This window comes from Symphalangus syndactylus, chromosome 21 (genome assembly GCF_028878055.3).
Source record: "Symphalangus syndactylus isolate Jambi chromosome 21, NHGRI_mSymSyn1-v2.1_pri, whole genome shotgun sequence".
Classification (NCBI taxonomy): Eukaryota; Metazoa; Chordata; class Mammalia; order Primates; family Hylobatidae; genus Symphalangus; species Symphalangus syndactylus.
In genome coordinates, this window is record NC_072443.2 from 51,009,702 (window position 1) to 51,074,717 (window position 65,016).

The 65,016-nt window shown below is 48.6% G+C and overlaps 1 long non-coding RNA gene across 1 annotated transcript; it reads right to left on the reverse strand.

Moving 5' to 3' along the window:
- Positions 1-28,639: 28,639 nt before the first annotated feature.
- On the reverse strand, positions 28,640-40,872 carry LOC129471415 (uncharacterized). Its single transcript, XR_008653581.2, has 4 exons — positions 40,769-40,872; positions 38,289-38,668; positions 37,416-37,518; positions 28,640-28,900 (listed from the first exon to the last, which is right to left on the reverse strand). It is a non-coding gene; the product is annotated as an uncharacterized lncRNA (long non-coding RNA).
- Between the last annotated feature and the right edge of the window lie 24,144 nt (positions 40,873-65,016).

Consider the following 65,016-nt stretch of genomic DNA (forward strand, 5'->3'; position numbering starts at 1 on the left):
GACTCTGCTCTTATGCATGAGAAGAACATGCCTCCGAAGCCACTGCTCTAAGGAAGATCAAAGACAGAAAGCTGGGGGTGCGGCCCCCAGCTCCAGTGTTGGGGTCCAGCCCCACCAAGCCCAGCTTCGGCCCCTGAATGCCTGCTGACCGGGCAAATGTGAGAGAAGAATAAACGAGATTGTTGTAGGCCACTGAGTCTCATGGTGGTTTGTTAAACAGCATTACTGTGGCGATAGCTTCCTGAGGCCATGTCCAACAAGGGTGACTCATAAACATTTGCAACATTTGTTAGTTTTCAAGATTTTTGCATCCATTTTATCAAGAGATCCCTGCCTTATGAATAACGAGACCACAAGAGACAGCAGCAATAATGGCAAGCTCCCAGCCAGGGCCCTGGCCCTGCAGCTCCCTTTGTCTGGAATGTTCTTCCCTAAGTATCCACAGAGCACTCCTCGGCTCTGGCGTCTCTGCTCAGCTCTTCCTGCTCAGCAAAGCCCTGCCCCACCACCTACTCCCCAGGGAAGACCCCTCCCCCGGGCACTCCTGACTCCCATTCCCTGCTTTATCACCTATTTCCCATGCTGTGTCGTGTTCTTTTTATTTCATTTCTTCTCTCTTCCCCTCTAGACTGTGAACTCTATGGGCCAGGCATTCGTGTGTTCCGTTCACTGCTAAGCCGTTTCCCATCCTGTGTCTCCTGTCCTTCCCAGCATGCTCAGTGCACTCAGCCCTGCCTGGCCTGTCCAGACCCACCTGTGACCTCTCAGCCCTCCTGGCCCCACCCCGGCCCTGCTCCCTGTGCTTCTGTCGCACTGGTCTCCTCGCTGTTCCTCAACAGGCGCGGCAGGCCCAGGCCTTTGCATCGGCCGTTCCCTTGGCCTGAAATGCCTGAAACACCTTTCCCCTAGATTGCCCCAAGACTCGACTCCTCACCTTCCTACCTTCCTCAGCACCTTATTTTAGACTGCAGTTCTTCCTGCCCCCACCCCATGGTGCCTGTCCCTCCCCAGCTCCATTTTTCTTCTTAGCTCTTGGTGCCTTCTCGCACATCCTGCATCCACCTGCGTCTGCCTCGGCCCTGGCATGCCAGGTCCTCAGGGCAGGGATTGTGTCTGCCTTATTCACTGCTGTGCCCCCAGACCTTGAACAATGCCTGACATACAGTAGGTGCTCGGTAAAAACTCGCTGAGTCAAGAGGAGGGAGGGAGGAAGAGGGGCCCAGGAAAAGGTGCATGGATTGCTGGGAGCCTGCGTGAAGAAGGTAAACTCTCAGGAGCTGGGATTTAAGAAACTGCACCCCAGAGGCTCAGGCTCTTCTGGGCCCCTAACGGGCCTACACTTCAGGACTCGGCTTTAGCACTCCACTGGGCCTTATCTCTCCACACGGAAACATTCTGAGGCCTCCACTGACTAAGCTCAGCTGCAGGGGCTTTTGTTCCACCAGAGCAGAAATGAGAAAGCTCTGTGGGTTTTGCATGCCAGTGACAGACTCAGCACCTCAGGCCTGTGGTGTTCGTGCGCTGTGGGAGGGAGGAGGCCAGGCATTGTGGGGAAGTCGGGAACCAAGGTTGCTGGGGGGACCTTGCCACAGCCCACAGCCCGCAGCCCGCAAGGTGTGGTCCCTGCGACCCCCAAACCGCTCCCTATCAGAAACTCTCATGGAGACCAAAGGTAGAGTGGCAGGAGGGGCAGGCACCCGACTTTCCCTCTGAGCCTCCGTTTCCTCATCTGTAACACAGGACAATGAGGAGCCGGGAGGACTCCGTGGGAGCGAAACCCAGCTAACACCTGGGGCCGCTGCCCTGCATGGCTCTGAATGCTTTCTGTACATCACTCGCCCAGGGCCCAGCAACCCTGCGAGGGAAGTAGTGTTAGTGCCCTCCACAGACGAGGCAGCTGAGGCACAGAGAGATCTAATGACCTGCCCAAGGCCCCACAGTTAGGATGCAGAGCTGGTCCAGGGTCCTGTCTTCTCCAGTCTGCTGTGCACCACCCCTGCTACGTAAGTCGAGCCCCTAGAACACAGGGATGAAAGCAAGAGAAGGAGTATCGCCCAGTCACAGAGAGGATGCCAGGGGGACTTCCGCCCCTGCTGAGGACCAGCTCTGGCTTGTGCCTGGCTCAGCCAAGCCGGACGCTATTCTGAGCACAGCCCTGGACTTCCGGATACCTGAAAAAACAAAGCAGGCACAGAGTCCCACTTCGCCCATCTGAGAGTCTGGTGGGTCAGTTCATCAGCCCCCTGAGCCCTGGTGGCAGAGATTAGCTAATTGTTCAGCAACTCACTGCCTTTTCCTCTGGGGCCAGGAGGAATACCTGGGCATCATTCCTAGCCCTCCTTGCCCTGGGGTGTGGCCATGCGGCTGAGTTCTGTCCAGCCAATGAACGTGGTAAAAGTGATGCTCACACACTCGGATCTGGATCATGAAGCCTCCAATGTGATCCTCCACACGTTTTCTTCCCATATCTGCCAGTCGGATGTTAACACCTAGAGTGACTTATAAGCCCCATGTTGACGGTGGCGAAACCTCCATCATCCTTGGTCTCTGAATGACTGCATGGAGCCCCTATCTTAGTCACAATGAAACTTTACATGAGTGAGAAATAGCATCATCTATTGTGTGACGCCACTGAGATTTGGGGTTGTCTTTTTTCTGCAGCCACTAGGGCTGCCCTATCACACCCATGTTCCTTATCTTTAACATAGGGATAATAATTTGGATCTTCAAGTTGTTAGGTGGGTTAAATTAAATGTGATAAAGTGTCAGGATGCACGGAATACTCAGCAAACATTGATTTAGTGTTTGCTGAATGTTTGGGCGAGCCCATGGGTGTTTGGCTAGTGTGTTAGGTAGGATTGCTTTTGGTTATAAATGACAAGATGCTGGGTGAACAGTTGTTTAAACCACAAGGATGTGCGTGGCTTACTCAGCAGGCCCTCTGGAAGTAGGCAGTCTGGAGCTCCTTCCTTGGCCCAGTGATGACAGGTCCTTCCCTCCAATGCCCTTGGCCACTGTCAGCATGCCAGCCTCTTACTCCTGCACTTGTCCCTCTGTGGTCCTTGAAGCTGCAGGCACAAAGAAGGGAAGTACCAGAGGGAAATGCTTTCTCCTTGAGAGGCTCCATCTCTTTCTCCATCTGAAAGCAAACTTTTCCCCAAAGCCCCCAGGCAAGACGGTCTTTCCTCATATTAGCCAGCAGCAGGTCCCTTGTCCATTTCACCTGCAAGGGAACATGAATTGGCTCCTGGTGGGCAACTGAAGCATCTGCCAGAGTTGGGAAAGAACATGGAAGGTGGTCAGGGCCCAGAGAGTAGCCGCAGACATGAGAGATAAAAAACTGAGCAACTCTGACCAGGAAGGGGCAGCAGCTACTGAGATAAGGGAGCCCTGGTCCCAGGGAAGACTGGGGCCGATGGAGGGGTGGGGACGAGGCAAGAGGCCAAGTTCACATGCATGGCCAGGGGACCCACAGCAGTGACGGAGCTGCAGGAGGGGAGGTCAGTGACCACGAAGGCCCTAGTTCACCCATCAAGCATGGTGCAGGGTTTTCTTTGTGCATCGGTCTGAATTATTTCCATTGCAAACAACAGATTCCCACTCAAACTGGTCTGAGCCTTAAAGATGATAAGTGGTCTCAAAAACTGAAAATCTGCGGCAGATCTGGCGGAGCTGGACCCAGGGCTTGGGATGTCCTCAGGGCTCAGCCTCTCTGTGTGTCTGCTCTGATTTCCTCTAAGCTGGCACCACCTCATAAAAACCTTTCCCCTGGGGAAGTGGCGAAGACAACTTCCAGCAGCTCCAAGCTCCCTTCCTTAGCTTCGTGACCCCATGGGAAAAGAGGACTCTTCCCGGTGGTTTCAGCAAAAATCCTGGGATTTACTCTGATTGGCCAATGTGGTCACGTGTGCAGCTCTGAGGTGTGGGCGGCATCAGTGTCCAGCTGGAAAATAATCATTTAATCACAGACTTCAGGAGCCAGGTCTCTGTGCCCGTCCCACCCATTCCAGGCCCCAGGGACCTCAGAGCCTCCACTGAGGCACCTCAGAGAGGTGAGTGTGCAGGGGATATTAAGGCCTCTCCTGAGCCAGGACTGGCTGCAGCTCACAGGCCAGTGGACTGAGGGGCAGGGAAGCCATGGCGAAGGGCAGGCTCCTGCCACAGGCAATAGCATCAGTGCAGGACAGGAGGCCAGGCACAGTGGGGGCTACGCCAGCAGTTCCGGTCTGCGGACCCCACATGGAAGGATAAAAAGCTGGACCTCTCAGTATCCTGTCACCAGATCTGCCTGGGAGCGCCTTGTGCAATGGATGACCACAGCCACCAGCCTTACCTTGATCGCTTCCAAAGGAGGGAGGCTCACTACCTCTTCTCTGCATTACCATAACTACTGATTTAGATGGTATCTCAAGCAATGTGGAGACACTCAACTGCTGATCTTCCCCCAACATTAGCTCCTCTGAGATGTCCCCATTTCAGTATATACTAGCTCCATTCTTCCAGCCGCTGAGATCAGTCTGTCTCTCTCTCTCTCTCTCTCTCTCTCTCATTCTCTCTCACAAATACACACACACACCCCTAACCCATACACAAATCTTGTTGGCTCCACTTCCAGATCTGTGCAGACTCCATCCAGAATTCTTCCCACCCTCCTGCTGCAACCCTGACTGCAGCCACCGCTCCTCTGGCCTGGACAATTGCAGCAGCCACCCCTCTGGTCTCCCTGCCGGCATTCCTGACCTTCCTACCAACAGCCAGAGCGAGCCTTCTACATGCCTGTCAGACGGTGTCTCTGCTCAGCCCCCATCATGTCTCCCCATCTCACACGTAACTCAACGGCCAAGAGGATCTTATGTGACCTGAACCAAACCCCTCCCTTGACCTCCTCTGCGCAGATTTCTCTGCTATTTCTCGAACGTGCCACAAACACTCTTGCCCCCAGGACCCTTGCACCTTCTGCCTGACTGCTCTGCCATGCCACTCCTTCACCTCTGCGTAGCTGGCTCCTTTTTGGCACCCAGTCCCCACCCCTGCCCTCCTCTTACATCTCCCCTCCCTTGCCACCAGAGAGCACACAGGATTGACTTCCATAATCACAGGGACTTCAAGGAAGGGAATGAAAGGGGGAAATTGAAAGACTGAGCATGTACCCAATATAGTCAGACATACACACACACATACACATGAGTACAAACACACACGAGTACACACACACACAAGTACACACAAACACACATGAGTACACACACACAAGTATACACACATGAGTATAAACACACACAAGTACACACTCACACAAACACACATGAGTACACACACACACATAAGTATACACATACACAGCAGAGTAGGCACGTGTGGGGAAATCAGATCTGTTTTGGAGAAAGGTTTGTGCGTCTGAGCTGTAATACCAGTAAGTCTGTGATTTTGCTTCAAATGCTTCCATCTCCCTGGCCACAGTGATTAGTCTGCCCCAAACTGGCTACTCAGAGCCACTGTCCAAGATGTTTGAGTTTACAAACAGAAGATGTGAACCAGCGAGCTGCAGGTGCCACCATTCCAGGGCTACAGAAGAAGCTAGCCTGTGAGAATGTCACCAACATGCAGAGACACATGGGAATCCGACTGGAAGAGTAAGGAAGCATCCCGGCCCAGGTATCTTTTGGCAGCCGACCCCTGGCCTTCCTGGTTGGGCTGAATGCACCAACACATTCTCCTCATTGCCTGAGCAGTCCATTGTGGGTTTCTGGCTCTTGGAACAAAATGATTCCAACCAATCAGGCCCTGGACACACTGTGTGCTGGAGATTGTACTCAGCCCCAGGCCTCAGAGGAGAGAGGATTCAGACAAAGCTAAAAGAGTAGGAGAGCTGGGTCCCAATGGACAGGGAGAAGTCCCCATGTAGACAGGAGTGGGGGGTGCATCCTGGTCGGAAGGCATGGCACTCAGGGCACAAATGAGTCCCCCAAGAGCTGGAAAACAGGAGCCTAGGCAGAGAGGAGATGAATAATTGATCCAGATGGGAAAGACACCATTCTGAGGACCCTGTGATGGGGCGCTGTCAAGGGATAACCCTCAAAAGAGAAGACGGGCAAAGGAAAAGGAAGGAATGCAGCAGCCAGACCTGCCCAAGCCCTGACTCAGACCCTGATTTGCCACCAAGCCCTGGGCAGGCTGCTTCGGCCATCTGAGGCTCAGTGTTCCCATCTGTGAAATGGTGTATTTCAGAAATCAAATGAGATAAGGGATAAGAAAAGTGCTTGGTAAATGCTGTTCACCTACTCACGTGAGGGCACGGAGGTGTTGCAAGCAAGGCAGTTGTGCGGGAGAGCCAAGGCATGCTGCCTCCCTGCTCTGGCCTCAAAGTCCTCAACTGCCCGCTCTGCTGTTGTCAGCAAATATGTGTCACATGCACTGTGCCAGAGATATCATACAAGGTCCCTGTCCTCAGTGGGCTTACACTCCAGGTGATAAGTAAGTAGAAGTAGACACAAATAAAGAAATAGGGTGATTCAGGCCATGGTAAGTGCTAAGTAGAAAATAAATCTGGGCAAGGGCTCCAGAGTGACAGGGAGGTGAGCCCCATCCGGGTGGTCAGGGAAGGCCTTTCGGACGTGGTGGTCTTTGAGCTGAGACCTGAATGGTGCAAGAGAGTGAGTGGGTGTGGGAAACTGAGGCCTATGGCCGCCAGTCCCCTAGCTGACAACTGAGCCCCTGGGGCATCCTGGGGCCTGGGCTGCACACTGAAGACAGGGAAATGACGATGCCCCAATCCCACAGGAACACACTGGTGAGTGGACATTAGATAAGCCCATTATTGAAAGTCAGAGTGTTGCTGTCATAGAGAGAGGGGCAGCAAGAGGCCCCACGGACCAGTGGGAGCCCAGGGCAGGAGGAACCTCACCCGGTCTATTAGGGAGGGCTTCCTGGAGTAGGTGAGGAAGTATGCTCCAGAGGACAGAGGAAAGGGCAGGAGCAAGAATCAGGAGATGACAACTGGAATAGCAAAATCCCTGGGCTCTTGAACTCCACAGGGACAGCCACATTCATCCCGGCTGTGGACTGAACTGTGTCCCCTTCAGATGTCATATATTGAAGCCCTTGCCCCCACTGTGACTGTATGTGGAGTCTGGGCCTATCAGGAGGTAATGAAGGTTAAATGAGGGCATGGGGTGGGTCCCTGATCCCATAGGATTCGTGTTCTCATAAGAAGAGGCACCATGGTGGTATGTGCCTGTGGTCCCAGCTACTCAGGAAGCTGAGGTGGGAGGATCCCTTGAGCCCAGGAGCTCAAGGTTGCAGTGAGCTATGATGGTGCCACTGCACTCCAGCCTAGGCAACAGAGCAAGAGCTTGTCTCTAAACAAAAAAAGAGTGAGAAGAAGAAACACCAGAAAACTCACTCTCTTGCTCTCCAAACATGCACAGATAAGAGGTCACGTGGAGACACAGCAAGAAGGCAGCTGTCTGCAGCCAGGAAGAGAGCCCTCAGCAGAACCTGCACCTGACAGCACCGTGATCTTGGACTCCCAGTCTCCAGAACTATGAGAAAGTGTCTGTTGTTGAAGCCACCCAGTCTATGGAAGCCTGAGCAGACTGACATCCTCACACCACCACCCAGAAGGAGCAGCTATTTGTATCCCCAGTTTACAGATGGGGAAACCAAGGCCCAAAGATAATACATGACTTGCCTGTGATCCCACAGCTGTAAGTCAGAGTTAAGACTGGAGCCCAGGCCATCTCCCTCCACCACCCACACCTGACATCCGCACACTGCACTTTCTGCACGATGGACAGTGCCTACCTGCTCACAACTGGGACCACTGCCTCCTCTGCTTCTCTGTAGCCCTGGCCCTAGCTCGTGGGAGGAGCAACAGGGCCATATTTGAGTTTCAGAGCACTGCTCAGGGGGACAGAAGGCAGGGGCAGATTCTTCTCGAAGAGGTCGGAGGTTTCCCAGCCAGAACAAAACTGGATTGAGAAGCTGGGGTTCCTCCCACCTCTCTCCAGGACCTGTGAATGTCCCTCCCCTGTGGAGCTGGAGAGCCAGCCCGAAGGTGCCTGCCCCATGGGAGGACCTACCCCGAGCCTGGATGCCTCATCTCCTGCAGCTTTGGAATTCTAGCCCCTACCCCCACCATACCCACCTTGCCTTCCTCTCATGGGCCCCCATCTTTCCCCAGCCCATCCAGCTCCTGACAGCCAGCCCTAAAACTTCCTTAACTGAGGGTCTATGTGTGCTGGGGTGTTTGGTTAGAAGGCATTTAAGCAAATCAGAGGGGATCCTCAAGGGAGCCTCAGCCCCTCCCCAGGGCCCCTCCTAGCCTACTCAGCAAAGGGGCATTAAAACAACTCTTTAAAAACTTAGTTAGTGCAGTGGCACACACCTGTGGTCCCAGCTACTCAGGAGGCTGAGGCAGGATGATGGCTTGAGCCCAAGAGGTCAAGCCTACAGTGAGCTACGATTGCACCATTGCGCTCCAGCCTGGGCAACAGAGCAAGACCCTGTCTCTAAAAAGAAAAAGAAAAAATTTAATTGTAAAACTAAAACAACTCTGATGTCCACTGACAGATACATGGATAAACAAAATGTGATGAGCCTGTGCATGTGTGTGTGTGTGTGTGTGTCTACATACACACATATACAGTAGAATATGATTCAGCCTTAATAAGGAAGGAAATTCCGACCCATGCTACAACATGGATGAATACCATAGACACTAGTCTAGATAAAACTAGCCAGTCACAGAAGGACACATACTGTCCTTCCAGCACATGAGGTCCCTAGAGCAGTCACAATCCTAGAGACAGAGTAGAATGGGGGGTCGCCAGGGGCTGGGGGCGGGGGATGGGGAGTTAGTGTTTGATAGGGACAGAGGTTCAGTTTGGGAAGATGAAAGAGTTCTGGCTGGGCGCAGTGGCTCAGGCCTGTAATCACAATACTTTGTGAGGCTGAGCCGGGTGAATCACTTTTTGGTCAGGAGTTCAAGACCAGTCTGGCCAACATGGCGAAAACCCATCTCTACTAAAAACACAAAAAATTAGCCAGGCATGGTGGTGGGTGCCTGTAATCCTAGCTACTTGGAAGGCTGAGGCAGGAGAATTGCTTGAACCCAAGAGGCAGAGGTTGCAGTGAGCTGAGATTGCGCCACTGCACTCCAGCCTGGGTGACAGAACAAGACTCTGTCTCAAAGAAAAAAAAGAAAAAAAAGTTCCGTGGATGGTTGGATGGATGGTGATGATGGTAGCACCATATAACAATGGGAATATACTTAATGCTACTGAACTGTACATGTAAAACTGGTTAAGAACGTCAATTTTATGTTATGTATTTTTTTACCACAATAAAAAATGCAAAAGCAAAATGCAGCACTGACTCCGGGCAAGGGTGGGAGGGAAGGAACTGGGCTTATCAGAGCATTAGGGATAGTTGGGTCTGGGTGGGTGGTCCTAGGCCCAAACTAGCGAGGGGATCTCACTTCCCTGCTGAATGAGAAGGGTGAAGACTTGAGAGTGCTGTGAACTGCAAGGAGACTGGGTTCTAGAAGGGAGAGGAGTCCATGCACACAGACCCCAGTGGGACCTGGGCCTGTCACTTCCCCTCTGAGCCTGGTCAAACAGGGGAGCCAACATTTACTAGGTAGCCTCCAAGGGCCAGACAGAGCACTCTGTGCTGTGATGCTCAGCGAGTCTCACCCCCACAGGAGCCTGAGAGGTGGGACCTACTACAATCCCCACTTCACAGAAGAGGAAGCCAAGGATTTGAGAGGTGAAATGACCTCCTCAGTTTACACAGCAGAAATGAGGGAAGGCTGAGAGTTGATCTGGAATCCATACTGTTCACTGTTCTGCTCTGCCTCCCAGGCTGGAAGCTTCCAGCATTGGAAGGACCTGAAGGCTGGTTCCAGGGCACAAACTGGCATGTAGCCTTCACATCCCCTCAGAGATCTGGCCCACAGAGACACATGACAAGATGAACATCACTTGCTGCCACTGGGGAGTGGCAAGGGACTTAGCCCAATGCTGCAACCTTGCGGTGGAACTGCCCTGGGAGTGGCCCACACCACCTGGGTGGCTCCAACTTTTCCATCCGTGCTTCTTGGCCTGCCTCCCTGGCCACAGTTGATTGACCTATGGTCAACTGACCCATGTTGGACCAATCAGAGTCCTTCCCTGGGTTTTCACACTGTAGCTGGGGGAGCCATTCAGCCATCTTTAATGGTGGGAGTCATGAACAATGGGAGACAGTAGAACCTGCATGAGGAGGCACTGAAGCTGGTGTTCAGGAGAAGCAAAGACAAAAACAGCTAGTATTATTGGGGTTTGATTGTAGATAAATTGAAACTCCAAATTACGTGGCTTGAATGAGATGGAACTAATTCTTCTCTAAGGTAGATGGTCCCAGGCTGGTATAGCATCAGGACTGTGTTAGTCCATTTTGCATTGCTACAAAGGAATACCTGAGACTGGGTAATTTATAAAGAAAAGAGGTTTATTTGGTTCACAGTTCTGCAGGCTGTACAAGCATGGCACCAGCATCTGCTCAGTTTCCGGTAAAGCCTCAAGGAACTTATAATCATGGCAGAGGTGACAGGGAGCAGGGTTGTGGCATGGTAAGAGAGGGAGCAAAAGAGATGCCAAGATCTTTTAAACAACCAGTTCTCACATGAACTAACAGAGTGAGAACTCACCACCAAGGAGATGGGACTAAGCCATTCATGAGGGATTCACCCCCATTACCCAACACCTCTCTCTAAGCCCCACCTCCAACATTAAGGATCATATTTCAAAATGAGGTTTCAAGGGACACACATCCAAACCATATTATTTTGGCCCTGGCCTCCCAAATCTCATATCCTTCTCACACTGCAAAATACAATCATCCATTCTCAATAATTCCCAAAAGTCTTAACTCATTCCAGCATCAACTCAAGAGTACGAAGTCTCATTTGAGATTCAAGGCAAATTCCTTATACCTATGAACCTATAAAATCAAAACTAAGTTATTTACTTCCAAGATACAATGGTGGTACAGGCATTGGGTAAATATTTCCATTCCAAAAGGGAGAAATCAGCCAAAAGAAAGCGGCAACAAGTCCCATGCAAACCTGAAACCCAGAAGAGGAGACATTCAACCTTAAAGCTCCAAAATAATCCTGACTCCATATCCTGCATCCTGGGCACAGTGGTGCAAGGGATAGGCTCTCAAGGCCTTGGACTGCTCCACCCCTGTGGCTTCGTTGAGTACAGCTCCCATGACTTCTCTCTTGAGTTGGAGTTGAGTAATCCCAACACTTTGGGAGGCCAAGGCAGGTGGATCACGAGGTCAGGAGTTCGAGACCAGCATGGCCAACATGGTGAAACCCCGTCTATACTAAAAATACAAAATTCAGCCAAGCATGGTGGCAGGTGCCTGTAATCCCAGCTACTCAGGAGGCTGAGGCGGGAGAATCGCTTGAACCTGGGAGGCAGAGGTTGCAGTGAGCCGAGATCGTGCCATTGCACTCCAGCCTGGGTAACAAAAAAAGAAATCAAAATTAATAAACCCTTGACAAGTTTGGTAAAGTAAAATGAAAAAAGGTACAAATAACCAAATGCCAAGAATAAAGAAAAGAACATTGTTACAAATCCTGAAGATAATAAAATGATGAGACTTTGTGAATAAATTTTTATGCCAATGTATCTGAAATTTCTATGAAATGAAAAATTATGAAAATACAACTTACCATATCTGAAACAAGAATATAAAATATTAAAGCTATTAGAACTATTAAACTACTAGAAAAACTAAAAATACTATTAAAAATATTTTCACAAAGGAAAATCTAGATCCAAATGTCTTCATCAGCAAATTCTACTGGAAATTTCAACCCAGAGAAGAGAAAAAGGGGAAACATTTTACAAATTGCTTTGTGAGGCAGGAATACACTTGATACCAAAACCCAATAAAGACAGTATGAGAAAGGAAATATCACTCAAGAAAAAAAATGGAAAAATCCTGAGTGAAATATTAGCCAATTAAATCAGAGATATATCACACCAAATAAAATTTATTCCAAAAAGTATAAGTTAAGTACAAGTTGGTTTAATATCTGGAAATCATCATATTAGTAGAATTAAGTTCTTTAAAAAGCATATAAATGTCTTAAAAGATGAAGGGAAAAAATCGATAAAATTTAATATACATTCACAATATTTTTATATCCTCAGGAAGCAGGAACAGAAGCAAACTTTCTTGATCTGAAAAAGGACATATATGAGAAATACACAACAAGTGGCATACTTAGTGATGAAATGTTAAACTTTTTCCCCTTTGAGATCAATCAGTCAAGGGTGCTCGCCATCCCCACTTATTTGCCATTTTATGAGGGTTCTTAGTCAGGCAAGGCAAGAAAAAGAAATAAAAGATATGAAGAGCAGAAAACAACTCCTAAAACTGAAATTATTTGTAGATTATATGATAATGTACAGCTAAAATTCAAAAGATTCTTAACATAATTTATGTCGTATTCTTAGAATTAATACAAGATCAATATACAAAAATCAACTGAACTTCTATATATCAGTAAGAAACCAAAAATAAATTGTTTTAAAAGATGCCACTTCTGCTTGTATCAATATATATTAGGTACTTAGGAATAAAACTAAAGAAAATCTAAGTAAATTAATGTTCATGACTTATAAGACTCAATATTATAAAGATGTAAATTATTTCTAATTAATGTATAGTTTCAATGCAATCCTAATCAAAAATCCTAGCAGGATTTTTTGTAGAAATTAACAAGCTGATCCAAATATTATATGAAAGAATAAACGACCAGACATAGCCAAGTCAATCTTGAAAAAGAAGAATAAAGTAGGAAAATTTGCTCTACCAGACATCAAGACCCATTATAAAACTACAATACTTAAGAAAACATAATGTTGAGGCAAGAATAATCAAATAGATCAATGGAGCAGAAAGGGGAGCCCAGAAACACACCCACATATATTCAGATACTTGATATATTTTTTAAAAAATGATTACACTTCAGAACAGAATGTAGGAAACTATTTTTAACAAATATTGCTAAAACTATTGGTTATTCATATGAGGAAAAGAGTAAACTTGATACCTGTCTCACACCATATTAAAAAGTCAGTTGCAGGTGGAATTGTACATCTAAAAGTGAAAGGTAAAACAACAAAACTTCTGCAAGATAACAGACGAGAATATATAATCTCAGAGTAAGAAACAACTTTTAACTAAGATACCAAAAAACCTGACCATAAAGGAAAGTACTGACGTATTAGAATGCATGAAAATATATATGGAATGCATTTTATGTATGTAGAAAATACATATGTAAGTGCTATCACTTGAATATTTGTCCCCTCCAAAACTCATGTTGAAATTTAATCCCCAATGTGGCAGTTGTAGGGAAGTTTAAGTTTTCCCCTGAAGATTCGATAATTTGAGACTATAGAAAAAACTTACAATAGAAAGAGTAACAGAAAAAATGGCATACAAATTTTATTATGTGCATATGTGTGCACAGGAGTCATAAAAAATATAAACACTCAAAGAAAGGCAAGATGGTTGATGTTTTTGTACTGTCTTGGGGTTACAGAAAGAATAGGGGCTTGGATGGTGGCAAAGACAGGTTGTGGGGGAGAGAGAAGAAGAAAGACCTGGGGAAAAGGCAGTCTTGCTGTGCAGGAGAAACCTCACAGGCAGCAGCCCTCAGAAAGAACAAATGAGTGGCAAATCCAGACAAGGGGACAAATATTCAAGTGATAGCACTTACATATGTATTGTTTAATTCGCTTTATTTCCTCTGTAGATGCAAATCTCCCCAAAAAGACAGCTTTGTAGGGCTACTTCTGTCTGCAGGCCCTCTGAACTGAACAGGCATCTCAAAATATATCAAAGAAGTATATTTTGGGGTAAACCATTTTGGTTTCCTTCACAGCTGAGAGATGAGGCCTTTAAGAAGTGATTGTTTCATGAGCGCTGTGCCCTCATGAACAGATTAATTTATTCATGGACTAATGGATTAATAGATTAATGGGTTAATGGGTTAATGAGTTATCATTGGAGTGGGACTGGTGGCTTTCTATTAGGTTGATGCAAAAGTAATTGCGGTTTTTGCCATTGAACTGCAATTACTTTTGCACCAACCTAAATAAGAAGAGGAAGAGAGACCTGAACTAGCATGCTCAGCCCCCTTGCCATGTGATGCCCTGCGCTACCTCAGGACTCTGCAGAGTCCCCTCCAGCAAGAAAACCCTCACCAGATGTGGCCTCTCGACCTTCGACTTCTCAGCTCCCATAACTGTGAGAAATAATTTTCTACACTTTATAAATTACCCAGTTTCAGGTGCTCTGTTATGAGCAACAGAAAATGGAGTAATGCAATATGAGATAATAATGGACTTTAAAAGTAAATTACATTTAAGAAAAGTTAAAATTAAGAAAGTCTATATATCAAAAACTCCATTAAGAAAGTTAAAAGGTAAGCCACAGAATGGAAGAAAATATTAGTACCATATATAACAGACAAAACGTTTATATACAGTCTTTTTAAAACTCCTACATATCAGTTAGAAAAAGACAGGAAACAGAAAAATAAGCAGGAGACTTCGACAGGCACTTCACAAAAGAGGATATACAAACGATCATTGAACACATGAAAAGGTGCTCAGTCTCATTAGTAATTATGGGAATGCAAATTCAAGCCACAATGAGATATCTTTACACAATCATGAGAATGGGCTAAAATCAGAATATCTGACAATACAAGGTGTTGGTAACAATGTAGAGCAACAGGAGTTCTCACATACTACTGATAAACATGTAAACTGGCACAACTATTTTGGAAATCAGTTTTGCATTATGTTCTAAAGTTAAGATATGCATGCCTCATAACTCAGCAATTCCACTCCTAGATTTTTTTCACAAGAGAAATGTGTACACAGGTACAAAATAGTCCCAGACAGCATGCACACCTCATTTGAGACAAGTGAAAAATGGTCATAGCCACATTGTTCATAATAGCCCCAAACTTGAAACAAACCACACATCCACAAACAGAAAAATAGAAATATAAATTGTGTTATATTTACCCAGTGATATACCAAACAGCAATAAAAACAAGCAAATTGCAACTACACACAACAACATGGATGAATCTCACAAACAAAATATTAAACAAAAGCTGCAAGCAAAAAAAAAAAAGACAAACTATATAATTCCAACCTGTATTTTTTAAATAGGGAAAACTAAACAGTTATGTTTTAGGAATGCATGCTTAGTATAGTGATAAAACAATGAAGAAGAGAGGAGCTGATTACCATACAGGTCAGGAGAGTGGTCATGTTGTGGGAGGAGGGAGGTGGGAAGGATTAGGAGGAACACAATAGGAACTTCCTGCAGTGTTCAATTTTGTGACCTGGTTGGTGGCTTCATGGGAATTTGCCTGGCGGTAATTCACTAAGCTGCACATTTCTCTTTGGTGCAATTTGTGAGCTCACAATTTACAATGGAAACATCATTTTAACCACCCTGTTTCTTTGGCTTCAATATATTCATAGTCACATAGATTCTAACCCTTACACTCTTACTCTTTGGCAGCCCAACCTGAGGTAGGAGGCAAGACTCAACTCCAGAGGTGGGGTTCAGACTCCAGACCAGATTGAGGACTAGCTGAAACAGGAGAGAGGCAAAAGCACCTTTGCATAAGACACACCTACCAGTGCCGTATCAGTCTACAATTGCATGGCAGTACCCAGAAGTTGCCACTCCTTTCCATGGCAATGACCCAGAAGTTACCACCCTTTTTTTAGAAAATTCTGAATAACCCACCCCTTAATTTGCATGTAATTAAACATGGGTATAAATATGACTGCAGAATTGCCCCTGAGCTGCTGCTGTCCATACACTGCCTAGGGGCAGCCCTGCTCTTCAGGAGCAGTCACAGAGCTCTAGTACTGCCACCTCGATAAAGCTGTTTTCTTCTGCTACTGGCTCACTCTTGAATTCTCTCCAAGCAAAGCCAGGAATCTTCCCAGGCTAAGCCCCAATTCTAGGGCTTGCCTGCCTTACATCAAGCCTACACTTGCTAAAAGTTTTTCACAAACATTAAAGTACCCTGAGAGCAGGTGACTATTATTCCCCTTTTTAGTTAAAGAAACTGATCATGGCCAGGTGCAATGGCTCACACCTGTAATCCCAGCACTTTGGTAGGCCGAGGCAGGTGGATCACTTGAGGTCAGGAGTTCGAGACCAGCCTGACCAACATGATGAAACCTTGTCTCTACTAAAAATACAAAAGTTAGCTGGGTGTGATGGTGGGGTGCCTGTAATCCCAGCTACTTGGGAGGCTGAGGCAGGAGAATTGCTTGAACCCGGGAGGCAGAGGTTGCAGTGAGCAGAGATCGCACCATTGCACTCCAGCCTGGGGGAAAAGAGCGAGACTTCATCTCAAAAAAAAAAAAAAAGAAACTGATCATCAGGGCCAGGCACAGCGGAAAGGGCCAGGACTATAACCAGGGGCAGAACAGGAACCAGAACACTTCCTTTCATCTGATCTTCTCCTTTACACAATTGATAGTGTATAGTGTTCTGGGGAAATGTGCAAATCATGTTTTTGTAAATTGATTTCACCTGAAATACACGGGGGAGCCTGCCACGTAAAGAAAACCCCAGAGCAAATTCATTTATTAATTGATTCAGCAAATATTTATCAAGTTCCTATATTATTCACAGAACTGTGAACCCCCGGAAATCTAAAATTCTCTCTCATAAAGTGAATAAATCCTTCCTTAATTTATTGGTGTACAGTTCTACCTTTTCAGATATTGATAATTCCTAAAAGGCTTTTATTGTCTTTTTTTTTTCTTATTGCAAAAGCAGTACAAGTTCACTGTAAGCATTTAGAAAACAGGAGAGAAACAAAATAAAATCATGGGTATTCTGCCACCCAGAGATAACCATTGTTAACACTTTTGTATGTATCCTTCTAATAGTTTTTTCTATGCATGTGTTCACTTTTTTTAACCAAAATAAAATCACACTGTACATCTTGGGTGTTTTGGAGTTTTTTTAATATATATATATATATATATTTTGAGACAAAGTCTCACTCTGTCACCCAGGCTGGAGTGCTGTGGTGCCATCATAGTTCACTGAAGCCTCAATCTCCTGGGCTGAAGTGATCCTCCCACCTCAACCTCCCAAGTAGCTAGGACCACAGGTATGTGCCACCACACCCTGCTAAATTTTTTATTTTTGTAAAAACAGGGTCTCACTATGTTGCCCAGGCTGGCCTCAAACTCCTGGGCTCAAGCAATCCTCCCACCTTTACCTCCCAAAGTGCTTGGATTATAGCATAAGTCACCACGCCAAGCCCAAATTTTATATTTAAAAAACACAGTTGGATTTACAGCACTAAATGCCCACAAGAGAAAGCAGGAAAGATCTAAAATCGACACCCTAACATCACAATTAAAAGAACTAGAGAAGCAACAGCAAACACATTCAAAAGCTAGCAGAAGGCAAGAAATAACTAAGATCAGACCAGAACTGAAGGAGATAGAGACACAAAAAAACCCTTCAAAAAAATCAATGAATCCAGGAGCTGGTTTTTTGAAAAGATCAACAAAATTGATAGACTACTAGCAAGACTAATAAAGAAGAAAAGAGAGAAGAATCAAATAGATGGAATAAAAAATGATTAAGGGGATATCACCACCGATCCCACAGAAATACAAAGTACCATCAGAGACTACTATAAACACCTCTATGCAAATAAACTAGAAAATCTAGAAGAAATGGATAAATTCCTTGATACACACACCCTCCTAAGACTAAACCAGGAAGAAGTTGAATCCCTGAATAGACCAAAAACAGGTTCTGAAATTGAGGCAATACTTAATAGCCTACCAACCAAAAAAATTCCAGGACCAGACGGATTCACAGCTGAATTCTACCAGAGGCACAAAGAGGAGCTGGTACCATTCCTTCTGAAACTATTCCAATCAATAGAAAAAGAGGGAATCCTCCCTAACTCATTTTATGAGGCCAGCATCATCCTGATACCAAAGCCTGGCAGAGACATGACAAAAAAAGAGAATTTTAGACCAATATCCCTGATGAACATCGATGCAAAAATCCTCAATAAAATACTGGCAAACCAAATCCAGCAGCACATCAAAAAGCTTATCCACCACAATCAAGTCGGCTTCATCCCTGGGATGCAAGGCTGGCTCAACATACACAAATCAATAAACGTAATCCATCATATAAACAGAACCAAAGACAAAAACCACATGATTATCTCAATAGATACAGAAAAGGCCTTTGACAAAATTCAACAGCACTTCATGCTAAAAACTCTCAATACACTAGATATTGATGGGACGTATCTCAAAATAATAAGAGCTATTTATGACAAACCCACAGCCAATATCATACTGAATGGGCAAAAACTGGAAGCATTCCCTTTGAAAACTGGCACAAGACAGGGATGCCCTCTCTCACCACTCCTATTCAACATAGTGTTGGAAGTTCTGGCCAGGGCAATCAGGCAGGAGAAAGAAATAAAGAGTATTCAATTAGCAAAAGAGGAAGTCAAATTGTCCCTGCTTGCAGATGACATGATGGTATATTTAGAAAACCCCGTGGTCTCAGCCCAAAATCTCCTTAAGCTGAAAAGCAACTTCAGCAAAGTCTCAGGGTACAAAATCAATGTGCAAAAATCACAAGCATTCCTATATATCTATAACAGACAAACAGAGAGCCAAATCATGAGTGAACTCCCATTCACAATAGCTTCAAAGAGAATAAAATACCTAGGAATCCAACTTACAAGGGATGTGAAAGACCTCTTCAAGGAGAACTACAAACTACTGCTCAACGAAATAAAAGAGGACACAAACAAATGGAAGAACATTCCATGCTCATGGATGGGAAGAATCAATATTGTGAAAATAGCCATACTGCCCCAGGTAATTTATAGATTCAATGCCATCCCCATCAAGCTACCAATGACTTTCTTCACAGAATTGGAAAAACTACTTTAAAGTTCATACGGAACCAAAAAAGAACCCAAATTGCCAAGACAATCCTAAGCCAAAAGAACAAAGCTGGAGGCATCATGCTACCTGACTTCAAACTATACTACAAGGCTACAGTAACCAAAACAGCATGGTACTGGTACCAAAACAGAGATACAGACCAATGGCACAGAATAGAGCCCTCAGAAATAATACCACACATCTACAACCATCTGATCTTTGACAAACCTGACAAAAACAAGAAATGGGGAAAGGATTCCCTATTTAATAAATGGTGCTGGGAAAACTGGCTAACCATATGTAGAAAGCTGAAACTGGATCCCTTCCTTACACCTTATACAAAAATTAATTCAAGATGGATTAAAGACTTAAATGCTAGACCTAAAACCATGAAAACCCTAGAAGAAAACCTAGGCAATACCATTCAGGCCATAGACATGGGCGAGGACTTCATGACTAAAACACCAAAAGCAATGGCAACAAAAGCCAAAATTGACAAATGGAATCTAATTAAACTAAAGAACTTCTGCACAGCAAAAGAAACTACCATCAGAGTGAACAGGCAACCTACAGAATGGGAGAAAATTTTTACAATCTACCCATCTGACAAAGGGCTAATATCCAGAATCTACAAAGAACTTAAACAAATTTACAAGAAAAAAACAAACAACCCCATCAAAAAGTGGGCAAAGGATATGAACAGACACTTCTCAAAAGAAGACATTTATGCAGCCAACAGACACATGAAAAAATGCTCATCATCACTGGCCATCAGAGAAATGCAAATCAAAACCACAATGAGATACCATCTCACACCAGTTAGAATGGTGATCATTAAAAAGTCAGGAAACAACAGGTGCTGGAGAGGATGTGGAGAAATAGGAACACTTTTACACTGTTGGTGGGATTGTAAACTAGTTCAACCATTGTAGAAGACAGTGTGGTGATTCCTCAAGGATCTAGAACTAGAAATACCATTTGACCCAGCCATCTCATTACTGGGCATATACCCAAAGGATTATAAATCATGCTGCTATAAAGACACATGCACACGTATGTTTACTGCGGCACTGTTCACAATAGTAAAGACTTGGAACCAACCCAAATGCCCATCAATGACAGACTGGATTAAGAAAATGTGGCACATATACGCCATGGAATACTATGCAGCCATAAAAAAGGATGAGTTCATGTCCTTTGTAGGGACATGGATGAAGCTAGAAATCATCATTCTGAGCAAATCATTCCAAGGAGAGAAAACCAACACCACATGTTCTCACTCATAGGTGGGAATTGAACAATGAGAACACTTGGACACAGGGTGGGGAACATCACACACCGCAGCCTGTCATGGGGTGGGGGGAAGGAGGAGGGATAGCATTAGGAGATATACCTAATGTAAATGATGAGTTAACAGGTGCAACACACCAACGTGGCACATATATACATATGTAACAAACCTGCACGTTATGCACATGTACCCTAGAACTTAAAGTATAAAAAAAAAAGAATTGGAAAAAGAAAAACACACAAACATACACACACAGTTGGATTCTACCCAGCAAAACAAAGAGAAGTATTCCAAATACGAGTCACCCCAGCTTCCCACCTGGGTGGTAGGACCCCAAGTAGATGTCAGATGCCAATGGAGAACACACTGCATGGGATGCTACAGGGACTGAGCGTCCCTTTTCTCAGGGATGTGCCTTGGAGGTGGCTGCATTGCGCACAGGCCCAGATGATCTGCACTGTCGCCATCACCTGAGCACAGTCCCAGGTCTGCACAAAGAAATACACGAGAAGAAGACTGCCATGTAAGAGCACACAGCAGCTTTCTCCAAATCACCTTTGAGAGTTCACCAAAATTTCCCTCCAGCCTCTAGATAAGCTTAGTTCCTTGTTGTTGACTCAAGTCTCGCTACTACAATTTCAGCACATCCCACTTACAAGCCTATAGTATAACCCATATTATATTTTATAAAAGAATACACTACCAACCCAGGTTGTTGGCAAGACCTTAATATTTTCCCAGAGCAGTAGAGTTAGTAAGTTACCCCTATCAAAAGTAGCATATGTTCAGAAAGTGACTGTCAGGAGTAGTGCTGTCCTTGTCCTCTCAGAAGGAATGGCATGAGGTGGCGGCGGGCAAGTGGGGGCAGCCCAAGCACAGTGCATGGGGGAGAGAGAAGATGGATGATGGTCAGATGCCAGCCATATCTACCGTGACTACTGGGATCTCCGGGCACTTGGCCTCCCAGATATCAACAAACCAGGACTAAGTCAACACCATCAGAGCGTCAACTTATACCACCTGGGAAAAGGAGACACCAAGGGTATGGCCAAGTTTCAAGAACTTGACCTAACATCTGGGTCCCAGGAATTATCATTGGGGGAGGGAAGCAGCCGTCACAGAGAACTTCATGCCTTAGAGTGAATAATCAGGAGAACAAAGCACATGTTAAGATGAAAGAACAGGTGACTCAGCTACCTTAAACACCATCATGACTGTAGTCACACCCCCAGTAGGTTACAGGTTCATCTGTCTTTTTGCTGTAACATGAGCTATTCTATCTTATTCTTACGGCACCAAGAACTTCCTAGGAAAAGTCAAGTGATGGTTTTTATGGAACAAAATTATTCTTATAGCAAAGACAAAGTTGCCGATTGTGTCAGATGCAAAACGAAATACAAGCAAGGATGAAAATCATCTGAGCCAGTGAACAACTTACTCCTTCACCAACTTGCTTACAGTTTATAACAACTCTTTTAAAGAAAGTATCCAAAGAAAACATACTAGAAAGTCCCACCCAAAGCCTTGCCTTCAGACTGGTAATGAGACCTGGTTTTATGACTCTTCCATTCTTTTCGGATACTCAGCATCTGAATCCTTTTTCTGTGTCTGAAGAAATTTCACCGTAGAAATTTTATTTCTGGGCATGTTTTTGAGATGCTGACCTTGGACATAGACTCTTACCTTTTGAAACTTGGGAGACCTTCTTTTTAAAGGGAGAGTCAGTTCAGTAATAAGGAAGTTGTACTGCATTAGCAGCGCACCCACACGTATATTTAAATGTGTGAAAGTTTGAAAAGAAAGTGCATGCTGTCTATTTGTTCGTTTGTTTTGCTGCTTAGCAAATAAATCACCCTCCTATGAGTGGCAAGTCACCACCCCATGGATTTTGGTTGGAAGGCAGAGCCCACTCACTGCTGTGGAAGCAGCTGAGAACTCTGTGATCTCACTTGGTGACCTCCCTCCAGCAAGGGCACATGATCCAGGCTCTGCCAGACCCACATGCACAGATTGGGGGCCAAGGCACAGTCCCAGGTTCCACAGCAGGATTCTGGGAGTGATGTCCAAAGGTTTGGCCCTGAAAATGAAAATGATTATGTAGATTTTTTTGTAAATCTCTGAGGTACCCAGTATCCTTTTAACAAGTTCTATTTCTGAGCATATCTGCTGAAGTTGGTTCCTGAGCTTTCGAACTAAGAAGCCAGATTGCTGGAGTATGAAAATAGTAACATGCTATGCAGTGATGAAATCACCCAGTCTTCTAAGGTGAAACAGTACCATTTACATTTAACCTCAATGAACAACCTGGAATTTTTTTCTTGGAATTTATATTTTCTTGTTTTTGGTGGGGGGCATGTGGCGGGGACAGAATTTCACTCTTGTTGCCCAGGCTGGAGTGCAATGGCGCGATCTCGGCTCACTGCAACCTCCACCTCCTGGGTTCAAGCGATTCTCCTGCCTCAGCCTCCCAAGTAGCTGGGATTACAGACATGCACCACCATGCCCAGCTAATTTTTTTATATTTTAAGTAAAGATGGGGTTTTGCCATGTTGGCCAAGCTGGTCTCGAACTCCTGACCTCAGGTGATCCGCCTGCCTCTGCCTCCCAAAGTGCTGGGATTATAGGCATGAGCCACCACATCTGGCTGAAATTTATATTTTCTAAAGATGTGGGTATGAATGTGTCACCTATGCCAAATAAGATATATGGACTAGATGACAATGATTGGAAGCAAAATTGTTATAAAATTTTAAAATGCTAACAAGACTTTTGAAAACAGCCCCATTAAGCTGATGTTCTTCCCTTCTCGCTGAAATCTCTCAGAAATAGCAAGAAAATCAAACTTCACCTTGCTCAGAGCTATGATTTAGCTGAAACGCCAAACCAAAAAAATAGGTGAAGTGCAAAAAGCAGAAAAATTTAGCAGGAGTGTAGGCAAAAACATAAAGTGCCCATGGCTACAGGGACCAGAAATAGTTGACAAGGTACGTGTATCCAAGACAGAACCAAAAGCCTTAACCATAAGACCAAACCCCTTTCGAATGTAGAAAGAAATACATTATCTTCCTCGTACTTAGTTTGTGTCTGAGAAACAGTGGGTTGGCCAATCTCAAAGGAAGGGAAAACACATTTGCAACAAGCACCCCAGGCCATATGGCTGGGTGGGAAAGACCAGAACCTCAGGTGGCTGCTCTGCCAGGTGGAAGGAGTCGGCTCTGAGGGCTACACACGCATCGACAACAGCAGTCCCAGGTGCAACACTGGTTCTCCACCATCGAACCTCCAACAACCACTACTCCATGGAAAATGGCCTTACACAGAGATAAGTAATCAAAAATACAGTCAGGTGCCACATAATTCCAGCTGCTCAGGAGGCTGAGCCCAGGAGATCAAGGCTGCAGTGAGCCATGATTGCATCACTGCACTCCAGTGTGGGGAGAAGAGCAAGACCTTGTCTCTAAAAAGAAAAAAAATTAAGAAAGAAAATATTTTTATACAGCTGTACAATGTGTTTGTTTTGAGCTGTGTTATCACAAAAAAGTCAAAAAGTTAAATTTAAAAGTTTATAAAGTAAAAGGGTTATAGTAAGCTAAAGTTAATTTATTATTGAAGAAAGAAAATATTTGTTATAAATTTAGTGTAGCCTAAGTGTCCAGTGTTTACAAAGTCTACAGTAGTGCACAGTAATTCCCCAGGCCTTCATGTTTACTCACCACTCACTCACTGACGCACCCAGAGCAACTTCCAGTCCTGCAAGATCCATTCATGGTATGCAAGATCCATTCATGGTAACTGCCCTGTACGGGTATTTGCATTTTTATCTTTTATACTATATTTATTTTTACTGTTTTCTTTTTTTTTTTTCTTAGACAGAGCCTCACTCTGTTGCCCAGGCTAGAGTGCAGCGGTTCCCATCTCAGTTCACTGCAACCTCTGCCTCCCAGGTTCAAGCAATTCTCTTGTCTCAGCCTCCCGAGTAGCTGGGACTACAGCCGCCTGCCACCACACTGGGCTAATTTTCATAGTTTTAGTAGAAATGGAGTTTCACCATATTGGTCAGGCTCGTCTCAAACTCCTGACCTCAGGTGATCCACCCACCTCAGCTTCCTAAAGTGCTGGGATTACAGGCGTGAGCCACCGGGCCCAGCCTACTCTCTGTTTTCTATGTTTAGCCATGTTTAGGTAAACAAATGCTGCTATGTTACAATTGCCCACAGTACTCAGTACAGTCACATGCTGTACAGGTTTGTAGCCTGGGAGCAACAGGCTATCCCATATAGCCTAGTTATGTAGTAGTCTATGCCATCTAAGTTGTATAAGGACACTCTTTGCACAGTGATGAAATTGCCTAAGGATGCATTTCTCAGAACATATCCCCATTGTTAAGTGACACATGACTGCAGTTAGGTACTAGATAAGGTATTAAAGTTATCTCATATTTTAGTTATTTTAATACAGGTATTGAAATAGCTAAAAAATGAAAAATGTCACAGAAAAACAAATGGCTGATACGTATCATTCTTTAGAAAATATATCACTCCTGAGCAGCAGAATACAGACACCAAATTTTACTTTATAAATTACTAAAGCATAATGAAGTCCCTGCCAGTATAAAACAAGAGTAGAAAGTAGATACAAGAGCTCAACACAAATAGATGAGATAACCCATGAGCTAGCAGGAGCCAGAAAAGTGTGTACATACCAACGTAAAGATAGTAGTACAAAAGTAGTACAAAAGACTTCACATATCATGCATGTAGACTTTCTTCCACACAAATTCTCTGGTGTCCACTGAGGGGTATACCGCAGCTCCACACTTGCCCACAGACTCTGCATGCAATATTTTCCCTCCCTAAGAACTGTCTCATGCATACGTGTACTGTGGCTGCCAAATTGAACACTGTCTGTAAATTCCACAGGGTTTGTCTTCTATTTGAGTTCTTTTATGCAAATAAAGTGAATGCTCTGAGAGGTTTCTCACTCTAATTATTTCTACATGGCTTCTCACTCTTTACTTTTCTGATAACTGTTTAAGTTATGCTCCAATCTGTGAACACATTGAGTATGTGGGTAGGAAGACAGGACGCACAAAACTCTTTTCCTCCACCTCACTGTCTTCCCAGCTCTCTGGTGAGTTGGTGCTTCCATCTGGATGAATGCCATCTCCTTCATGTGTGTTTCTTGGTTTGCCTTGCTCTTCTCCAACCAATCCTTACATCGACAACTTCTCCACAGGAGATAGAAAAGCCCATCCCTGACAGCCTCTCTAGCTTCACTCCATGGGATGGATCTTCATCAGAAAAGTCTTACACTGAGTCTCAAAGAGATAATTGCACACCCATGTTCACAGCAGCAATCTTCACAACAGCAAAAAGATGGAAGCAATCCAAGTGTCCATTGTCAGAGGAATGGATTAACAAAATATAGTATATGAACACAACAGAATATTAAATATTCAGCCTTAAAAGGGATGGAAACACTGACACATGCTACAACATGGATGAACCCTGAAAACTGTGCTAAGTGAATAAACCAGTCACTGAAGGGCAAACGCTATATGATTCCACTTATATGAGGTCCTTAGAGTGGTCAGATTCAGAAAGTAAAATGGTGGTTGCTAGGGAGACTGGTGGGATGAGAAATGGGAGTTAGTGTTTAATGGGTACAGAGTTTCAGTTTAGGAAGAGAAAAAAGTTCTGGAGATGGATGGTGATGATGGTTGCACACTGAGTTGTATACTTAACAATGGTTAAAATGAAAAGTTTTGTTATGTGTATTTTACTACAACTGAAAAGTTTTTGAATTTTTAAAAAATACCTTATGTTGAAGTTGATTTTCTTCATGCAGGCAAGGCTCCAAATCTGTGGCCTTGAAAACATTATTCGACTCTTCATGGTTTATCCTCTTGACCCAACTAAGAGATGGTATTTGGCTTGGGAATACCGTGGGATGGGATGGCCAGTGCAGCAGCGACTACCTCAATCTGACAAGCTCTCCAGGAAGGGCTGTCCGTGAGTCACACAATTAGGTGGTGTCAGGAGACAACCTGGGCTTCCCAGGCCCGCAGCTCTGGACTGTGCTTCTCCCCAAGATGTACACTCAGACGTGCGTTCATGTGCACAGAAACTTCTGGTCACGCTCTCTAGGAACCCTAGGCAGTGTTCTGCTGAGTCTTGACACCCTCCCCTGGGTGCAGAGGGTGCTGAGGACTGGAGGTGTTGGTAGGAGTGCCCTGAGCAGCACTATACATCTGTTTTATAATCTGTTGTTTTTCTGCTTACTATGTTATTGTAACTATCGTTCTGCACCTCTAAGTAGTCTTCTATAACATTTCTTAATGGTTGCATAGCATTCCCTTGTATGAAGGCAAAATAGATGATTTAATCACTTCTTTTTTTTTTTCAGATTGTGGTTGTTTCAAAGTTTTTCCTATTATAATTGCCCCTACAGGGAACACACTTGGAGCTGAATCTTTACTCACTTAATTATTACCTTGGAATAAATTACTATAACTAGAATTGTTGGTTCAAAAGGTACGTGAATTTTAAAGGCTTTTGATACAGATTGCAAATTGCCTTCTCAGAAGTGTTCCACGAATGTGCACTCAGACCAGCAGGGTGTTTGAGTCCCCATTCCCTACAACCCCCCAACACTAGGTCCTATCTCTTTTGTGCCTCATCTCTTGCCAATTGCACTAGTTGTTGTTGTTTTTCTTTAAGTATCTTATTGTTGTTTGCATTTGCATTTCTATGATCCCTGGTAATGTTGGGCACTTGTCATAGATTTATTAGCCACTTGCGGTTCCAAGTCTTTTGTCTGCATCCTTTGTCCTTTCTCCCCATAGAGGCTCCCAGCTTCTCCTTAATGACTGATAAAAGCTCTGAGTGTACCTGCTTTCCTGAGCGGGGCCCAGCTGCGCTCGGCACCCTCTCTGGTTGCTATGCAGATGTGCCAGTGGCGGGCCCAGTCGTCATGGCCACAGATGCCCGGGTCTCAGCGAGGAGCGGCGTGGGGAGAGGTTGCCATGGCAATGCTACCCAAGCGGGGCCTGGCTCCCCTCCCACTCCGCAGAGGCTGGGCTGTGGGGCTGCGCACCCAGGCAGAGGCTTCTCAAGCTGCAGAAAAGGAGGTGAGCAGAAGTTTGAATATTTCATCCCTGAATGTGGAGATGCATGATAAGATTAAAAGACAAAGCCGCTCATTGCAAAACTGAAAAGTTTTTTTTGTGTTAATAATATTGCAATTATCTTGTGATTTGTACAATTGTGGTGCATTATTTGTTTAAAGTACTAACTTGTTAAAGTAACCACTTAAAATATAGACCAATTTCTTAAAACCATTGAGACATGCCTTTATTTTTTAGTATGCCAAGATCCTCCAAATAAATAAATACATGGGAAGTGCCAGGGCTTCCTGCTTTTCCCAGTCTTGGGGATGGTCTGGCACCCCATCTTGCAGGCTGCATGGTGGCCCCCAAATTTACACACTGAACTCTATGCCCAGTACCTCAGAATGGGACTGCACTTGGAGATGCAGTAGTTCCCACTTCTCTGCTGTTTTGCTTTCTGAAATTTTAGTTACCTACAGTCAATCACATCTGAAAACATTAAATGGAAAATGCCACAGCCTGGGCAACATAGTGAGAACCCATCTCTACAAAAAGTTTAAAATCTAAAACCTAGTCCGGCATGGTGGCGTGTGCCTGTGGTCCCAGCTACTCAGAAGACAGAGGCAGGAGGATCGCTTGAGCCCAGGAGGATCACTTAAGCCTGGGTGACAGAGAAAGACCCTGTCTCAAACAAAAAGGAAAAAAAAGGAAGAAAGAAAATTCCAGAAACAAACTATTCATAAGTTTAAAATTGCACACCATTCGGAGTAGACTGAAAAATCCCGCTGAGCGCAACCCCATCCAGCTTGGGTGTGAATCATCCTGCTGTCCAGCGTCTTTATGCTGTACCTGCAACTCCCCCACCTGTGAGTCATCAACATCGTCTGCTCCTGACATCCAGCCTGCAGTGTCATCACGGCTCAATGGCCCAGGGTAACCACAGCAGGTGACCCTCCCTCTGACGTACCTATCATCAGAAGGTCAGCAGCAGCCTGACACTCACAGTGCCCACCGTCACTCACTCACAAAGGCATTGTGTCATCTCACAGCCTCACAGAAAGAGTGAGTGCAGCACAATCGGGCGTTTGGAGTAAGAGAAGCCACACTCCCATAACCCTTATGACAGTATGTCCTGATTATTGCTCTATTGTATTCGTAGTTGCTATTATTAATCTCTCACTGTGCCTAATTCTTAAATTAAACTTTATCATAGGTTTGTACGTGTGGGAAAAGTTCAGTACTATCCACGGTCTCCAACATCCACTGGGGGTCTTGGAGCTCACCCTTGCAGATCAGGGGGACTCCTGCAGAGTCAATAAAGAGGTACTTAAGTTAAAACGAGTGGCTCATAATCCAATATCACTGGTGTTCTTGTAAGAAGAGATCTGGACACAGACGCACAAAGGGGAATGACGAGGTGAAGACCCGGGAGGAGGAGACAGCCACCTGCAAGCCAAGGAGAGAGAGGCCTCAGGAGAAATGGCACTGACATGCTCCCCCACTGCACACACCACCCAAGAAAGAACCCCAGATGGGGCTGGCTTCCTAGGAGGTGGGAAGCCAGCCCCATCTCCTTGATTACAGCTGGGCAAACTGAGGCTGACACTGCTCTATCTCCTTGGGGCAGCTGGAAGGAAGGAATCGCTCCCATCAAACACTCCCCCAGCTCTCGGCCGTCCCTCGCAGGCTCAAGTTCTTTCTGCCCTGGATTAGGGTGATTTATATCTTTTTCATGCATTTATTTATTCATTCCATTATCTAACTCATATTTATTGAACACCTACTATGTGCCAGGCACTGGGCTAGGTGCTGGGGAGACCGTGGTGAGCAGGACAGACAAGATCCCTGCCCTCACGGAGCTCATGTGCTAGTGGAGACGGAGTGTGCACATGAAATCTAATGAAAGAAGATCATTTTAGAGAGGGGCTCTAAAATGCCGGGGGCTAGCATGACGGTTACGAGGGACCAGAGGGAGTGGGGCAGGGAGACAATGTTGAAAGAGTGATCAGGGAAGGTGATATTTCAGTGGGACTCAAGTGACAGGGAGCAGCCCACGTGTGGATGCTGGAGGAGGTGTGCTCCCAGGGAAAGGAGCTGCGCGTGGACATACCTGCATCTGGAGAGAGAGTGGGTGATCAGAGGAGCGGTGAAGAGGGCAGTGTGGCCGGAGCACACTGAGCAGAGTGAAGAGGAGGGTGAGATGGGGCCCTGGAGCTGTGAAGGAGGACCTTGTCTTGAACTGTCCTCAGGGGTAATGTGCCAGGGGAGGGTCCAGCCTCCAGGGTCCTCCTCTGCCAGCCCCATCTGCCCCTGGGCAGTTGCCTGGGAGGCAGCAAAGAACATGAAGAGTCACATGGATTCTGGAGACAGAACTAAACTGGAATCTCAGCTCTGAACCCCAAGCTATGTGACCTTGATTGTGTCATTTTCTAGAAGACACTGTCCTTTGCAGCCCAGACCCCTCCTTCTGGACCAAGGTATTTGGGGGTGCTGAAGGCTGAAGGCTGACAGCTGCATCCCTGGGTAGTGCCCTTGGATAGCAGCAACCACTTCGCCCAAGGTCACACCCCTCCTGGGGAGGAAGGGGGCTTTGGTAGGCATCCCACATCCAATGTCTGGCTGATGAGGAGGTACAGAGTCCTGGCCCCTTAATTAGAAGTTAAGAACCACTCTGAAGGGTCATTCAGGTAGGAATGGCTGAGGCTTCTGTTGCCCGCAATCAACTCCTCCCTCTGCTCAGTCCTCCTTCCCTCACTCCCTCACCAGTGTCGAGCCTGAGCCTGCTCCCTAATAAACTTCTTGAATGCAAATCTTCATCTCACAGTTTGTTTCCCTGGGAAACAGACCTAAGACACACTTCGTTTCTCTGAAACTCAGTTTCTGCAGATGTACAACTCAGTTTCTGCAGATTTACTGAGTTGTAAAGATTAAAAGCAATGATGTATGCAAAGCTCCTGGCCCAGGACATGATAAGTCTTCAATAAATGTCACTTGTTCTCTTTTCTGGCCTCTCTGTGCCCTTTGGTCTCACACATATGTGTATCTCCCATTGAGCTCAAGCCAAGGCCTTATACGGGGTAGATGCCCAGTGTGTTCTGAATTGAATCAATACACAACATATGATAGGCATTGCACTTGTCACATTTATTAGAAGATGAAGTGGAAATTATTCATTGTCCCCCAGTATCCATGCTCAACTTCTCTCACAGAAATAAAACTCTAGCCTTTTAGCTGGGTACACTTCCTCCCAGAATGAAGACTACAGCCTTCCCTACAGCTAGGTATGCCCATCCATTTAAATGCTGGCCAGTGAAACATGAGCAGAAATGATGTGTCAACTTCAAATATGTTCTTAAAAAGAAAGGTCATGCTTTGCCCTTCCCACTGGCAAGAATGCAGATGTGATGACTGGAGCTAGAGCAGCCACATTGGACCACAGAATAGCAGGGCAACTGTGAAGCCAGCAGACGTACCGTAGGCTGAATGCTCACTGGCTGTGCCTTTCAGGAACTAGTGCAGCAAATCTCTCACCTCACAGAGCCTCAGTGTTTGCATATGTGAAATGAGACAGAAATTCTAAGTGAGATCATATACAATGGAATCTCATTTTACCCAACAGTTCTATTTTACAGGGGAGAAAAATTCCCTTAGAACTGAAGGGACTGGACTCTTGGGAATATTAAATTTAAAACTAACTCCTTCTTAATTAACTCATTTTGTTTATATTTATCTTTGTGGTGTGACCTTCCTTTCCTGGGGATGGTCCAGATCTAGCAGGTCCAGGGGAAAGGCTAACAAATAAAGAAGCAGATCTCTCCTTGTCAAAGAGGGCATCGAGTTCATGTAAATTAAAATGTGGGCCTGACAGGTCTCCACAAGGCACGTCAGAGGTCCAGAGGCACTCGTAATGCTTATATGCTTGTTGTTCTGTGATGATTTAAAATGCCCTCAGAGCTGCAGGCACCACGGTGGTCTGGAGAGGTGCAGGTGAACAAGGAGCTATGCAGCCTTTGCATACAGAAGAAGATGAGGGTTTTCCTAAAGATCCTGGTCAACGATGGAGAGGTTTCCATGAGCTCACTTGTCTTTGAAGTTAAGAAAAAAGAAGTTTCCATGAGCACAGCAAAGGGGCATAGGGTGGACCCTGGCCTAGATGAAGTGGAGGGTTTTGGGGGAAATTGGGAAAAAGAGTTTTAGAGGACAACTCATGAATGCGTAGAAGTAGCATGGATTGGCTGTGGGTGTTGGTGGATCCAAGGACTGGCTTTCCTCTGGCCTGCACCCAGGCCTCTCCAGACCTCAGCCCAGCCCCATCCCAGCTGCCCTGCCTCCAGACCCCTGCCCACCCTCTGAGATCCAAGGTACCTCTCATTAGAGCTTGGCTTTCTGCTCTACGCACCCCAGGGTATCACCCAAGGTCATGTTTAGACTTTTCACAAGAATTGGACAATTAGAGCCGACAAACAGTATGAATAGCAGTAGTGCACAGCTCGGAATCTTGAAGGAGGCTGGGGTAGAGAATGGTGCATGTGTGCAATTGCAAAGGCCTTTACGCACTGGAACTTCTGCAACCAGAAAGATGGAAGAAGTCAAGGTACTTTTCTTATTTCCCCCCACCAAATACAGCTAAAAGTCATGGGTATTCTGTGTAGAATGAATACAGGAAGGCCCTAAAAGGTGCAGAGAAGCACCAGCCAGGAGCCTCAGGACCCAGCAACAGCATGGTGGTGAGTTCCATCTTTTTGCTTCATGTTTGCCAAACTGGGTGCCAAAGAGTCAGCAACCTAGAAATACCAACAGGCTCAGAAAACAATCCCCCAGAAAAACCCACTCCCTCTAGCCAGGCAAGGGGTATTCTAGAAAACTTTAGAAGATAACTGACCTATGTCATCAGACCACACAGGAAAAGACGAGGCCCCACCCAACTCTGGACAGCAGAGACTGAGGAGGGAGCCTAGACCTCCACCCTCACCCAGATGTACTGAATGAGGTGCCACCCCTCCTTGGGAAGGTATTGGAGAAGCCCAGCTGGGGGCGGGGAAGTCCACCGCAGCCGGGCCTCAAAGGAGTCTGCAGAGACGGACGTTTACATAAGGCCAGAAGCCCCACCACATAACCCCCAATATCCAGGCTTCAATCACAAATCACTCCACACCAGCATCCAGGAAAACACCGACCCTGATGAGAAGAGATGCAGAGACTAACCCAGGATGACACCAACGGCAGCATCACCTGAACGGTTTGAAGCCACCATCACAAAAATGCTCAATGGCAAACACAATGGAATCAAGTGAGAAAATAGAAAATCTCTGCAGAGAAACAAGCCACAAAGAGGAACAAAAGGGAACTCAGGGTTGAAAATGCAACAGCCAAAATTAACTCAGTGGATGGCTCAACACCAGAACAGAGAGGCTGGAGGGAAGAGTCAGTGAACCTAAAGATAAAATAATAGAAATTACTCAATTTGAACAACAAAGCAAAAAATAGACTTAGATAAAAATGACAAGAATCTCGGGTATGTATATTTTGGCCTATATACATTTTGGTCTATATTTTGGTCTTTCTATAACAAAAAGCCTAGCATTCGTGTCATGAGAGACCCAGAAAGAAAGAAAGATAAGGGTGGAGCTGAAAAGATTTTCAAGGAAATAATGGTTAGAAATTTCCTAAATTTGGCAAAAGACATAAATTTACAGATTCAAGAACCTGAGCAAACCCCAAATGGCATCAATCAAAGCAAACCTATGCCAAGACACCTTCTATTGAGACTTCAGAAAACTAAAGACAAAGACAAAAATCTTGAAAGTGGCAAGAAAGAAACAACATCTTGGCCGGGCGCCATGGCTCACGCCTATAATCCCAGGACTTTGGGAGGCCGAGGAGGGCAGATCACTTGAGGTCAGGAGTTCAAGACCAGTCTGGCCAGCATGGCAAAACCCCGTCTCTATTAAAAATACAAAAATTAGCCAGGTGTGATGGCGCATGCCTGTAATCCCAGCTACTAAGGAGGCTGAGTCAAGAGAATCGTTTGAACCTGAGAGGCAGAGGTTGCAGTGAGCCAAGATCGCACCACTGCACTCCAGCCTGGGCGACAGAGAGAGACTCCATCTCAAAAAAAAAAAAAAAGAAAGAAACAGGCTGGGCACGGTGGCTCACGCCTGTAATCCCAACACTTTGGGAGGCTGAGGCGGGCAGATCACGAGGTCAGGAGATCGAGACCATCCTGGCTAACACGGTGAAACCCCGTCTACTAAAAATACAAAAAATTAGCCAAGCTTGGTGCCACATGCCTGTAGTCCCAGCTACTCGGGAGGCTGAAGCAGGAGAATCGCTTGAACCCAGGAGGCGGAAGTTGCAGTGAACCGAGATCACGCCACTGCACTCCAGCCTGGGTGACAGAGCGAGAAAAAAAAGAAACAGCATCTTACCTTTAAGGGAAAACCATTTTAATGACAGCAGATTTCTCACTGAAACCATGGAGACCAAAAGGAAGTGGCACAGCAATTTTCAAGAGCTGAAAGAAAAGAACTCTCAGCCCAGAATCTTACATCCAGTGAAAATATCCTTCAGAAATCAAGAGGAAATCAAGACATCTTCAGAAGAAAAAAAAAAACAGAGACTTTGTTACCAGCAGATCTACCCAAAAGGAGTGATTAAAGGAAGTCTGCCAAACAAATAAAATGACAAAAGAAGGAATCTCAAAGTGTAAGGAAGGAAGACACAGTCAACAAAATATGGATAGACAAAATAGACCTCATCGCTTGAGTTTTCTAAACTATGCTGGACAATTGGAGCAAAAATTATAACACTGAATGATGTGATTGTCAATGTATGTAGAGGAAATATTAAAGAGAATTGTTATACAGGGGGAGACAACAGGGAACGTGAAGGACTCAGGTTTGTCCACTTCACCCCAACTGATAAAATGTCAACATCAGCTAACTGTGGTAAGTCATATATGTATAATCTAATACCTGGAACGACCACTAAAAAATCTGCACAAAGAGATGCTCTCAAATGCACTACATACAAACCAAATAGAATTTGGCAGGCCTGGGTTCAGGGCTGAGACAGAGCCCAGTGAGGTGTCAGAGTGGGGCATAAGCCTAGGGCTGGCCTGTCCACCCAGTTTCAGCCAAGGGTGGCATGGGGGTGTGGAGAGGGAGGGCGCTGTGCAGGCTGGGACAAGGGGGAGACAAAAGAGGCATGCTCCATAAAAAATGCAGGGAGGCACTCACTGCCAGGCCTGTGGGTGGCCTCCGAGAGGCTGAGCCTCATGGAGGAGAGGCAGCCAGTTCCAGGCAGTGTGGTAGGCCAGGGGCAAACTGGAACTGGAACTTGGGGAACTGATTCTGAGGTCACCCACTCAGGGGGTAGGAGTTTGCATGTCCCTAGTTGAATACAGAGACCCAGTCAGGGGCAGGGTCTGGCCTTTAGGTCACTGTGGGGAATTGAATGGGGAAACCGAGGCTGGAGCACAAAGTAATGGATTGGACCAGCACTGCACAGTGGTGGTGGGTGTAGGGGAGATGCAGTAGCTTTGTGGCCCTGGGTGCAGAGACCTCCAGGGTCACACCAGACACAGGGCTGAAGGACCATGGGGCAGATCACATTTCCAGAGGCGACCACACAACACCTCCCATCCTGCAGACTCTTTTGCAATGTGACTGTCTTAGTCCGTTTTGTGTTGCTATGAAAGAGTACCTGAGGCTGGATCATTGATAGAGAAAAAGAGGGTCCTTTAGCTCGCCATTGTGCAGACTAGGAAGTTCGAGGACATGCCCCTGGCTTCTGTTGAGGGCTGTCATGCTGCTTCATAACATGGCCAGGGTCAAAGGGAAAGTGGGCAAGTGTGAAGGGAGATAAACTGAGAGGTGTCTGGCTTTATAACAACCCGCTCTCGAGGGAACTAACTTATTCCCATGAGAACTCATCCAGCCTCACCAGAGTGAGAACTTGCTCATGACCTAGAACAGCACCGACCACTCATGAGGGAAGACCTCATGACATAAGCACCCCCCACTAGGCCCCACCTACCACCACCACCACATTTCAACACAAGCTTTGGGGACAAACAGACCATGGCATTGACCTTGTCTTGTCCCTGCCAAAGGGTGGCCTCTAACTTCCCCGCCCCCATGCCCCTGGCCTTGAACCTGACCTAGCCTTGGTGATTTCCTTTGCAGTGACAAAACGTTGTAGGAATGAGGTCAGAAGAATGAGGTCCCTAGGAACACTGGTCCTCAGGATGCTTCTCTGGAGCCCGGCCTGCCATGCTGTGAGGAGGGCCAAGCCACCCGGAAAGGCTATGTCAGCTTTCACTCAAGCCCTCGTGCCAGGCTTGGGTGTAAGGAAGCCTCTAGATCCCTCCAGCCCACAGTAGCCTGAGTCACCAGGGTCACCACCCAGCCTTCAGTCTCCCCGGCTTTCTGGGACATGCAGAACAGAGGGGAAGCACCCTGATGCACTCTGGCTGAATTCCTGACCCACAGACTTGGAGAGCAGGAGAAAATGGCTGCTGTTTTAGGCTTCTAGGCTTGGAGTGGTTTGTCACCCAGGCACCTAGAACAGAGCTCCCCTCCTGTTCACGCCATCCACACCTGGGCCAAAAGACTTCCCTACTCTTTTTTTATGAGACAAAGTCTCACTCTGTTGCCCAGGCTGGAGTGCAGTGGCACAATCTCGGCTCACTGCAACCTCCGCCTCCCGGCTCCCAGGTTCAAGCGATTCTCGTGCCTCAGCCTCCTGAGTAGCTAAGGCTCCCCTACTTTTAAGTGGGCAGGGGGCTGGAGGGGTTGGAGGCCCAGGACAGAGGAGGCAGCTTGTCTGCCTCAGCACAAGGCCTGCAGGATCTGGGGAAAAGACTCAGGCTCGAGGTCCCTCTGCCCCAACTGACTGCCACCTGGGCCAGTGTCCTCCCCTCCTGGGCCCCCGTACCTTCATCTGTCGCACAGGGATGGTGAGGCAGAGAACATGCCCAGCACACGCTTGAGACCACTGTGCACGAGCTAGCTCCTGCTTTTCTTTTTTTTTTTTTTTTTTTTTTTTGAGACGGAGTCTTGCTCTGTCACCCAGGCTGGAGTGCAGTGGCACGATCTCGGCTCACTGCAAGCTCCGCCTCCCGGGTTCCCGCCATTCTCCTGCCTCAGCCTCTCCGAGTAGCTGGGACTAGAGGCACCCGCCACCACGCCCAGCTAATTTTTTGTATTTTTAGTAGAGATGGGGTTTCACCGTGGTCTCGATCTCCCGACCTCGTGATCTGCCTGCCTCGGCCTCCCAAAGTGCTGAGATTACAGGCGTGAGCCACCGCGCCCAGCTCCTGCTTTTCTTTGTGCAGCTGCTGTCAGGCATGTGCTGCCTGGTCTGTAGACAGCCCGCAGGGGCACCTCAGAAGAGGTAGGGCCGTGCACCTTCTAAGCCTCGACTTTCTGCGTCTCCAAGTGAGAGAAGCGCTGCGTGGGGTGCCTGACGCTAATCCCTCTGTGTCTCACCTCCTCCCTTGCCCTTGAATTGTCTTCCTCCCCATCATCTGACAACACTACTCTGGCCTGGCTGGACCCCAGCTTCCTCCCTTGCCCTGGCAATCCTCTCTCCCAAAGACACCACTGAGACTTTAGAACTTCACAGCTGACCTCACCATATCTGCCCAGCACTCTTCACATGCCACAGTCAAGGTCTCCTGTGACCTAGCCTGGCTGTCTCTCTCCTGATCCCTGCCCTGTGAAACCTTGCCCTGCTCGAACTCCAGATACAACTCGACGGACAGTGGAGAATCCTGGCAGACGCCACCTCCACCAGTGATGGAGGTGAAGGGCCCTGGAAAGCAGTGGCACTGGTGCATGGACCCCCATGTGGTGTGATAAGGAGCATCTCCTCTCTGTGGTCCTCCCCCTCAGGACGCCAGTGCCATCATAAGGAAGCATCAGAAAAGCCCCAGGGGAGGCCCATCCTGTGGACTAACCGGCCAGTGCCCTTCCAGAGTGACCAGGTCACAAAAGATGAGGAAAGGCTGGAGGGGACCGGTGAGACGAGATGACCACACGAAATGTATCCTGGATTATTTCCTGAAACAGAAAAAGGACATCAGTGGAAATGCTGGAGACATCTGAACTCTAGTTCACAGTGGCATAGCAACAGTTATTCCTTAGTTCTGACAGTTGTACCCCGGTTACGTGATGTGTTAACATATGGGACAGGAATTCTCTGCACCACCTTTCAGATCTTCAGTAAATCTAAAATTATTTCAAAATAAAAGGTTTAAAAACCCTAGATGCTTAAAAATTCCTTATCGTGTCTCTCACTGTAACTGTATGCATAATCATTGTAATAACTCAAATCAGCAGAGACACACAATGGTGACAGTGCCAGCCTCCCTTCAAAGAGAAGCTGGCGTAATGTGCATGCCTCCGGGTCCCATGCATGTGTTAACACATATCATAACTCGATTTTGTTTTTCTCATAAATGGGATATAAAGCACACTATGTCCTGCCACTTGCTTTTTCTCCCCCTGGGGCGTCTTCCAGGTGGGGCCTGTGCTCACAGCCGTGGATATAAACCACATTTCAAGCAGGCTTCTCCGTGAGTTGTAATTTCTGTGTCCAACTCCTCATCAGGGCCGACTCCATAGACGCTGTATTTACCTAGTACTGTGCACCGTGAGTGGCTCCTTCCAGGAGTGAAGAAAAGTGCCGAGTTACCATTTCTTTTTCTAAGCTCTTGCTTCCATTATCTTTAAAATACATTTCCTTCACATGAAACTTCTTAAGCCACTTGCTCATTTTGTTAGGGTTAGTTTAATTAAAACCAGAGACTATAATCCACAAATCCACTTACCCAGGCAATTCGCTGAAACAGAATAGACCTGTGTGGGCCTCTTTATGATTCAGGCCTCCCCTTGCTGCGAGGGGACGCGGCTGTCCCAGTATCAGGGCTGAGAGAGGGCCTCTGGAGGGTGGTGCCATCTTTACAGTAGGCATTGATCAAGCTGATTTCTTTCTTGTAGAGTAATACACGTACAAAATAGAAGTTCTAATGTTTTCTTCTCACACCCTGTGGTACGCATAGAAGTTCCAGCATATTTTTTGCAGCATATTCACCAGTGGCTTGGCCTGCATGGAGGGTTGGTGCTCCATTTTGGGGACCCCTGGGCCGGGTCCTCTGCTATCCTTCACAAGGCTAACTTGTCCTCCAGGCTCTGGAGACTCGCCTGCCCCCTAGGAAGAGAGGCAGAGAACATGCACAGCATACACTCGAGCCTGACTCCCCAGCTGCATCAGGACCCCCCTCGCTCTGGTCACAGCCACCTTCCTCCCTTTGGTCGAACATGATGCTGACCATACCAGTGGGTGCAAGCGACCCCCTGAAGCCTCTGAGGGCAAGTTCCTGCTCTCTGTGCTCACACTGCCCACACAGGCCAGTGCTGAGGGGTACTGAGGATGCACGGTGGAGGAAGGAATGGAAGAAGTTTGGATCTGCTCTGAACACGGGAGGAGAAGACCTGCTCCTCTCTCTCACCACAGCCCACCACGCCCCAGCACACAGCTGTGCCTGCTGTACATCTCATACCTGCCCCTCCTGTCTTCCCCACACTCAGCCACCAGTCAGAAAGCTGTGGCCCCTGCTTCCCAGCTTCCCCTCCAGACACCCCTGCACCCCCAGGACTCACGGCATGCCCCTGCTTAGATGCTGTCCATGGTTCCCCCACTGCATTTAAAGGCTACTCCTGCCCAGGTGCGAGGCTCACTGTTGGCCCTGGCTAGCCGCTCCCCCACCACCCTGCACTGGGCCTCTTCACCCTTTTTGTCCTTGGAACCTTGGCACAGGCTTGGGATGCTCCCCAGCTCTACACAGCCACCCTGCTCCATGTGCCCTGGAACCTAGGCGGGCCTCCTGCTGTAAGCCTCATGTGTTTCTCTTCTCTTTAAAGGCCGCAGTGTACCCACACACCCAGTGGGTGTTTGCTAAAGGCAGGCACACATGAGCAAAGAAAGGGAAGGAGAAAGGACCAGCATGCCCCACCCCGGGAGGTGAGGCAGTGGGCAAGGCCCCAGGCTCTGGGCTGAAGGCGGCCTCTGCAATCCTAGGTGGCACCAAGGTCCAGGTGGGGTGGGGGTGAGTGGCATACCTGGTGGGCACGAGGGTGTGGACAGGGCTGGAAGCGACTGTCCCTGTGTGTCCTGCTTTCCCTCCCTGGGGGGTCCCTTGGGCATCTCAGCCTGGTGAGGCACTTTCCTCCCTCCGAGTGCTGGCACGTGACCAAGAGAGGGTGGCGTCGGGAGGCACCTGTGCCTGTGTCTGTGTGAATCAGATCTGCCTGTCACTGTGAGCTTTGTGTCTGCCTGGATTGGTGCGGGGGTGTGTGTGTTTGTGTACCAGCGTGTAATTGTTTTGGTTTGCTGTGATGAGAGTGGGTGTATTTCTGTGGGGGCCATGAGTGCTCTGTGGGGGTGTCTGCTGTGGGGGTGGGTCTGGGTCCCCATGGGCCTGCGGAGCTGTGTGTAGGTGTCTGTGTGCTCCACGAGCCTTCATGTTTCAGATCCCCCCACCACAGCCCCGCCAGACCCTGCCCAGTTCCCCACTCTTTGCACCCCCCAGTTCCCATCACCTAGCAACAACAGAATCAGAGCAGTGGCCTCTGCAGACAAAGAAGGTGTCTCTAGGAGGGAAGAGCTGGGAGGTGGGAAGTGGGGGAGGGGCCCCAGACCAGGCTCAGAGCATATCCTTGCTCCCGGCCTCCACTGCAGAAGGTGGCTCACCCCTCTGCATGGAACAGTCTCTCTCCATTCCCTCTACCCTGGACTTCCTCCTCCTTGCAGGCCCCAGAAGCCGGAGGGGGCTGGTCGGGGTTGGGCTCACAGACACAGTGGTGGAGCTCACAGAAGTGCCCCCACCCACCAGGAGCCCAGGGTGGGCTTCAGCCAGTCGGGGGTAATGAGGCATGGGATGGACTCTACGGGCACAAGGCCCAACCCTGAGTGCACCCAGGCGAGGGCGGGGGACACTCAGATCTGCCCCTCTCTGCAGGAACCTGGTTTCCCCACCCTGGAGGCCAGCACCAAAGGACGTTCATGTGCAGCTGTGGGTAATGGGTGGGCCATCCTGAGGGTTGGGAAGGGAACAGGCCCAGGTACCTCCTCTGGCCCTCAGTGCCCTGGAACCTGGCCTCTCCTGGGACTCCAGTCTCCCCCGCACACCCTTGCCCTGTCCCCACACTCCAGCCGTGCTGGCCAATGGGCCAGACTCTCTTTCTTGGAGTCTTTGCACCGCCCTCCCCTGCCCAGCACACCCTTCCTCCAGGTTGCCATGGGGCTTACGCCATCGTTCCTGTGGTCATGCGGTTGCCACTACTTGGACAAAGCTGGTCCTGGCCACTGTATGGCGGCTCCCCTCCCCACCCACTCTGTCCCCCACCTCTGCGTTATCTCGCCTGAGGCACTTAGCTCGCTCTAAGATGGTCCTAGTTACTCCCTGATTGTCTATCCTCTGACTCACCCGTGATCTAATAATAAGCTCCATGATCTAATAATAGCCAGATTCATTTAGCACTTACTATGTGCCAGGCACCGTTCTAAGCCCTTGATGTCTTCTAACTCATTTTACCTTTGCAGCAACCATACAATATAAGAGCTACTGTCTCCACTTAACACTTGGGGACACTGAGGCAAAGAGCCTGGCTGAATATTGTGCCCGTGATGACAGAGGGACAGCCTACTTTATTTGCTGCTGTATCCTTAGCACCCAGCACAGGGAAGGGGTCCTGGTACATTTCTAGAAAGAATGGAGAGGAGCAGAGTCCCCCCTCGAGCACCTGGGGTTTGATGCCCCCCTGCCCAGAACCCTTGCTATAGCATATGCTGGTGAGGGCTGAGGCTCTAGCTCACACCCCAGACCAGGGTAGGGATCCAATCTGGCTTTGAAGACATCATGCAGAGCCTCTGCTCTGCAGATGGGAACCTGCAGACAAAACCCTCCTTATCTCAATCTTCTGAAAACAGTTTGACCAGGGAGACAGCGTTCACTCGTGAATTTAAGAAAAAAAAAATCCCTGATCCCTGCTTTTTGCCAACTTCAATGCTGATTTCTAGTGGTACCAAGAAAAATGCAACTGAGCCTCCATCCTCAAGGGGCTCACAGTCTTGTAGGGAGATAGAAAGTTAGTGGTCATTCAGATTGTGGTAAAATCTCTCAACGACTGTCTTCTACTCACAGTTATCAATGTCCTGGAGCGGAGCTGCTGGGGAGGAGGTATGGGGAGTGGCAGGAGATGGGATTGGACAGGGAGGGATATTTCTGAGTTCCCGGCCAGAGAACTAGCGGGCAAACAGAGGCCATTCATGGTCCCACGCAAGAGGAGTGACACATTTGCCCTTGTGCTTTCTAGCTGGCTCCCGTGCAGGTGCACACACACACACACGCCGTGTTAGTGGGGCTAGGTGCCACCTTACAAGGCCCCCAATGGAAAAAAGTTTAGGGCAGGAAGTCAGGGGTTTATACAACCATTGGAAGGGTTGGAACATCAAAAGTTGGGACTTGGGGTTTACTGCCAGCTTTCAGGGAAGTAGGATATTACTGTTGCCTCCCAGGTCGGGAAACTGCTGAAAATTGCTGAAGATATTCAAGGCTTTCTGTTGTTATCGCACTCAATAAATATTTATAGAATGAATGAGTGAGTGTTCACAGACTCTCATATATATTTACATCACATGGAACTAGTTTTTTCCCCCAATAATTGTTTATTAGAAAGGTGAATAAAATTATAAATAACAAAAACAATACCTTCACCATTAAAAAAATTCTAAATATAATTCTTTGGACTCTCTTGATCATTATTCTTATGAATACACAGGGATACAATCAAAATAAAGAATATAATTTTGCATCCTAACTTTCTTTGCTTAATTTTTAAATTTTGAAATAACCACAGATTTATACGAAGTTGCAACGATAATATAAAAAGTCCTTTGATGTCTTCATCCAGTCTCCCCCAGTGGTAACATCTTATGTAGCTATTCAGTACTGAAACCAGGACATTGACATTGATACAATGCACATGTTGAATTCTGTGTCATTTTATCATGTGTGCAGGTGCAGGCCTGCTGCAGATCCGAGTCCTGTGACCGGCGTCCTGCCCAAGGGTCCTGCTTCCCTAGGCATCCCAGAAGTACAGCCTGCATCTCAACCAGAGCCTGAGAGCAGACACCTGCCGGTTTATCTGTCCCTTCATGTAGCAGGTGACAGAGGTGCCAGGGGCATGGCAGGGGTACTCTGACACAGCACTGCCCCACGGAGCCCATGTCCCAGGGCAGAAGACCCACGACACACAGCCAGCCAGGTGAGAGAAGAAATGTCAGGTACAGAACACAACGAAGAAGAAAGCCGGCTATGAAGGTTGCCCCGTCGCAGGCTAGGGTTGGGAAGAGACCCTGAGATGAAGGTGAACGTGCAGGATGTTACTTAGGGAGGGCTCTTGGGTTGATACTGTGGACAGAAAGGGCAAGAGGAGGCAGGACTGGTGGGGAACTGTGATCAGCTGCAACAGAAGCCCCAGCAACGCAGGTGGAGATTGTGAAGATGGATGGCCCTCCAGAGGGCCCCAGGGGAGCTGCACCAGTTACTCACAGGGAGGGGAGCAACCTCAGTTGAGGCAGCTCTCTGCAGCTGGGCATGCTGGCTCCCGGCGGGTGGAGGGGGGGTCTGAGCACCCCCACAGATGCTGAGCACCCCCACAGATGCTGTCCAATTAGGAAGGCTTCTGTGATGCCTCATCTTGTGCATCAACTTGGCCAGGCCACGCTGCCCAGTTTCTGGTCAAACTCCAGTCTAGACATTTCCACGAATGTATTTTTTAGATGGAAAAAATATTTAAGTCAACGGACCTTGAATAAAGCAGATTAACCTCCATCATGTAGATGGCCTCATCCGATCAGTCAAAGGCCTCAATAGAAGCAAGACTGATCTCTGCTAAAGAGAGAATTCTTTCAGCAGACGGCCTTCGGACTTGAGCTACGATGGCAACTCTTCCCCAGGCCTACTTGACAGACTTTGGGTTTCTCAGCCTCCACAGTCGTGTGAGCCAATTCCGTAAGATAAATCCCTGTCTCTTCTCTCTCAATCTCTCTCTCACTCTCTCTCTCTCTCTCTGTCTCTCTCCAGGAAAGAACCCCAGGGTAGCTGGGAGTTTGGTATGTTCCAGGACAGCAGGGAGGCCAGAGCCACTGTCAGTGTGAGAGGGTCGGAGTGCAGTGGGGCCCTCCGTGCATGTGGGGCCTCATAAGGTGGCACAGATGCATACTTGTTCTGTGTGGACAGGGTTTGGGTGGGGGTGATGCTTCCTCTGTTCCCTGGGTAGAGACTCGATGGCTGGTGGCCAGGGGAAGGCAAGGAGGCCATGAGGAGGCTGCTGCTGTGGTCTGGGTGAGAGGTGACGCCACTGTAGGGCAGCTGGTGGCATGCATAATTCAAAGCAAGTATATTGACCAGATGCAGTGGCTCATGCCTGTGATCCAAGCACTTTGGGAGGCCAAGGCGGGAGGATTGCTTGAGCCCAGGAGTTTGAGACCAGTCTGGGCAACATAGGGAGACCCTGTCTCTACAAAACATTTAAAAAAAATTAGCCACCATAGTGGTGTGCACCTGTGGTCCCAGCTACTTGGGAGGCTGAGGTGGGAGGATCACTTAAGCCCAGGAGTTGGAGGCTGCAGAGTCATGCTTACACCACTGCATTCCAGCCTGGGCGACAAAGTAAGACCCCATCTCAAAAAACAAAAAACAGGTGTATTTTGCAGGCAGCATCTGAAGGCCCAGCTGCTGGCTTGGCTACGGCCTTTGAGGAAATGAGCACAGTCAAGATGGAAGTACAGATGTGGGCAGGCCCTGTTCCAGGCTCCAGATGTTTCCATCCTAGCACTGGTAAGGACGAGCTTATTTGTTGAAGGGGGAAGTCATGTGCTCCAAGAGGGCAAGGGAATGGGTCATTGTTGAATCCTGCCTTATCCCTGAGCCCCCACAACTAGAGAAATATGTGTAACACCAATGGAAAGGCTGCCTTCCTTCCATACCTGTGGCCACTAAGTGCTCTCAGCCCTGCTGCAGGCTAAGGGCATGGCCACCCCCTGCCCAGGTAGCCTGCAAGGAGGTCTGTGCCAAGCCCAGAGCCAGAGCAAGAGCTGGCTCTGCCTGGAGGAGCTCATGCCAGTTGAGGAAATAAGGCACAAAACAATTAGTGAGCAGAGTGTATAATTAAGTGCTAAATTGTGTGTTTCAGACTCACTGAGCTGTGGGAGTGTGAGGTGGGGGAGTCACACCAGGCTGGAGTGGCTGGGTGAGGCAGCTTCTGCAGGTTGGGGGCATGACTAAGGGGGGCAGCCCAGAGAGGGACAAGGCTCCAGGTAGGGGCAAGGCAATGGGGCGAGGGGTGGCAGGAGCACAGTGAGGTGCAGAGAAAGGGAAGAGAGTGGCCATCAGTGTGATGGGGTCTGCAGGTTGGGGCCCCAAGACTGCATTGGGTAAGCAGTGAATCCCAGCACCTTGTGACATGCCGGGGCCTCATGTACCACATCTGTGAAATGGGGAGGCTGGATGTATTCAATGGGCAAGTCTGTGTACAGGTCCAGCCCAGGGTCTGGTACATGGGAACACCCAAGCAGACAGACAGGCAGGCACATAGACAGAGGAGACAGGCAGACAGATGGGAGGAGCCAGGTGGTCAGACAGATGTTCAGACATAGATGGGCCAGACAGACAAGCAAGAGAAGTTCAAATAGACAGCTGGATTCCTGTGTCCCAGCACCTGGCCCTTCCACAGCCCTGACCAGAGCAGGTCCTACCCACCCTCATCCTGCTCTGAGAGGCGGGAAGCCTGGGGCTACCAGGTGGCCCTGAGCCTGAGGGCCCTGCGTGGCAGGGTGTCCTTGCTGCAGCATTCAGGAGCTAGGATTCTAGGAGAGTTGGGCTGACTTCAGGCTTTGGGGGCCAGGGCCCAAAAGTTCAAAAGAGCCCAAGAAGATGGAAGGCAGGGATGAGCACCGGTGGCCCTGGGCTGGAAGGAAACCAGGAGGCAGAACCATGAGGGACACATGCAGCCTGGCCAGGCTGGGCCCCGGGCAGTCAGGCCAGACACAGGAGAAGGGCAGCATGTCACTAGCATGGCAAAGGATCCCAGCAGCACGGGAGGCTTCCCCTTGGCAGTGCTGTGTTTGCTGCCTGGCTTAGTGTGCCACCGCCTGTTAAATATTGTGACAAGCCCACTCCATGCACTCAGGGACAGCGGCAGCACTGGCTGTCACCAAGGGCGGCCAGTAATGTGGGCACTCGGCACCACGCAACCTCTCCTTCCAACGCAGAGCAAGCCTGCTGCCTAAACAAACACAGGGCTTGGCCGCCACCAAACACACCCAGAGGAGACACGGGAGTGGGGCTCAGCCTGACTCCAGCACTCCTGCCCCACGCACGCAGGCAGGAGAAGGCAGCCCCACAGGCCCCTCTGCCCCACCTGGCATGGACACTTCCAGCCAGCAAACACTGAGCACTGAGCATCTATCACGTGTGGAGCACTGTCCTGGAAACAGGGAACAGGGCAGAGCTCCCACCTAACGGAGGAGGCTGGCCACGGACAGACGGAAATACAGCATGCCTGGTGACAATACAGAGCCAGGAGAAAAGCCACAGGTAGAGCATGACAGGTGTTAAAGCAAACTAAAAATGGCCTGAGAAGGACTTCATACTTCTATATGTTAGTCCTTGTGGATGAACTGTAACCTAACTTAATAGGTAGACAAAATTGGAAAAACTGTGTTCAAATAAGGCAAACGCCAACCTATAACCAATCCAGCTGTTTCTGTACCTGACTGCCAATTTCTGTACGTCATTTTCCTATTTTCGTCTATAAATCTTCTTCTGCCATGTGTCTGCGCTGGAGTCTCTGTGACTCTTCTGTGATTCTGGGGCCTGCCCGATTCCCGAACTGTTCATTGCTCAATTAAACTCCTTTCAATTAATTCAACTAAAGTTTTTCTTTTATCACAGGGCAGTCAGGGATGGCCTCCTCTCGGAGACTTGGGCAGAGACCCAAAGGAAGTGAAGGGGCAGGCAGGATGGGAGAAGAGCATCTGGAACAGCTCGTGCAGAGGCCCAGGGCCAGGGCTGTCGCTGGCATGTTCCGGGGCTGGTAAGGAGCTGGGTGTGGTGGAAGCAGACTGTGCACCAGGAGAGGTGACCATGAGGCAGAGAGGTCCCCGGCACTCCGTGCAGGCCTCTAGGCCATTGTTGGACTGTTTCCTCTGAGCAGGTCATGGAGTGCGTGGAACAGAGGAGGGAGGGACGGGACCTGACTTTGGGTTTAGAAGGGGGGTCCCTCTGGCTGCTATGGGGCAGGAGCAGAAGCAGCAAGGCCAGCAAGGAGGCTGTGGCAACAGCTCAGGAGAGGTGAGGGGGTGGCCCACACCACAGTGGGAACAGAGCCGGAGCAGGAGGTCAGATTCTGGGTGTATTTTGGAGGTGGAGGTGGCAGGGTTTCCTCACAGGCCGGATGTGAGGCGTGAGGGAAAGAGAAGAGACGGGGCAGAATGTGCTCATTCACTCATTTGTTCATTCATCCTACATTCACTTTGTCTTTTTGACTAGGTGGGCAGGGAGTGTGGCAGCATTGATGAGAGTAGCTTTGTGGTAACACTCCTCTTAAACATCAAATACGCAGCCTCAGCCACATAGCCAAGGAGGAAGCCGCTCTTCCAAGAGTCTCCCATCCTTCCATCCCTCCTCCTCCAGCCTGAGCCCCTGCCCAGCCCACAGGGACAGCAGGGCTCCAGAGCTTCTGACCTGCCTGGGGTGGGGGCAGGCCAGGGAAGGGTTGTGGACCATGGCAACCTGTGAACCCAGTCCTGGAGGGGTGCTGGGCAAAGATGAGGCACAGGGCGAAGGTCAGAGGCAGCGGCATGCTGGTCCTTGTGCAGGGGGGCAAGGTCTGGGGCCCCAAGCGGCCTCACGCACCTGGCTGGAGGCTCAATTGTCCTGAGGCCGGGCAGCCATTGCAGAATTGTAAGCGGGAGCAATTTTGTTTAAGACGTCACCCTCTGGTGGCCATGTGCAAGGTGGCCTGGAGAGACAGCCCTGGGAGGGCTGTGGCCCCAGCTAAGGCAGGAGGAGGGCTCAATCAGCCGTCTGTCACCTCACCACAAAGAGGACAGAAGGCCCTGTGCCCCCTCCCACCCAGACCCTCACACTGCCACTGTGTGCTGAGCCTGTCCCTGCCACACTGTTCCCTCAGCCCTGGTCCCAACCTCACTGTGACCTTGGGCAAGTTCCAACCCTCACAGCCTCCATGGAAGAGCGGGGACCCAGGGTCTTTCAGCCAGAGGGTCTACTAGTCCTAAGTCCACACTTCTTTTTGCAGAGTCCAGCAAAACTGGGCAGGACAGGCCTGCAGCCCTCAGGAGGGCTGTGTCCACCGTGGTAGCACAGCTGAGCGGCCTGATTTCAGCATTTTTAAACAAAGCCTCCAGATGGACCTCGTCTGCCTGCCGGGGAGGGCTGGGCAGCTGCTGCACTCAGGGACTTTCCTCTAATTGGATCCCCTGGAAAGGAGAACAGCCTCAATCACAGCCAGCCCATCCATCCATCCATCCATTCATTCCTCGAGAACCCATCATGTGAACCAGGGCCCTGAGCTGGGGTCTGGGTGAGCAGGAAGAGGAAGGGCTGCACAGATGGAGCACACACTTGGGCGGGGAGACCCACGGTCCTAGGCAGGCAGGGATCCGAAGCATCATGCGGGAGGCAGAGTTAAGCAGGGTGGAGTGACCGAACAAGTGCTTCCCCGAGGAGGTAACATTTAGGCTGAGGCCTGAATGGAAAAACGGAGCCAGCGACACCACAGTCTGGTGAGGGGCTCCCAGAGGAGGGGACTGCAAGTGCAAAGGCCAAGAGACCAGTAGGAATGGGGGCTGTTTAAGGACCAGCACGGGAGAAGGGGGAGGTCAGGAGTTCAGCGGGTGCCTCTCAGGCAGGGCCTGTGTCTGTGGCAGGAATAATCTATATTTTACACCATGTGTGCTCAGAGGAGGCTGCTTCAAGCCTCCTGGAGCCGCTCCCTCTGCTGTGGTGGAGACTAATGATACCACACGTCTGTGCACAGCCGCTTTATTATTACTTACTGGCCCACATGATCCTCCACCAGGAGGAACTGTTAGGCTTATTTAATGGATCAGGAAACTGAGGTTCCGAACAACAAGCAGAGCTGGATTTGAGCAGAAACAGCCATTCCAGCTGAATCCAGCCCTTAGAACTAGCTTGTTTTACCTGTATAGCTTTGAAAATTTGAATCCGTTGCCAACTCTACAACATTGGGAGGCTTCACGTCAAAGATCTTTTGGCTTTCGGCATCTCTTCAATAGTCTGTGGCACTGGCTATGGCAGTGTGAGCCCTGGCTCTGCACAGGGTTGTCTGCAGGTGCCCCTTCAAACCGGAGGTCACAGCCCCCACTCTCCCAATCCCATGCGCCTCTGGTGTCCTGCCCCGCTCCCCCAGCACCTGAGTTTGCCACCTGGGCCACCTCTGCTTGAGGTGGGCTTGAGCCCACCTGCTGTGGTGAGCCCCTGTCTTGCTCAGCTGACAAGGGACACATACACTAGATTCTCTGAGGGAACAAACAATCCTCCCGCACCACCCCCACCCTGATTCCACGACTGTCTCCTCACTTTCCTGCCACCAGACCTGAGACTCCGAACTGCTACTTTCAAGATGTGAATGAATTCAGAGACCCTAAGAGCCAGAGACCATGGATGGGGCTGTCCTCCAAGGGGAAACTGAAGCCAGTGGGGTTCGGGGCCGGCCAGCCAGTCACTCCTGGGGCTTCGGGAGACATGCTGTGAAGAAGCACATTCTTCCCTTCACCTTGGGGCTCGGAGCCCCAGCTCTGCCTCCATTTAGCTGTGACGCTTGGGCAACAGCCCTCAGTTTCCCCAGCTGTTCACTGATGGAATCACTGTGAAGTTCGTGGGGGCTTCTCGGCTCATGTACCCATTGTCTCAGGAGAGGAGCAGCTTGTCTCTCTGGGTTCAAACTCAGCCTCCACTTTTAGCTATGTAACCTCGGGCAAGTAGCTTAACCTCTCTGAAGCTTGGTTCATCCAAAAAAGGAGATGCATTATTGGGATTATTATGAGATTCTAGGAGATGATTCAAGAAAAGCCCTTAGCGCAGAGCAAGTGCTCAGAAAATGTGAGCAAGAGCAGGGAGTTGTGAGCTGACCCGTGTCCCCTCTCCAAGGGCTTAGGCCAAGGTCACGACCAACAGGCCAGCATCCCAGAGGCCAGGCTCCAGGCCTCCTCATCCAGAGTCCACTTGCCTGAGTGGTATAGTCCCAGACTGAGGTCACCCTCCACTCCCATGTCACTGAGTCCCTGCCATGTGCCAGGCAGCCCTGTCAGTGCTGGAGGGAGGTCCTGTGGAGACAGAGACTGGGAGGGTGCTGCCCTGAAGTTCTAGGGGGAGCAGAGAAGGAATAAATAGGGGAGTGGAACAGAAACATCCAGGGAGGAATTGGGACTACTTGGTCCATCGAGGGGAGAGGGAATTTTGGGCCATCAGGAGAGGTGGAGGGGCATTGCCAGGGAAGGGCTTTCCAGGCAAGGGAGCCACACGTGCTGGGGCAGGAGGCAGGCACAACCCTGAGGCCTTGTGGATAGCAGGAAGGCTGCTGTGCCCCCTGCAAGAGGAGAGGAGGGGAGAGGGGAACCGCGGTGTCAGCTGGGCCTGGGTGGCAGGGCATTCATGCGAGCGGAAGGCCTCCTGGGGATTCTATTTTAAGGTGACAGGAGCCCTGGATGGTTTGAAGCCAGCTCCGTGGTGGGCTTTCCATTCCACACCGAGGCCAGTGGCAGGCTCAGCTCAAACCCTGAGAGTCTGGCTCCAAGCCCACAGCTCCAGGCAAGAAAATGAAGCTCGGAGGGGAACTCGGAGGGAAGGATTGGGGTTGGGAAGGTGGTGCGACTGGGGAGGGAGGGGCACAGGCTGTGGTCAATGGGTGCGGTCTGAGGCTGGGGGTGCGAGCTGGGGTCTGGAGGTGAGACATGGACTGGATGCTGGGGAAGGGACATAAGCTGGGGTACTGAGGAGGGGTCAAGGGAGGAGGGACGGGGTTGGGACAAAGGCTGGGTCCGGGGGAGGGGTGGGGGAGTACGCCAGGCGGTGTTGGCGCAGCTCGGAGCAGACGCACAGCCCGGGGCTGGGCAGCATGGCACGCGCTGCCTAGCCCCTCCGAAGGGCGCAACTGAGAGGGGCCTGCGGAAGTCCCGAGGCTCCCGCCTCCTCTTCCCCTCCTCCTCCTTCCCCTCCCCTCCTCCTCCTTCCCCTCCCCTCCTCCTCCTTCCCCTCCCCTCCTCCTCCTTCCCCTCCCCTCCTCCTCCTTCCCCTCCCCTCCTCCTCCTCCTCCAACCCCTCCTCTCCTCTCCTCTCGCCGCCTTCCCCTTTTACCCTCCCCTCTCCTCCCCTCGCCTCCCCTCTTTCTCCTTCCTCTCCCTTCCCTTTGCTGTCCTCCCCTCCCTTTCCCTACCCTCCGCCCCACTCCGCCCCGCTCCCCTTCCGGAGCCCGGCCCGGCGCGCCGCCATGCCTGGTGCCGCACCGCCCCCTGGTGCCCACGTCAAGCATGGCGCGGAGCGACTGCACTGCGCCCGGGCTGACTGGGGACGTGAGGCCAGGGAGCCCCTACGGCCTCCAGAGGCCGGGCGTTGGGGAGCGGCGGGGGGCGCAGAACGTCGGGGACTCCCTTGGGACCCACGCTCAGCTCTGCCCTGCCAGCACTCGGCTGGGTCCTTGGGCCCTCTCCCCTCTCTGGATCCGCTTCACAGCCAAGGTCACCGGCTGGGAGTGGCCGACCCAGCGCTGTCCCCGTCCCCGCAGGCCAGCAGGCTGCACGACTGTCTGAGCCCCAGTGTCCTCATCTGTAACACGGGCATCATCATGCCCCCAGCTTCAATCTTCACCGCTCAAACCATTGAAATCTCAGCAGTAAGAATCCAAGTATCCAAGTGCCAAATTCTCCATCAGTGTCTGTGTAGTTTTGGTTTAGGTCTGCCTTTTCATGCATTTCCCTTTAGCACTGGAATGAAATTCAAGCAACAGGCCAGGCACGGTGGTTCATGCCTGTATTCCCACCACTTTGGGAAGCCGAGAAGGGCGGATCACTTGAGCCCAGAAGTTCGAGACCAGCCTGGGTAACACAGGGAAACCCCGTCTCTACAAAAAATTTTTAAAATTAGCCTGACTTGGTAGTGCGCGCCTGTAGTTCCAGCTACTGAGGAAGCTGAGGCGGGAGGATCGGGAGGATCGCTTGAGCACAGGAGGTCGGGGCTGCAGTGAGCCGTGATCACACCACTGCACTCTAGCCAGGGCAGCAGAGCAAGACCCTGTCTCAAAAAAAAAAAAAAAAAAAACAGACACACAAGCAACATTGAACCTCAGAGGCTGGCGTATAAAAAGGGTGGTTTTTGAGAAGCAAGACCCTCCAGAAGTCAAGCTTTAGCCCTATCAAAAGATGTCCAAGAAACTGTCTTTTTTTTTTTTTTTTTTTTGAGACGGAGTCTTGCTCTGTACCCAGGCTGGAGTGCAGTGGCGCAATCTCAGCTCACTGCAACCTCCGCCTCCCGGGTTCAAGTAATTCCCCTGCCTCAGCCTCCCAAGTAGCTGGGACTACAGGCGTGTGCCACCATGCCCAGCTAACCACGCCTAGCTAATTTTTTGTATTTTAGTAGAGACAGGGTTTCACCATGTTGATCAAGATGGTCTCGAGCTCCTGACCTCGTGATCCGCCCACCTCGGCCTCCCAAAGTACTGGGATTACATGAGTGAAACACCGTGCCCGGCCAGAAACTATCTTTGAACTAAAAATGCACTTAAAGAAAAAGGAAAAGTCAAAAGACAAATGAGAAACTGGGGAAAATGTTTGGAACTCATCACAAAAGTCTAGCACAGGGTCAGCAGGCTGTTTGTGTAAAGGGCTGTGCAGTGAGTACTTTCAGTTTTGCAGACTATGAGGGTATTTGTGGCAACTGTTCAGCTCTGCTGTGGTGGCAGAAAGCAACCACAGACAGTGAGTGCAGCTCTGTTCCAGTAGAATTTTATTTACAAAAAAATTTATAAGGCAGTGGGCCCAATTTATCCCACAAGCAACAGTTTGCCAATCCCTGGTCTAATCTAATACATTAAAAGCTTCTAGAAATCTAGAAAAGACAACTCCCCCCAAAATTGGCAGAAAATATGAATAGACAGTTTACAGAAAACTCAAAAGGCCCCTAAATGTATGACAAATTTCCAACTTCACACACAATAACAGAAATGGAAATTAATGACATCAAGATACCATTTCTCACCTATCAGAACAGCAAAGAATTCTAGTGCTGCCAACAGCATGTGTGTGTATGTGTGTGCATGTGTGTGTGTGTAACAGGTCCTCCCACATTGCCATGAGAGTCAAGGGAACACCCTCTGGAGGGGAAGCTGTCCATAGAAAGGGCTGTCATATTTACCATGTGACCCTGCAACCCTACCTCTGAGCATGGGTCTTGCAAACATCCCGGGCACCACGAAATGATGCATCCTCACAGTTCCACAAGGGGAGCCACTGCTTCTGTTTGTAATCATGAAAATATTGGAAACAACCCATCTAGGAGCTGGTTAGACAAACTCTGCTTTGGGCACACAGTGGAATATCGCACAGTTGTTGAAGACAGTGAGGAGGCTCCGTGGGCTGATAGGAAAATTCCACATGCTGTTGGGAAACAGGTCCTTCCCCATTGCTGTGAGACTCACCACTACCGCTAGATCCCAGGGCCCAGAACAGTCCTGGCACATAATGGATGTCCAATAAATACATTAATGAAGGAAGGAAGGAAGGAAGGAAGGAAGGAAGGAAGGAAGGAAGGAAGGAAGGAAGAATCTGCACACTCTAACACTTAGGGATGAGCCAAGAGAGGCTGCATTCCCTGGGCCATGCTGGTAGATGTTAGCAGAAAAACAAACATGCAGAACCACGCACAGAGCATAAGGCTTTTGTGTAGGAATGGGGTGGGGAAATAAGAATGTCTATTTGTATATGTTTGTGTAAAGAAACATTAAAAGGATCCGTAAGAAATCAGTACAAGTGGTCGCCTGTCTGGGGCATGGGGTGGTCAGGAACAGGAAGGAGAGAAAGAATTCTCAATATACATCACTGTAGCTTTTTAAGCCCCATGAGAATGTATTTCCTATACAGAAATTTAAAATTTTTTAAATCAATGTACATGACTCTGATGAGGAGTGAGGAAAGAAGCCAAATACAAAAGAATATGTATAGAATGCTACAGTTTGTGTGGGAAAGGCATTTCCTTATGTGTGGAATATCTCTGGAAGGATTACAATCCCCCACTCAAGTGCTGGCAGTGATGGCCTCCAGGGGGAACGTGGGGCCAGGGGTTGGGGAGAGGCTCACCTTTGACTGCTGATCCTTTTGGATGGTTGGTCGGTTTTGGTTTTTGTTTTTTACCATATGCGTGCTTTGAGATTTTCAAATCAAAAGAAAAAGAGATGAAAAAGCAAGTGGGTGAAAGCCCATTGCTGTTATAATAACACAGCAGCTCCCCCCACAGCGTTCTGAGGGTGTTGGCTGCATTAAGTCACCTAGCACGCTCTCTGTGGGTACCATCACCAGCTCCACTTTATGGCTGAGGAAGCTGAGCTGCAGAGCAGTGAGGTGGCCTGCCCAGCGTCACACAGGATGAGCACACCCCCAGCAAGTCCCCATGGCCAGCAGCTGGAAAACACTGTTGCAGCCCAACACTGTTCAAAGCAGGGATTTCCTCTATGAAACCCTCTCAACTGGTTGCCCAGCCTGTGCTCAAATGCCTCCCGGAATAGGAAGCTCACCGCCTTACAGGGAGAGCATTCCATCGTCAGATGTTTGGGTCAAATGCCCCTCCTCACACTCAGTGGCAACGGGCCTGCCTGCCCCGGCTCTGTCCTGGGAGCCCATCTAATTGCTCCACCAGGGAAAGCCACGTGGGCATGTGGCTGAGGCACCTGGGGCTATTCTTCATTCTGAGCAGTCCTGGCTATTGCAGTTGCCCCTGCTGAACGATTCGGGTCCCTTCCTGAGTCAATATGGATCCACAGGTCCCCTTTTGTTAGACTGTTGTGAACTTCACAGGGGCAGTGCTAGCACACACGGAGGCCCTGCTGATCTCCCCTAACTCATCTCCATTTTAATCTTTGGTCTTATGCTCATCAGCCCAGCCTGGGCATACCCCAGGGCCTCTGCCCTTGCTGTCCCCTCTGCCTGGAAAGCTCTTATTATGCCTGCATCTCCCCAGGCTTCAGTTTATTAGCAGGAATGTAACCTCCTTAGAGAGGGCTTCACCCACTACTCTTGCTAACATGTCTCCCCGCCATTCCCTTTCTCATTCCCATTTCAATCTGGAATCGTCTTGCTTCTTTGTTTCTTTGTTTGTCATCTGTTTCCCTTAGTAGAATATAAACTCCAGAGGACAAGGGCTCTATTCCATTCACCACTATCGCTAGATCCCAGTGCCCAGAAGAGTCCTGGCACATAATGGGTATCCCATAAATACGTGAATGAATGAATGAATGAATGAATGAAGAATCTGCACACTGTAGCACATAGCAATGAGACAGGAGAGGCTGCATTCCCTGGGCCATAGATCTACGAGTCCATCTCAGAGCAGCCCCCACACAGCCACCGTTACAAGCCCTGCACTTTAGCCCTCTCCTCTCCCATCCACCACCCAGGGCAGAGGTGAGGCCAGGAGGCCATCTTCCCAGAGAAATATCAGGGCTCTAAATTCAATTTAAAACCGTTTAATTGCCTAATTGCTCAGCTCTTCAGTGCAGTTTGTTAATAGAAGTGATTCTGCAGCAGCCAGGCCAGCCTAGCAGAAAATTGGCATTTCAGCCAGAGGGAATTAAAGAAGCACAGCACAGAACTGCCACTGCTCCCAGCTGCCCCCATACCCCCTACTCCACTACCCCCAGCCCTGTGTGAGGCCGACTTGCTTGAATCCCTGTTGACACGCCCATAGGTATGAGAGTGCAGGGTGTTGTTTGTGTTTGGGGATGAGCAGCTGTTCTGCCAGCATGTTTGGACGTCTCAGCCATGTGCCTACGTAAGCATGTCTGTGCTTTCCTTTTCTTCATTTTTAATTTAGGCTTTCAAAGGAAAAACACATGCAAATAATGCAAAAAAAATTTCATTCAAGATTTAAACAGGTTTACATCTACAATGAGTCCTCTTCCCCCAGCGCTGATTCCAGACCACCAGTTCCCTTCCCCGGGGACAAACACCACTATCGGTTTCCTGTGGGTCCTTCCAGAGACAGTTTATGTTTACATGTGCATAAAATTGTTTCTATGCAAATGATTACATACTATAAACATTATGCTGCTGTTGGTGGTGGTGGTGGTTTTGACAATACATCTCAGAGACTCTTACTAACCAGAGCTTTTCTAGACATTCCTCAATCTTTGGAACAGTTGCATAGCAATTCCATTGAAAGACTGTACTTTGATTTCTCAATCGATCCCCTATTGCTGGACATATAAGTTATTTCCAACCTCATGCTTTTATAAACCACATAGCAATCTCAATCTTTATCCATACTTCAAGTTTGTATATATGGAGGTATATGTGTATAGAATTCATATTCCTTTCACAATCAATCCCTTCCTTTCCTTTCCCTTCCCTTTTTTCCTACCCAGAAAGCAATTTTTTTTTTTTTTTGAGATAGAGTCTCACTCTGTGGTCCAGGCTGGAGTGCAGGAGTGCAATGGTGCGATCTCGGCTCACTGCAACCTCCACCTCCCAGGTTCAAGTGATTCTCTTGCCTCAGCCTCCTGAGTAGCTGGGACTACAAGTGCACACCACCACGCCCGGCTAATTTTTTGTATTTTTAGTAGAGATGGGGTTCGCCATGTTGGCCAGGCTGGTCTCAAACTCCCCTCAAGTGATCTGCCAGCCTCAGCCTCCCAAAGTGCTGAGATTACAGGCATGAGCCACTGTGCCTGGCCCCAGAAAGCAATTCTTGATTCCCTTACAGGAAAAGAAAGAATGCCACAATCCCACCAACTCAAAAGCAGCTAGAAGCCAGGCACAGTGGCTCACTCCAATAATCCCAATACTTTGAGAGGTCGAGGTGGGAGGACTGCTTGAGGCCAGGAGTTCAAGACAAGCTTGGACAACATAGTAAGACCCCATCTCTACAAAAAATTTAAAAAATTAGCCAGGCATAGTGGCACACACTTGTAGTCCCAGTTACTCCAGGGGCTGAGGTGGGAGGATTGCTTGGGCCTGGGAGGTCGAGGCTGCAGTGAGCTATGATCACACCGCTACACTCCAGCCTGGGCAACAGAGCGAGACCTGTGTCTAAAAAAGAAAAAGAAAAAAGCAACCAGAAACAACCATGATTACCACCCCACCAGAGCAAATCTTTCAGCCCCTCTTCCAAGCTGCTTCTGACTTCTATCTTACCCAAATGGGCTCATACCATTCAGATTATTTTTCAAGCTGCTTTTTGTTGCACTCAACAATAAATGACACTCATCTTCTGTGTAAACAGCTCTGTACTTCCTCTTGAGGGCTGAATAGCATGCCACCGTACCCTCCAACGACAGTGGACTTCAGCACCCCTTATTAGAATCTAGATTGTTGCCAGCTTTTTATTATTACAAACAGCACTGCAGGGATATTCCTTGCAGCTGAGTCTTGGTACACATCCTTAATTCTCTCCTAAGAATAGCTTCCCAGAAATGGAATTTTTAGGTCAAAGGGCATGTACTTTTTGCAGCACATGTTTAAACCATTTGAAGTGTGTGTGTGTGTGTGTGTGCACGTGTGCACTTCTGTGGGCCTGAGCCTGTGGTTCCTTCAGGTCCCAGTGCAAATCTGTCATGTGTTTTTGCATAAAGGGCATGCATGTGTGCTTTCTCTTCAACCTTAGTCTCTAAAACTACTCAGGGCTGCCCCTCCTCTGCATAGTAGCCAGGGACATCCAGGAGTGTTTCTGAGCCTGCATGATCTTTCTTCCTCTGGGCACAACCGTGGGAGAGGTTGCAGGCCTCACTCTGGTCCCTGAACCAAGCCAACTCTCCTCTGCCCTGGAACCTCCTGTAGCCAGTCAGAAACCCATCCTAAACTGGCTTCACAGTACAGGAGTATTTTGAGTCATTGCGAAGTGCAGGACTTTGGGGATAGGTGGATCCAGGTGTTGAAAGAGGTCTGTTCAGAATCGATATCTGTCTCCTGGTTCTGGTCCCCATATTGGGCCAGCTGACATCACATGTCCTTCTTGTGGCCATGGGACTGTGGTGCTTGCCAGCTAGCCTGTGTCACAGGCCACCCACCTGTCCCCACCCTACCCAGATCTCCAGCTCCTCTCTGGAGCCACACCCTGTTCCCTGTGCCCCTGCCCCATCTGCTCATCTGCAGCCCACAGTGAAGAGATCAGCAGACAGTGACGCTCATGTTTGCTTCATGCCTAGGATAATTGCAGTCTCAGAGAAGACCCCCAGAAACCCAAAATGCTTCCAGCCACAGAGGAGGAGAGCAGCTGGCAGCCAGAAGCATCCATTCCAAGAGAGAGACATCAAAGGGAACAAGGCTTAACCTCCTTGTCTTTGAAAAGCACTAAATGATTCAGCAAAAGGGATGAGAGGAAACCTTTGGCCATTTCACAGGTTCATGGCCATCTGTATATGTTCCTATAGTCCTGCTTTGTACCTCCAGCCTAAATGATGGGGAGGTCATTTGAAGATGAGACTGACCCTTCACTGCATGTGCTGCTTCCAACCCCAGATTCCATCAGGCTGCACTTCTGAGATTCAGTGAACTCCCACTCATCCTTCAAAACCTATCTCAATGTTGCTGCCATAGCGAAGCCTTCCCTGGCCCCCTCAGGTAGGGAGGGTCTCTCTGTCCACTGGCAGGCCAAGATGGCCAAGCTCTGCCCTCTGAGAATCCATCAGTGCCCTGAGCTGACTTTCCCTAGCCTCCTATCCCTTCATTCCATGAAAGGGGAACTTAGGGTGGAGTGGAAATTTTGATCACCTAAAGAAACAATAATTGCTTTCATTCATTCATTTAAACAATACGTATTAAGCAGCTACCAAGGACCAGGCCTTGTGCTGAGTGCCCCCACAGAGGTCACAATAGTCATATACTACAAACAAATACAGCATCACAAAGGCTGGCGCATGAAGAAGAGACAGCCGCTAAGGGCGTGGTCCTGGAGCCAGAATGCCTGGATTTGAATCATAGCTCCACTACTTCCCAGCAGCTTGGTGAGCTTAGCCAAGTCTCTAAGCCCCTCTGAACCTCAGCTTTATCACCTGTAAAATAGGGATAAAAGCAGCATCTGCCCTATTCATCTGTTCACAGGATTACATGGCCTATGGAGGGAAAGTACCCTGTCTCCTGAGTGGGGCCTCCCGGCCCGCAGCAGAAGCCATGTACATGTCTGTTCAACAGATATCTTTGGTGGCCTGTATGTACCAGGGGCTTCTCTTCTCTGCTGGTCAAGGAGGGCTCACGGTGGAATAGGATTTAGCCCCGGGAGGGACAGCAGGGGCATTCTAAAGACATCGACTAGCTGGCATCCCATGCCAGGAATCCCAACCTTTTGCGCATCGCGGCTTACCTGGAAAAGACACGGGGGTGGAGAAGGAGGTGCCACCTCCATGAGGCATGGCAGAAAAGCATGACATCGCCTTTATAGTGCAACACTTGACAGGAAGAATAAGATACAAAGTACTTAAAGAAGATAATCAATATTGGATGTGTATTAAATTTCCAAGGAAAATATTTTTAAATATGTAAATTAATCTTGAGTTGGCTTCTACAAGCCTAACTTTTTTTTTCTTTTTTGAGACAGTCTCGTTCTGTCACCCAGGCTGGAGTGCAGTGGTGTGATCACGGCTCACTGCAACCTCCGCCTCCTGGGTTCAAGTGATTCTCGCGCCTCAGCCTTTCGAGTAGCTGGGATTACAGGTGCACAACACCATGCCTGGCTAACCTTCGTATTTTTAGTAGAGGCGAAGTTTCACCATATTGGCCAGGCTGGTCTCGAACTTCCAAACTAACTGGGACCCACCCTGATCTGCCTGCCTTGGCCTCCGAAAGTGCTGGGATTACAGGTGTGAGCCACCGCACCCAGACTTACAAGCTTAATTTTTTTGTACCAATATACCAGCTTTCATGCTTGAGCTGACTAAGCACAGTCCCGGATCGGAATGTTTCTCAGGGGTCAGTCCTTTGAGTTCCTGACAGTCACCACTGATGAGAAGTGGCCGGGCAGGCAGCAGCGGATGAGGACCGCCTGTGGCACTACAGAGATCCCTCTGGTGGCAGGTGGGATGTTGACTGTGCACAGTTGCTGTGACTGTATCTGAAAGGTGACAGTGGTGCCAAAGTTACCTTCCAATAAAATTTCAACTGTTGCACATTCTTGAATGGTTGTGAAAAAATGATTTTGTAACTATAAAAATGTGTTACTACAAAGAATCTATAAGCTTCAGTGGCTGGCAGGTGAGGGTTGGAAAGCTGGGAGTTTGAGGGCTCCAGGGCCTGGGGTGCTGGGGCGTAGATCGGGAGGCAGGGGAGGAGCACATGGGGGCCATGCCAGAGGGGAGTCGAGGGAGGGGGCTGAGCCACCGAATAGATCTGTGTGTTTCAAAAGTCTCTGTGACTGAGTGTGCAAATGGAATAGGATGGGGCAGAATAGAAATGACAGTGTTGGCCTAGAGGAATGGGAATGGCAGCGTGGACCAGGCTGGCGGAGGTGGGAAGGGACAGGTAGATTGAAGCTACATTTTGGAAGTAAAATGCACACGACTTGGTGACAGAATGGATGTGGGGATGAGAGAGTAGGGGGTGTCACAAGAACTTCCAAGGCCAGGCTCCTGGAACTGGGCAGGCAGGCATCCCCTTTGGAGTGGTAGCAGAGCCGCTTTCCTTACCCAGAAGCCAACTGGGGTGGGGGTGGGGGGTGTCACAGGTGAACACACCTCCCAGTTTTCTGGGAACAGTCCTGGTTTATACCTATCGTCCCTGAATATGTACCTATTGCCCCCTTCCACTCTCAAAAATGTCCCGGTTTTCCTCTGAATGATAAATAAAAATAAATGTAAATAAATTTTAAAATAAATGAATGGATGGGGAGAAGAGAATGCTCTTCCTAACAGTGGAAGCTAACCAGTAAATGTGGAAGGGGTGGAGTATGTAATCTGAAAGTCACTATTTGGCCGCCAGTTGGGGAACAATTGTTTCAGGCAAGAATCAAAGGATACTAAAACTGGCAAGTAAGGGCCAGGCACAGTGGCTCATGCCTGTAATCCAAGCACTTTGAGAGGCCAAGGCGGGTGGATCACTTGAGGTCAGGAGTTCGAGACCAGCCTGGCCAACATGGTGAAACCCCATCTCTACTACAGTAGAAAAATTAGCCACGCATGGTGGCACATGCCTGTAATTCCAGTTATTTGGGAGGCTGAGATAGGAGAATTGCTTGAACCCAGGAGGCAGAGGTTGCAGTGATGAGCCGATACCACGTCACTGTACTCTAGCCTGGACGACAGAGCGAGACTCTATCTCAATTAAAAAAAAAAAAACTGGCAAATGGGAGGTGGAGGGAGAAGAGAGGATGCACCTGGGTTCAAAGCACTGCCTCCCCGCAGAGGCATGTTACTCGCAAAGGGGAAGAGCACATTTCCCACATTTACAGGGAAGAAGGCTCCTTCCATAATCAAGTGATAAGACGAATTGCCACTGTGGGCCCCAATAGGGTGCAGTGAGGAGAACGCAACATCCCTTCTGTGCCATCCCTCTGAAAACACAAAACCTGATGTAATCATTAGGAAGCAGCAGACAAACCCAAATTGAGGAGCATTCTATTTTTTTAAAAATGCTGGAGGAGGCCGGGCGTGGTGGCTCACACCTGTGATCCCAGCACTTTGAGAGGCCAAGGCAGGTGGATCACGAGGTCAGAAGATCGAGACCATCCTGGCCAACTTGGTGAAACCCTGTCTCTACTAAAAAATACAAAAATTAGCTGGGCGTGGTGACACGTGCCTATAATCCCAGCTACTCGAGAGGCTGAGGCAGGAGAATCACTTGAACCAGGGAGTCAGAGGTTGCAGTGAGCTGAGATTGCACCACTGCACTCCAGCCTGGGCGACAGAGGGAGACAGTCTCAAAATAAAAATGCTGGAGGATAACATTCAAAGGCATCCAATTGATGAATGTCAAGGAAAGACTGAAGAATGTCCCAAACTGAAGGAGACTCAGGAGATAGGATAACTCAGGGCACCGTGTGGTCCTGAACTGGATCCTTTTGTTGCAAAGGATATTCTACAATTGGCAAAACCTCAGTGGGGTCTGGGGATCAGATGCTGGTGTCCTCTCAGTGCTACTTTCCTGATTTGGATGGCTGTGTTGCAGAGAATGGTCTGTTGGAGGGAAAAACACACTAAAGGCTTCAGGGTGTTGGGCATCATGTCAGCAACTCTCAGATGGTCCAGGAGATAAAAGTTCTTTGTAGGCCGGGCGCAGTGGCTCACCCCTGTAATCCCAGCACTTTGGGAGGCCAGGGTGGGTGGATCACCTGAGGTCAGGAGTTCAAGACGAGCCTGACCAATATGGTGAAACTCCGTCTCCACTAAAAAAATACAAAAATTACCCAGGCATGGTGGCAGGTGCCTGTAATCCCAGCTACTACTTGGGAGGCTGAGACAGGAGAATTGCTTGAACCTGGGAGGTGGAGGTTGCAGTGAGCCGAGATCATGCCGCTGCACTCCAGCCTGGGCAACAGGGCAAGACTCTGTCTCAAAAAAAAAAAAAAAAGTTCTTTGTAATATTTTTGTGCCTTTTCTATACATCTGAAATTATTTAAAAAATATATCTTTAATGTTACCCCAAAAAGGTGTGCTGGTGATTTGGACAATAAATTATATGGCCATCCAAACCACAAATACTACAACGCAGCCATCGCACCCCTTTGACCAGACTCTGCTGGGGACTGGAAGGGAATGGTCCCCAGAGGCCCTTTATATGATACTTGACATGGGAGGTCAGGAAGAGAACACTCCCCTTTCCTACCCCAGGCCCCTTACCTATGCCCACCTGCCCCAGAGCTCTAGCACTTCCTGAGGATGCACTATACCCTCAGGCATTGCCAGCTGGAGCATCTAATCAGGCCAGGCACATTCAGGATGGAATGCTCTGACCAGCCAGCCCTGGTCAGAGCATTGGCCCTTCTAGCCATCAGCGTGGCCTATCTCAAGCTGCCCCAGATTGACATTCCTGGTCCTGGATCAGAATCTGTCTTCCCTGGGAGCCATCTCAGTGGCCTCAGCCCTGAGCTCCAGCCACACACCCCCAGCTATCAGGACTGTGCTGCTTGATTTCACTGTCAAACATCAGATATAGCCTCCCATTCTTCAGCATTCCCCATCCTACAGCACCCACCAATTCATTCATCCATCCATTCCTTCAACAAAATTGCTATTGAGCACTCAATAAGACCAGTCACTATCCTAGGCACTGGGGAGAGAGCAGTAAACAAAGCATACCAAAATCCCTGCCTTCGTGGAACTTACACAATAAGGGAGATCAACAAAAAACTGTGTTAACAAACAAGTTAGCACAGTTAATTTGTGAACAGGAGTCTTATGGGTAAAACAACAGCAGGACTCTATATTTATCATTCCTGTGCACTTACTGTTTCCTCTGAACTTACAGTATCCTAGCACTTACTGTTCCACCATCACTTACTGTTCCCTGCACTTCTTGTGTCTCCAAACATCCTGTGCTTACACACCTCTGTTCCCCTGCACTTCCTGTTCCCTTGTACTTACTATTTCCTCTGCACTTCCTGTTGCCCCTACACTTCCTGTTACCCCTGCATTTACTGTTCTCCCGCACTTGCTATTCACCTTTTGATTACTGTCCCCTCACTTACTGCTCCCCTTGCACTTACTCTTCCCGTGCACTCACTGTGCCTCCTTGCACTTGCTATTTGCCCCTCAGTTACCATTCTCCTGCATATACTGTTTCCTGCACTTACTATTAATCCTGCACTTCCTGTTCCCCTACACTTCCTGTCCCCCTGCACTTCCTAATCCCCCTACAATTACTGTTACCCCTCAACTTACTCTTCCCCCATACTTACTGTTCACCTGCCCTTTCTGTGCCCCCACACTGCTGTTTCCCTGCTCTTCCTACTTCCCTGCCTTTACTATTCCCCCACTCTCCTTGTTCCCCTTGCCCTTCCTGTTCCCACTGTACTTCCTGTTTCCCTTACACTTATTATTCCCTTGCACTTACTGTTCCCCTGCACTTACTGTTCCGTGGTGATATATGTTCCCTCTATACTTACTATATTCTCGGCTGCCCACTTCTTTCCCCAGATACCCACAATGGAGCCCCCTCACTTTCCTCGTATCTTAACTCCGAAGTCACTTTTTCCTAAGTCTTTCCTGCACAGTTTATTCACACTTTCTGCTTCTTCTCCCCACTCCAACAATTCCCCTTCCCCTTCTCTGCTTGTTTTTCTTTCTAGCACTTACTGCTGTCTAAAGCTCTGCAGATTCTATGTGTGTCTCCTGGATAATCTACCTCCCACACCAGAATATCAGCCCCTTCAGGGCGGAGATTTTTGTCTGGTTTCTTCACTGCTGTTTTCCTCCGTGTGGATAAATGAACAACAAAAGGGCTGCTTTCTAGTGTGGTTGTTCAGCTGTGTTGCTCTGGGAAGGTGATGCTGAGCAGAGAAGGAGGTAAAGAAGGAGAATCTGGCCAGGCGCAGTGGCTTGTGCCTGTAGTCCCAGCACTTTGGGAGGCCGAGACAGGCGGATCACAAGGTCAGGAGATCGAGACTATCCTGGCTAACACGGTGAAACCCCGTCTCTACTAAAAATACAAACAAATTAGCCGGGTGCCGTGGCGGGCACCTATAGTCCCAGCTAGCTACTCAGGAGGCTGAGGCAGAAGAATGGCATGAACCTGGGAGGCAGAGCTTGCAGTGAGCCGAGATTGCACCACTGCACTCTAGCCTGGGCAACAGAGTGAGACTCCGCCAAAAAAAAAAAAAAAAAAAACAAAAAAAAAACGGAGAATCTGCAGGAGTGAGAATTCAGGTTCTGTGATATCACCTCACCATTCCCAATGCAACGCTGATTTTCCCCTTAGATGTGCCTGCTCTGTGGAGCCACCACTGTCTATTACAGCTTTAGGAAGCCAGCTGCTCCCCAGGCTGGCTGCAGCAGGCCCTGGAGTGGCAGACCAGACCTAACATGGCCATCACACTCCCCGCTGTCTCACAGCCAGGTGGAGCAGCCCCATATTCCCCACCCCCTGCTGCCTGTTCCATGGACTCACTGCCAGCTTGGGCCTTTCCATAGAACAAGTCAGCCTGTGACCACTTTGGACCCTCTTTCTTCATATAATATGCTCTATCGCCAAGTCTTCCCCATCCTGCAAGTCTTCCCCATCCTGGACAGATTGCTGACTTATTCTGGAAGAGAACTTCACCT